This window comes from Schistocerca gregaria, chromosome 2 (assembly GCF_023897955.1).
Source record: "Schistocerca gregaria isolate iqSchGreg1 chromosome 2, iqSchGreg1.2, whole genome shotgun sequence".
In the NCBI taxonomy this organism is placed as follows: Eukaryota; Metazoa; Arthropoda; class Insecta; order Orthoptera; family Acrididae; genus Schistocerca; species Schistocerca gregaria.
In genome coordinates this window covers 467,528,891-467,600,979 of record NC_064921.1, presented here as the reverse complement: position 1 = coordinate 467,600,979, position 72,089 = coordinate 467,528,891, and the positions used below count along the sequence as shown (strand labels likewise).

Here is a 72,089-nt window from a genome sequence, read left to right as displayed (position 1 = left end):
CAATGACAGAGATCCTGGGTACAGTATAGAGTGTGACCTGGCAAAGATTGCATCAGCATTGAAGGATAATAGTCTTGAGTTTATATCTGTTCTTGGACGCCATGACCGAACTCATTTAAACTCATCTGTCAAGAGAGTTAATTTGGAGTTGGAACAGTTGCTTATGTTGGGTGCAGGGTCACACAGTGGTGTGGTTCCTGTTGATTCTCTCAATAGGTGGGATTCACCTCAACAGGAAGGGGAAGGGTAAACTGGCTGGGAAAACAGCAAGAAAGTTAAAGGGGGGAGGCACTGTCATGAGTGATAAAATACCAGTGGTTATAGGGTTTAGAGAAGACCCTTTTTTAGGGTAGTGAGGATAGAAAGAAACCAAATTTTAAAAGACGTTAGGACTGAGAAAAACTTTCAGTTTGAGAAAGAAACCAAAAAACATAATTCTAGCTTATTACATCAGCATAAACAGCCATTGGTTAAGAGTTTTCAAAAGTCAGCAGATGTTTCAATTCTACCCCATTTTAACTCAGTCATCGTGAAATATCAGCTATCTTTATTGCATCAAAATATTCGAGGACTGAGAAATAAAATCAATGCATCGATTATGTGCATAGATGATTTAGAGTCTTCAAACCCAGCTGACATAATGTGCCTCTCTGAACATCATGTAACCACTGGTATAGAACTTTTAAGTGTTACAGCGTTTACGGTTAGCATCTCACTTTTGTAGATCATAAATGGTCAAAGGAGGAGTTGTCAGGAACTGTCATAAATTTAAGAAAATAGAAATTCATAAATTTTGCCTAGAACAGCATATGGGAGCAACCACAACATCAGTAGAATTTCACAAAAAATCCTTCATAATATTAAGTGTATATCGAGCACCTGCACGTAAATTTAACCTGTTCATAAAACACCTTGAAGCTGTACTGGTCTAGTTAACAACCAAAAACAAAGAAATAGTGGTTACTGGTGATTTCAATGTAGATTTCCTTAAAGACTCTCCCAATAAGAACTTATTTAAGTTCTGCACTAGGGTAGCCAATTGCTCACAAAACCAATAGTCAATGGCCTCTCAGATCATGACATGCAGTTCCTTCCATTAAATGTTAACAGTGAACAGGATATAAAATCTGTTAAATCTGAGCTCAAGAGGGCAATCAATAAGCAAAAATTGATTATTTTAGGACATTCCTCAGAGACAATCCTTGGACTGATGTTTACAGTGCTCATGGCATGAATGAAAAATATAACACTTTTGCTAATGAAGTGCTTACCTTATTCGAACACTGTTTTCCCCAAAAACTTACCAGTGTTAGAGCAAAGTCTACAAAGAAGCCATGGATTACTCAAGGAATAGGGGTATCTTGTAAAACAAAAAGAAAACTGGATCTGTCAATCCGAAACAGTTCCGATGTTAAGCTATAGCACATTACAAAATACTGCAAAATATTAAAGACTGTAAAATGGACATCAAAGCAAATATTTAACAAAGAAAAGAGAGTCATATTAGTTAGCAAAATAAAGACAATATGGGATATAGTGAAGGAGGAGACCGGTAGAACCAGACACGAAGAGGGACAAATAGCATTAAGAGTAAATGATACGTTGGTGACAGATGTGTACAGTGTTGCAGAATTTCTTAACAAACATTTGATAACTGTTACTGAAAAGATGGAGTTGTCAGGTTCTGCAGATGCTGCTATGGAATATCTCAGACCAGAAATTCCAAGTAACTTCCATAATATGAATTTGACCCTCACTGTCACAGCAGAAATAATGTCCATCATAAAACCTTTAAAGTCAAAACCATCAAGTGGGTTTGATGAAATATCAACAAAGCTAATTAAAGAATGTAATTGTGAGTTAAGTAACACATTAAGCTATCTGTGTAACTAGTCGTTTATCAGTGGAATATTTCCTGAATGGTTAAAATATGCTGAAGTTAACCATTGTTTAAGAAGGGCGATAAAGAAATAGCATCAAATTTCCGTCCAATTTCACTTTTGGCAGCATTCTCAAAAAATTTAGAAAAAGTAATGTGCAATCGGATTTATAACCATATTATCTCAAATAATATATTGTCATAGTCACAGTTCGGATTTCTGAAGGGTTCTGATATTGAGAAGGCTATCTACACCTACAGAGAAAATGTGCTTAATTCATTAGATAATAAATTGCAGGCAACTGGTATATTTTGTGATCTGTCAAAGGCATTTGACTGTGTAAATCACAATATCCTTTTAAATAAATTAGAATGTTATAGTGCAACAGGAAATGCTGCAAAATGGTTCAAATCTCGTATCCCTGGCAGGATACAAAAGGTGTTATTAGGAAAGAGACATGTATCAAGCTATCAGGCATCATCCAACTCGGAACTATTTACATGTGGGGTCACACAAGGTTCCATTTTAGGGCCATTACTTTATCTTGTGTATATCAATGACCTTTCATCACTAACATTATCAGAAACCAAATTCGTTTTGTTTGCCATTGATACAAACATTGCAATAAATAGCAAATAAAGTGTACTCTTAGAAAGATTGTGGACATTAATCACCGATTCCTAGCCTATTACTTGTCACTAAACGTTGAAAAAACACACTACATGCAGTTCGGAACTTGTAAGGGGTGTCCCACGAGTATATGCCTAACATATGATGACAGTCAGATAGAACAAGTGGACAGTGTTAAACTCTTGGGATTACAGCTTGATAATACATTCAACTGGGAAAAGCACACCACAGAACTGCTGAAGCGTCTTAACAAATCTCTATTTGCAATGAGAATTGTGTCAGACATAGGGGATACACAAATGAAAAAGCTGGCATACTATGCTTACTTTCATTCCATAATGTCATATGGGATTATTTTTTGGGGTAATCCATCAAGCCAAGCCAAAGTTTTCCGGGCACAAAAGCGTGTAGTAAGAGTTATATGTGATGTGAAATCAGAAGCCTGTTTAGGGAACTAGGGGTACTAACTACTGCTTCTCAATATACTTATTCTTTAATGAAATTTGTCATTAAAATATATCACTTTTTCAAACCAACAACACAATTCATGGAATCAATACTAGAAATAAGAATAATCTTCACAAGGATTTAAAGTCACTTAGTCTTGTACAAAAAGGTGTGCATTATTCAGGAACATACATTTTCAGTAACTTGCCAGCAGCTATAAAAACCTTAACAACCAATGAAATTCAGTTGGCCAACTTCTTCTACTCCATTGATGAATTTCTCAGTAGAACCAACTGATATATATATATATATATATATATATATATATATATATATATATATATGTGTGTGTGTGTGTGTGTGTGTGTGTGTGTGTGTGTGTGTGTGTGTGTGTGTGTGTGTGTGTGTGTGTGTGTGTGTGTGTGCGTGCATGTGTGTAAAATATAACTTCTGCACAATTTCAGTGCACTAATGTGTTCATTGTAACTGAGAGTATGTGTGTGTGTGTGTGTGTGTGTGTGTGTGTGTGTGTGTAAGTACAATCTAACTTCTGCACCATTTCAATGCACTAACATGCTCCTTTTAAATAAGTATTATAGTACTTGTATTACATGTTTATTACCTTATAAATAAATTTAAAAACAATTATTTTGAATTCAGTGTATAAGTATTTGTAAAATAATTGTTTCATGTAGTGTTCATTAAAAATGACGATCATTCCACTTGGGACCTGTGGAATGGTACATTAGCTTATTTGTTTGCATTGTAAATATTTGTCTTGTATTGTTGTTTTTCTGACATGTTCTAATTGCTGGAGGACCTCCTCACTATGGATCAATTGGAATGAAAGTATATCTAATCTAATCTAAACGGTCGTGTGTAGTATGAGCTCCGAAGGAAGTTGTAATTTGCCGGTTTTAGTAGCTCTACATGTTTCAAAAGTGTTTTAAAGTGCAGACATTTTTATTCCTGTGTGTGTTTTACAAAATACGGATTTTATAGGTAATTTTGTATATGAGAAAAGACAGTAATTCCACGTGGCGCATTGAACAGATCGGTGACTAAAAACTTGAGTGAATTAGACACCGATAAACTTAATAGTATGGCAAACATTTTCATTTAAGAACAATCCGTGCTTAGTACCTGTTCAGATTTCGGGAAATACGTAACCATATACTTTTATCATGAATGAAAGGGATTGTGCATGACTGTGTTAAGATTAACAAGGGATTGGCAGTGAAAGGGTACATTACCAAGGTTCTGAATATACTGAAGTTGTGCCAGTATTTTCACATTTCATTCAAAATTAAGTCTTTTTACCGATTCTTAGAATAGTTACGTTGTACACATCCTGGTGCGAGTTGCAGTACGATAGGTTTCTGCTCGGCTTTCTGGCTGGCGATACGCTGCAACTAGTGCATAGGTAGCTGCAGGTAATGGACGAAAGTAACAGCGCCTCGGCATGTGACGTCTGCTAGCAAGAGATTTACAAAATCGTTATAATATATAGAAAAATAATAAAAATAAACATTTATATGTATTATTATTATTATTATTATTATTATTTCATTACTGTATGAATGGTTGTAGATTAAGTATAAAAGGAAATAACAGTTTTTCATTAATGTGTTCATGCAATATTTATGTATCAATATTTCACATATAACGTTTGTGGTCGTCGAATGTGTGTATCGAAGCAGACAATCATAATTAAAGATCATTACAAAGATGAATATTAAATTGCCTATAAATAGAGGAGGTCTTCTTGTAGCCGCTAAAGTTGTAAGAGCCTGTGACTCTCCGATGAATGCTTAGGTTGCCTTCATTTGTCCTTTGATCGAGAAAGACGCCATTGGAGGCTGATATTTGCAAAAGGTGTCTACTTTCAATTTGTGTTGATTTTTTGAATATAGAAATTGTTAAAATTATTACCTGTAATAATTTATTGCTAGCTTGCCCAAGATTCCATTCCACATTCTTAGCCATTTTCAGCATATTATGAATTTTTCATGACGCAGAGCTGTGCAGTGATTGGGGGAACCGCTGCCACGGGAAACTCAAATTAAACTGAATGAGAGCAGTTTTTGAGAAATATAGAAGGCAGGTAATGGTACATTAAAATTATCTCTTTCTGCTTCCTGGAGACTTCAGAGGGAAATTGTGGATTTTATCATGTCATTTTCAAGTGGACATGGGCAGCTGCTATCATGTTATTAGTTACATAAATAATTCATGAGCGATAAAATTTTACTTGAGTGTGATCATTGACTGCTGTGCAAAACCTGTTCTGTTAATAACATAAAAATTAAATTTCATTTTTTTTAGTTTCATGCTCTCATGTTAGTCGTGGCAGTTAATATGGTCATTGTTGATGTTGTGGTCTTCAGTCCTGAGACTGGTTTGATGCAACTCTCCATGCTACTCTATTCTGTGCAAGATTCTTCATCTCCCAGTACCTACTACAACCCACATCCTTCTGAATCCGCTTAGTGTATTCATCTCTTGTTCTCCCTCTACGATTTTTACCTTTCACGTTACCCTCCAATACTAAATTGGTGATCCCTTGGTGCCTGAGAACATATCCTACCAACCGATCCCATCTTCTAGTCAAGCTGTGACACAAACTCCTCCCCTCCCCAATTCTATTCAATAGTTCCTCATTACTTATGTGATCTTCCCATCTAATCTTCAGCATTCTTCAGTAGCACCAAATTTCGAAAGCTTCTATTCTCTTCTTGTCCAAACTATTTATAGTCCATCTTTCACTTCCATACATGGCTACACTCCAACAAATACTTTCAGAAACGACTTCCTGACACTTAAATCTATACTCGATGTTAACAAATTTCTCTTCTTCAGAAACGCTTTCCTTGCCATTGTCAGTCTACCTTTTATATCCCCTCTGCTTCGACCATCATCAGTTATTTTGCTCCCCAAATAGCAAAAATCCTTTACTACTTTAAGTGTCTCATTTCCTAATCTAATTCCTTCTGCATCACCTGACTTAATTCGACTACATTCCATTATCCTCGTTTTGCTTCTGTTGATGTTCATCTTATATCCTCCCTTCAAGGCACTGTCCACTCTGTTCAACTGCTCTTCCAAGTGCTTAGCTGTCTCTGACAGAATTACAATGTCATCAGCGAACCTCAAAGTTTTTATTTCTTCTCCATGGATTTTAATACCTACTCCGAATTTTTCTTTTGTTTCCTTTTCTGCTTGCTCAATATACAGATTGAATAACATCAGGAAGAAGCTACAACCCTGTCTCACTCCCTTCCCAACCACTGCTTTCCTTTCATGTCCCTCGACTCTTATAACTGCCATCTGGTTTCTGTACAAACTGTAAATTGCCTTTCACTCCTTGTATTTTATCTCTGCCACCTTCAAAATTTGAAAGAGCGTATTCCAGTCAAAATTGTCAAAAGCTTTTCTAAGTCTACAAATGCTAGAAATGTAGGTTTGTCTTTCCTTAATCTACCTTCTAAGATAAGTCGTAGGGTCAGTGTTGCCTCAGATAATCCAATATTTGTATGGAATCCAAACTGATGTTCCCCGAGGTCGACTTCAACCAGTTTTTCGATTTGTCTGCAAAGAATTCGCATTAGTGTTTTCCAGCTGTGACTTATGAAACTGATAGTTCGGTAATTTTCACATCTGTCAACACCTGCTTTCTTTGGGATTGGAATTATTATATTCTTCTTGAAGTCTGAGGGTATTTCGCCTGTCTCATAAATCTTGCACACCAGATGGTAGAGTTTAGTGATGGTTGGCTCTCCCAAGGCTGTCAGTAGTTCTAATCGAATGTTTCTGTGCCCGGGACTTTGTTTCGACTCAGGTCTTTCAGTGCTCTGCCATTCTCCTCATGCAATATCATATCTCCCATTTCATCTTCATCTACATCCTTTTCCATTTCCATAATATTGTCCTCAAGCACATCACCCTTGTACAGATCTTCTATATACTCTTTCCACCTTTCTGCTTTCCCTTCTCAGCTTAGAACTGGGTTTCCATCTGAGCTCTTGATGTTCATACAAGTGGTTCTCTTTTCTCCAAAGATCTCTCTAATTTTCCTGTAGGCAGTATCTATCTTACCTCTAGTGAGATAAGCCTCTATATCCTTACATTTGTCCTGTCGATCTCATTTATGAGACGTTTGTATTCATTTTTGCCTACTGCATTTACTGCATTTTTGTATTTTCTCCTTTCATCAATTAAATTCAATATTTCTTCTGGTACCCAAAGATTTCTACTAGCCCTCGTTTTTTTGCCTACTTGATCCTCTGCTGGCTTCACTACTTCGTCCCTCAAAGCTACCCATTCTTCTTCTACTGTAATTCTTTCACCCATTCCTGTCAATTGTTGCCTTATGCTCTCCCTGAAACTCTGTACAACCTCTGGTTTAGTCAGTTTATCCAGGTCCCACCTCCTTAAGTTCCCATCTTTTTGCAGTTTCTTCAGTTTTAATCTACAGTTCATAACCAATAGATTGTGGTCAGAGTCCATATCTACCCCTGGAAATGTCTTTCAATTTTAAATCTCTTTCTTACCATTATGTAATCTATCTGATACCTTCTAGTATCTCCAGGATTCTTCCAGGTATACAGCCTTCTTTTATGATTCTTGAACCAAGTGTTGGCTATGATTAAGTTATGCTCTGTGCAAAATTCCACCAGGCTGCTTCCTCTTTCGTTTCTTACCCCCAATCCATATTCACCTGCTACATTTCCTTCTCTGCCTTTTCCTACTATTGAATTCCAGTCACCAATGACTATTAAATTTTCGTCTCCCTTCACTATCTGAATAATTTCTTTTATCTCATCATACATTTCATCAATTTCTTCGTCATCTGCAGAGCTAGTTGGCACATAAACTTGTACTACTGTAGTAGGCATGAGCATCGTGTCTATCTTTGACAGAATAATGTGTTCACTATGCTGTTTGTAGTAGCTTACCCACACTCCTATTTTTTATTCATTTTTAAACCTACTTCTGGGTTACCCCTATTAGATTTTGTATTTATAACCCTGTATTCACCTGATCAAAAGTCTTGTTCTGCCTGCCACCATACTTCACTAACTCTGGCTACATCTAACCTTAACCCATCCATTTTCCTTTTTAAATTTTCTAACCTACCTGCCTGATTAATTGATCTGACATTCCACACTCAGATCCGTACAACGCGAGTTTCCTTTCTCCTGATAATGACATTCTCCTGAATAATCATCGCCTGGAGGTCTGAATGGAGGACTATTTTACCTCTGTAATATTTTACCCAAGAGAACGCCATCATCATTTAACCATACAGTAAAGCTACATGCCCTCGGGAAAAATTACGGCTGTAGTTTCCCCTTGCTTTCAGCCATGTAGTGTTCATATATATAAAAAATATCTATTGCAGCTTTTGCACTTAGCGAACATAACATACTGTAACTTCCGTACAAGTAATAAGAGTAATTTTCACTGTACTCAAGATATGAAAATAGTGAAGAACATTTTTTTTAATTCCATAATTAGAGTAATGATATCATGTTCCATATCTAACAACCCAGATCAGTGTTATATAAAAATAGTTACAAATTACAGATCGTATGTCCACAGCAGGAAATCTTTCAGTGTTGTGCACATACCCACATAATAGGTTAAAGTGCATAAAGTTAAAACATTTTCAACTGCAGAAACTAATAGTGGGAGTCGTATTTTATCTTTCATGCTCACAAAAATAAGCAATATAAAATTAATTAAAATATTATGCCATATAAAGTGCATATAAAATAAAAAGCGAATGTAGTGGGGATTATGCGACAGGCACCTTGTGCATCAGCCGGGAAAACAGTTAAAAAGCCGTAGTACATTGAATCCGTGGCTGAGAGAAATATTATGAAAAATCATATAGTGAACGATATTGAAAAAGCTTTTAAAACGGTACATGTGGAATTTTGAATGAACCCGTTTCTAGACATCGAAGAGACTTACCAGAAAGGAGAAGTTGTTAAATGAGGGCAAATCGAAGCAGCAGATGGAGTCATAGCGGTATCAACGAGCAGCAGTTCGGCAGAGCAGCGCTGCCAACTTGCAGAACGAGTGGCGACCCTGAAACTGGAATGCAAACGAAGGAAGTCGGACTCGCAGTTCCAGCACGCCGAGGCTGCAGCGTTCGACAAAGGTAAGTTTGTTACATTTGTTTTGTTTTTAACATGGAAAGTGATAAAGATCTTGTAAATATGGTAAAAGAGGAAGAACTCTCATTCACTATAAGTGCTTCACAAACTAGCACATCTGAACGGAGAGAATGAGTAGATGTTAAGGTAAAAGAGAAGGTTTTTGAAGTTATTTCTGTGTTATTTACAGACAGCGGAGTAGAATCTGTATTAAGGATTCAGATTAATGTATCTGGTGGGGATCATGAAAATCCTGAAAGGACATTAAGCATGAAACCGGTAACAATCAATTGTTTGATGACAGTGTTGAAAGTGTTAGTAAATCAAATGTGTCAAATATGGATACCAAATTTGGTACAATGCTAGTGAAACAAGGTAAACAGGAAACAGTACTGCAGAAAATAGAACCTGGAAGTATGCAAGAAATTTTTGCAGCATTCATGGGTTTTATAATAATACTAATTTGGCTGAATATTTGGCCAGAAAATTAGTAAACTTGATGAAAACCTCGCAAAGCAGACTGCTGTTTTAAAAGGAATCTGGAACAGTGATTTGAATTCGTTAGAAAGCAAAGTGACTGGCAATATTTCTCAAGCTGACAATAACTGCCAACAATCCATTAAAACTATAAAAAGTGAATTAACAGATACCTTGAAAAAAGTTGCTGTAGGAAACAAACAAAGAGCAGACTTGACAAAAAAATGTGTGCAGAGAGTAGAGGTCAAAATAGTGGCGGTAGTGTCTATATTTGTAAATGATCACAAATTGTTAGACAATAAAATCAGTTCTGAATATGCCAAATATATGAACGATGTAAAAAGTGTGTATAACCGAGTGTGTGTGTCTGTAGAAAATGTTTTTCAGCTGACTTAACCAGGTAGAAGAGGTTGAAAAAAAGTTGGATGAGCATAGCAGTAGACTAACCTCAGACATGGAACTAACAGTACTGGATGTAGTTTTGTGGTAGAATCGTCTGAAATATCATATGTCACTAACAGTGAGTTTTTACATTTTGATCCAACAGGAAATGTACATCCAAAGGAATTTTGGAATGACATTGATGGTGTTCTACCTAGTCTGTGGCCAGACAGACCAAAAAATTTGGTATATTACTTCTAAATTCTTGGGAGAGGCTAGTACGTGGGGAATTATCGCTATTTAACAGTACGATGTTCGAGATAAATTCAAAGAGGCGTTTTTTAAAGAATGCTGGGGCAAGCCAAAACAAATGGAGTTGCTAAGTAGCTTCTGGGCTGCAGAAAAATTTAATCCTGCGTAAAAAAGCTTGCGTTAAAGTGGGTGACAAATTTGTCATATTTAAAAATAAAGTGGAGCGAGAACAAATTGTTATAAGCGTGGAAAGTAAACTGCCCATGAACTGACGAAACAAAATTATTGCAGATCCTAGGGAGGATGTTCATAAATTCATTAGTTGTTTGGAGATAGTTGAGAAGCTGTTTCATAAGGAGGAGCATACAAGTCGTAATGTCAGACCACTAAATAATGCAGAACAGTAAACTTTAACAGAACTGGCGTGTACCCATAAATTACTCTGCTAACAAGTTATGGGCCTAGAATTATAAATCGGTGTAATATTAAAAATAAAACGAAATCATGGGTTCGGGAATATTAGCAGCAGCTCAAGGCAATTTGGAACGACGTAATCGCTAAAATAATGGTGCCAGTAAATACCTGTTCACTGCCTATGATCGAAAAACTGATGCTAAGAGAAAACAGCAGTACCTGGCAGTTCGCTATGCGAACAGATTTAGAACACAAACAATTGTGGGGATGTGTCAGTGGCGAAGTGCAGGATGCAACTAAAGTTTGTACAGCAAGAGCCAAAATTATACTCTTCGTCCATCTGTCGATATATGTTCACTTGCAAGATACATCTTCAGCAAAAGAAGCGTGGGACAAGCTAGAGCAAGTCTACAAAGATTCTGGTCTCTTCAGAAGGATAGGGTTATTAAAAACATTATTGTCAACCAGAATGGAGAATTGTTCGTCAGTAGAAGAATATGTGTCAAACATAATTTCTGCGTCACAAAAATTAAACGGATTGAATTTTGAAGTTAAAGAAGAATGGATTGGGTATATTCTGCTTGCAGGGTTACCAGATGGATATGAGCCTCTGTTTATAAGTTTAGAAAATTCAAACATGCCGATAACAGGAGACTCAAAAAAAAAAAAAAAAAAAAAAAAATTAAATTAAATTTTTAAAAAAATTACTGCAAGAAATATACGATGAAGCTTGTAATAAACAATCGATTCGCTATGTTGCTCTGCGAGTCAACAATAAGTAAAAATGTACATTAATGGCCATTAAAAATTGCTACACCACGAAGATGACGTGCTACAGACGCGAAATTTAACTGACAGGAAGAAGATGCTGTGATATGCAAATGATTAGCTTTTCAGACCATTCACACATGGTTGGCACCGGTGGCGACACATTTAACGTGCTGACATGACGAAAGTTTCCAACCGATTTCTCATACACAAACAGCAGTTGACCGGCGTTGCCTGCTGAAACGTTGTTGTGATGCGTCTTGTAAGGAGGAGAAATACATACCATCACGTTTCCGACTTTAATAAAGGTCGGATTGTAGCTTATCGCGATTGCGGTTTATCGTATCGCGACATTGCTGCTCGCGTTGGTCGAGATCCAATGACTGTTAGCAGAATATGGAATCGGTGGGTTCAGGAGGGTAATACGGAACGTCGCGCTGGATCCCAATGGCCTTGTATAACTAGCAGTTGAGATGACAGGCATCTTATCCGCATGGCTGTAACGGATCGTGCAACCACGTCTCGATCCCTGTATCAACAGATGGGGACGTTTGCAAGACAACAAACATCTGCACGAACAATTCGACGACGTTTGCAGCAGCATGGACTATTAGCTCGGAGACCATGGCTGCAGTTACCCTTGACGCTGGACCTGATGGGATACCAGTTCGATTTTACACAGAGTACGAGAAGGAACTTGCTCCCCTTCTTGCAGCGGTGTACCGTAGGTCTCTAGAAGAGCGTAGCGTTCCAAAGGATTGGAAAAGGGCACAGTCATCCCCGTTTTCAAGAAGGGAAGTCGAACAGATGTGCAGAACTATAGACCTATATATCTAACGTCGACCAGTTGTAGAATTTTGGAACACGTATTATGTTCGAGTATAATGTCTTTTCTGGAGACTAGAAATCTACTCTGTAGGAATCAACATGGGTTTCGAAAAAGACATTCGTGTGAAACCCAGCTCGCGCTATTCGTCCACGAGACTCAGAGGGCCATAGACACGGGTACACGGGTAGATGCCGTGTTTCGTGACTTCCGCAAGGCGTTCGATACAGTTCCCCACAGTCGTTTAATGAACAAAATAAGAGCATACGGACTATCAGACCAATTGTGTGATTGGATTAAGGAGTTCCTAGATAACAGAAGACAGCATGTCATTCTCAATGGAGAGAAGTCTTCGGAAGTAAGAGTGATTTCAGGTGTGCCGCAGGGGAGTGTCATAGGACCGTTGCTATTCACAATATACATAAATGACCTTGTGGATGACATCGGAAGTTCACTGAGGCTTTTTGCAGATGATGCTGTGGTGTATCGAGAGGTTGTAACAATGGATAATTGTACTGAAATGCAGGAGGATCTGCAGCGAATTGACGCATGGTGCAGGGAATGGCAATTCAATCTCAATGTAGACAAATGTAATGTGCTGCGAATACATAGAAAGATAGCTCCCTTATCTTTTAGCTACAAAATAGCAGGTCAGCAACTGGAAGTAGTTAATTCCATAAATTATCTGGAAGTACGCATTAGGAGTGATTTAAAATGGAATGATCATATAAAGTTGATCGTCGGTAAAGCAGATGCCAAACTGAGATTCATTGGAAGAATCCTAAGGAAATGCAATCCGAAAACAAAGGAAGTAGGTTACAGTACGCTTGTTCACCCACTGCTTGAATACTGCTCAGCAGTGTGGGATCTGTACCATATAGGGTTGATAGAAGAGAGAGAGAGAAGGTCCAACGGAGAGCAGCGCGCTTTGTTACAGGTTTCATTTAGTAATCGCGAAAGCGTTACGGAGATGATAGATAAACTCCAGTGGAAGACTCTGCAGGAGAGATGCTCAGTAGCTCGGTACGGGCTTTTGTTAAAGCTCCGAGAACATACCTTCACCGAAGAGTCAAGCAGTATTTTGCTCCCTCCTACGTATATCTCGCGAAGAGACCATGAGGATAAAATCAGAGAGATTAGAGCCCACACGGAAGCATACCGACAATCCTTCTTTCCACGAACAATACGAGACTGGAATAGAAGAGAGAACTGATAGATGTACTCAGGGTAACCTCCGCCACACACCGTCAGGTGGCTTGCGGAGTATGGATGTAGATGTAGATGTAGATGTAGACGCTGCATCACAGGCAGGAGCACCTGCGGTGGTGTACTCATCGACGAACCTGGGTGCAGGAATGGCAAAACCACATTTTTTCGGATGAATCCAGGTTCTGTTTACAGCATCATGATGGTCGCATCCGTGTTTGGCGACATCGCGGTGAACGCACACTGGAAGTGTGTATTCGTCATCGCCATACTGGCGTAACACCCGGCGTGATGGTATGGGGTGCCATTGGTTACACGTCTCGGTCACATCTTGTTAACATTGACAGCACTTTGAGCAGTGGACGTTACATTTCAGATGTGTTACGACCTGTGGCTATACCCTTCATTCGATCCCTGCGAAACCCTACATTTCAGCAGGATAATGCACTACCGCATGTTGCAGGTCCTGTACGGGCCTTTCTGGATAGAATATGTTCGACTGCTTATCTGGCCAGCACGTTCTCCAGATCTCTCACCAATTGAAACGTCTGGTCAATGGTGGCCGAGCAACTGGCTCGTCACCATACACGTCACTACTCTTGATGAACTGTGGTAACGTGTTGAAGCTGCATGGGCTGCTGTACCTGTAATGCCATCCAAGCGCTGCTTGACTCAGTGACCAGGCGTATCAAGGCTTTTATTACGGCCAAGAGTGTTGCTCTGGATATTGATTTCTCAGGATCTATGCAGCCAAATTGTGTGAATATGTAATCAATCACATGTTTGTTCTAGTATAATAAATTTGTCCAATCAATATCCGTTTATGATCTGTATTTCTTCTTGGTGTAGCAATTTTAATGGCTAGTAGTGTAATATCCAAAAAGGGTCCCAGGTTCTTTAACTGCAACAAGTACGATCAGCTGGCTAAAAACTGTCGCAGCAAGGAAAAAAATGACGGAAAAGCGTCGGCCACGACAGCGAGCTACCAGACGTTTCTGACAACAGCAGCTGCAGGTAAAGATACACAGACAGAATGGCACGTAGACTCAGCACACATGTGTAAATATCCTTGTAATGAAAGTAGTGTTGAAGTACTGACAGGCTCACAAGTTTTAATAGCAAATAATGAAAACTTACCCGTAAAAGGTATAGGATTTTCATTTGTGTATGTTCTCACGGGTAACAAGAACGCTAGAATCAAAGTAGAGGATATTCAGTATGTGCCTCAGCTAAGCACATATCTACTGTGTGTTAGTAAAATAGTAGAAAAAGTTCATTCGATTTTATTTGACAAGCAAGGTTGTCGTATTTACGAAAAATGCAAAAATATGGTTGCTAGTGCTTCATTAGCAAACGGAATGTATCGACTAGACCAACCATATAATCGAAATATTCAGTACGTGCCTCAGCTAAGCACATATCTACTGTGTGTTAGTAAAATAGTAGAAAAAGTTCATTCGATTTTATTTGACAAGCAAGGTTGTCGTATTTACGAAAAATGCAAAAATATGGTTGCTAGTGCTTCATTAGCAAACGGAATGTATCGACTAGACCAACCATATAATCGAAATATTCAGTACGTGCCTCAGCTAAGCACATATCTACTGTGTGTTAGTAAAATAGTAGAAAAAGTTCATTCGATTTTATTTGACAAGCAAGGTTGTCGTATTTACGAAAAATGCAAAAATATGGTTGCTAGTGCTTCATTAGCAAACGGAATGTATCGACTAGACCAACCATACAATCGAAATTTTGAAATAAATTCCGTATTGCAGGTAAATAGTGAAGGCTTGTGGCTTGAAAGACTAGGTCATCTGCATTCTGAAGCTATGGCTGAACTTTGTAATGGCCTGGCTAGTGGAATTTCGTATAAGGTAACAATAAATACTCCATTTGCAATTTGCTCAGAGGGAAAACAAACAAGACTTCCTTTCGCACTATGTAGCCCAAGAGTCGTAGAAATTCTCGAGCTAGTTCACTCAGATTTGTGTGGGCCGATGGAAACTAGACCAATTGGAGGAGCCAAATACGTAGTTACTCTAACTGATGATTATTCCAGGAAAGTGTTTGTATATTTCCTCAGAAATAAACATCAAGTAGCACAACTGATACGAGACTTCAAAAATCTAGTAGAATGGCAAGCCAGCCGTTGTAGCCGAGCAGTTATAGGCGTTTCAGTCGTGAACCGCGCTGCTGCTACGGTCGCAGGTTCGAATCCTGCCTCGGGCATGGATGTGTGTGATGTCCTTAGGTTAGTTAGATTTGAGTGTCTCTCAGTCTAGGGAACTGATGACCTCGGATGTTAATTCCCATAGTATTCAGAGCCATTCGAACCATTTTTGAAAGGCGAACTGGAAAAAGAATCTGCACTCTATGCACCAATAATGGCACAGAATATGTGAATGATAATCTGATAACATTTTTCAGAAAGGAAGTAATGCGACATCAGACTACAGTACCATATACACCATGACAAAACGGAGTGGCTGAGCGTAACAAACATACAGTAGTAGAAAAAGCAAGATGCCTGCTCTTTGAAGCAAATTTGCCAAATAAATTCTTGGCAGAAGCAGTCTCCACTGCAGTGTATTTTATTAACATTTCCCTGATTAATACACTAAAGAACTAGACCCCAGAGGAAACTAGGACAAACAAGAAGCCGAATCTTAAGCATCTTACAATATTTGTAAGTAAGGCATATGCTCACATTCCAAGAACCAACAGACGAAAATGTGACAAAAAAGTGTTCAGTGTATTTTAGTAGGATACTGCGAAGATTCCAAAAATATACAGACTTTTTGAACCTGACTGTCAGAGAATCATAAAAACGAGAGATGTGAGTTTTGATGAAGATAATTCGAAACAGTGTAAAGCGGGAACCAAGCCGACTGTTTCTCCCACTGGGAGAGAAGAAGCAAGATAAAGTAACTACAACTGAATGAGAAGAAATTGAACCTGAACCTGAGAGTTCAACATCAAGTAGTAGTTCAATGAATACTAGCAGCAATGACAAAACAAGTTCAGACGATTCAGTTAATGATAATGAGCAACTGTAGCAAATACTAAGGTCATCGAGAATTCCAAAGCTAAAGAAACTGCATGACTTTGTAACTTATCAGACTAAATAGTCAACTGATTCCGATCCTTTGACATTAGAAGAAGCAATGACATCAGACAACGCTGAAAACTGGCTCAAGGCAATACAAGACGAGTTACAATCTCACAAAGAGAACTACACATGGGAGTCTGCTGATTTACCTTCAGATAATAAGCCATTAAAAGCAAAATGGGTATTTAAAAGGAAGAAAGATATGAAAAGTCTCATTGAACGCCATAAAGCACGGCTAGTTATAAAAGGTTGTGCTCAGAAGCAAGGCCTGAACTATGATGAAACATTTTCGTCAGTCATAAGATATACCTCATTAAGGCATTTATTTGCTACAGTTGCTAAATACGATCTTGGCACTAATCACTTACATGTTGTTACAGCTTTGTTACAAGGTGCTTACATGAAGAGATTTATGTGAAAGTTCCATAACTAGGTCCAGTTACAAAGACAGTGAAAGATAATGGTGTATAAAGACTGAAAAAGGCAATATATGGATTGAGGCAAGGTGGTCTGAAACTTGAAATTAGATCGCACACAATTGAATCTAAGCTTCAAAAAGTCAACAGCTGATCCTTGTGTCTATTATAAAAATTAAAGTGCAGACATTTTAACAGTTGCTGTTTATGTGGACGATATGCTCATTTTTAGTAACAATTTCAAGACAGAGATAATTTAAAAACAAACTCAGAGAAAAATTTAAGCTGAATGATCTTGGTGAAGTTACAAACTATTTAGGCATCTAAATTACTAGGAACCACATAGAAGGTTATTTGTGGCTGGATCAGACACACTATGTGGAACAAATTCTCAACAGATTTAATATGAAAGAGTGTAACCCAATATGTACACCACTGGAGAGTAATCAGATGCTCCCTCATGATTAGTGCCCAAAAACAGAACAAGAGCAAGAAGCTATGAAGAACATACCCTATCATGAAGCAATAGGTAGTTTAATTTTTGTTCAATTAGGAACAAGGCTGGACCTAACTTTTTGATAGGAATTATTAGCCGTTTTTGTAATAATTCAGGCATACCACATTGGCAAGCAGTCAAAAGAATCTTCAGATATCTAAAAGGTGCTAAGGCTATGAAACTTTTGTTTTATAAATCAGAGGACTGCCACATAGTAGGTTACTATGATGCAGATCAGTTATTTGGAGAGAGTTGAGAAGCTGTTGCATGAGGAGGAGCATACAAATCGTAATGTCAGACCACCAAATAATGCAGAACAGCGGCAGAATGTAAACTTTAACAGAATTGGCGTGTATCGTGGTAATGGCGGGAGCAAAGGTGACACTAACCAGCAAATGATAGAGAAATAATGGGGAGCAAGTGCAAAATTTGTGGGATTTTAGAATCTATGCCTCCCTGGTGTGTGAGTATCTTTTGTGTTGCTATGGGGAACTATGGATGCTATGATTTATTTCATTCCGTGTATTGAGCTTTATGTGTGTAATTCATGTAGCTTGTTTAATGTATTAATAAATTGTTCCCATCAGAAACTACCCATAAATTGCTCTGGTAACACAATTATTGATCGTATTCTCCAGTGCGAGAGGATGATGTTTCGCCAAGGCGACAACCAATGGGAGAAAAGGCAAGAAATGGTACAGAATGCCAGAATCTGTCACACTAAATACCATCTGTGGTAAAGGCTAGGGTTTAGAAGATGGGACTAGTAATATGAACCTACTAGCAAAACCCTTTGTACGTGTTAGCACTAAACAGACAGGGGCTATAAGTGGGGAGCACAAGAAGGTAGTAACAACAGACGAAACGAGCTACATAAAAATCTGTACATTTAACGGAGGTTAAGGGGATTTTTTGGACAGACATAAAGAAAATAAGCACTGTATTACAGACGAAATGGGTGATGTATTAGCGGAATATGTGACAGAACCTGATTTTCACATCATCTTTAGCAACCAAATTGAAGTCACGTCGTGTTCTTGGGAAGGAGAAAGTACAGAAACTATAGAATTATGGGAGATTCGTGATGTCAGAGGAGAAGAAATATGGCGTCTATAAACGACAACATTTGTGAGGCAATAAGGGAGAGGCAGGAAAATGGTGACAAAAATGGGGGTCAGTCAATTAATTGTGGAAAAAAGGAAGAGAGAGAGAGAGGAAAGGGAGAATTGCGAAATGCTGGAAAATATTTTGAGCTTTCATTAGTGGGGAAGAAAAGTGATGAGGGTAATTCTTCAAAAATCTGAGTAAGTTCTGGAAACAGGGAGGGTCTCGATAGAAGGTATGCTGTGAACGACTTGTTGAGGAAGGGTTCTGACACTAGCAATGAAACAAAGATGTTGCGTCAGCCAGTAATTAGTCTGCAAGTTTGTAACGAAGAAATGCAGTGTTTAGCAGATAGTGGCAGTGCTTTATATGCTGTGAGTGAAAGTTGCTTGTAATTGTTGACATATAGAAATGAACTTATAATAATGGCAGTAATGGCGGTGTAGATAATTGTAGCTACAGAAAAAATTTTAAAAAAACCTGTTAAACACGAAGTTGTGTTGCCAGGAAAAATTAATTGTGTACAAGTACTCCACAATTTCTTTATAAAAATGCTAATTGGGATAGATTTCTTTAACCAGTACAAAGGGAGATTAAACTTTAATGATAATATAGTAATGAAATAAATGGGAAAGATGTGGCTGTACCATTTTTTCGAAAAAATAATTTGACTAAAGGAAAAGTAGCGTGTATGCCAATTAGTTATTGTAGAGGGATGGAAAATTTAGAGGGCTACAATGAGAATGGAGATGATGATGGGGTGGACCCTGAGGAAATGAAGGTGGTGCAAGAAAGAACAGAACAAAAAGTAAAAGAGGTGTCAGACATAGAGAAGCATCAAAGGGACACATTAGATCATAAATATGTTATCAATTGGAATAGATATATTAGTCCAGAATTAGATGTGAGCTAAGCTTGGAGGCCTCAGAGGGCGTTGCAACCTAAGCAATGCTGGGTGTTTGACGAACACCAGGTGTTCGAGTTATTGGCAATGCTATTATAGTTTCTTTTGGTATTGTCAAATCTTTCTCTTTTGTCATTCTGAGCTGAATCTATCATCTTAAATTTTCTTCTCTATCATTGAAGGTAAAGTATTTGAGAGCCTGAGAGGGTGTTATGGTGTCTTATGAGGAATAAGTTTTATGATGAGAGAAGCAGGCATGAAATTGTAATGAAGTGAAATGATGACATAAGTATGTTGATGTAGGAAAATAATTAAGGTACAAAGGTGATGATGTAAAGGGAAAGTGGAAGAAGGGTGCATTACCCTGCTGAAAGCTGACCGTAGGGACTGACTTTAATTATAAGAGAAAGTATTCCATGCTATGTGGAACTGTATGAAGCAATAATGTATCAGTTGAAATAATGGCAGATAGGAAGGAATATTCTGTTGGAATATGTAAAAATAAATTGGAGACTGAGTGAAATGTAGGGAAATGATAGTAACTGGATGTGACAAGTGCAGTCAATCAGGAAATTTTGACGATGAACGCTAAAGTGTGGTGGTGTGGAAGAGGCATGTAGTAATGAACGCCCATATAGTTAAAGAAAGTGTCACAAATATGATGAAAAATATACCTGGATAAAGCTGAAGAACATTTATTGTGAAAGGAATGTAAATGAATGTGGAGATTATACATACCTATATTCCAAATTAAAAAAAAAAAATTATTTCTGTTCAGTAGCGATAAAAAAAATGAAGAAGAAATGATGCAAAGAGACACTGCATAAAAGTGGTAACTATGTATTATAAAATGTTTTTAAGTAATTGCTTTGTGTGAAATGTGTTTTTCACAATTAAATGTTCTCTACTTGAGTTAATGTAAAAAAATAAGATTTGCTTTCAATAGAGACTAGATTTTTTAAAAAACCGCATTAAGTCTTCTAAAGGAAATGAATTCTTAAAAAAAAACTTCTAGTAGATTTGATCTTGCTGATTAAAGTAAAATAAAATATCTATACTCCGTTATTTTACATTCATTTGAAGCAAAGTTAAACGAAATATAAAATTTGCAAAAAATGTCTTGTAATAATAAATGATTCTGTATTAGAATGCACGTAGAGAAAGTAATCTTAGACGGAGGATTGGCTTCAGAGACAATATTGCATGTAAACCCTGGTAGGACAGATATGTGGAGAAGGGAGGAATGATATGGATACTAAAATTCAACGGTACCATGATCAAAAACCAGGGAAATGTATGTGACAAAAAGACGATAGTGATGTTCTGGTGCAAGATAGTAAAAAATACTGTTATTAAATGGAAGGACACAAATCGCAGTGCCTTCAAATAAAAAAAGTAAACAGGTAGTTAACATCAAAAGTCTTTCATGAAACATCAATTTAAAAACGTTCAACGTTATTAAAATGTTGAAAGCTATTAACATGCTGAAAATTTTCATCAGTTTTATCATGTGAGAAATGTTATTTCATGAATAAATTGAAAGATTAAGCTAGGTTAGTTGTAGACTGCCAAGAACACAGTAAGAAATTTGTAATTTTAGTAGGTAAGAATGAGAATTATTTGAAAGATATAAAATTTGAAATCAGAATTAATAATTTGTATAATTCTAAAACTCTTGGAAAAAACTCCATAAGCACAGGGGGTGTGAGGCTTGGTGCATTATATCGCTCCTGTCTAGAGCCTGTGTATAGGAAGAATTACTCATACATGTACAGTGACAGTTGGTCTGAAGTGGGTTTGGTCAAGTATTTAGTTCTAATTTTCTTCTGCTAGAGGACAGTAGCGGTCACGACTAAAGAACTATAATGTAGTTAAGAATTTTCACCACCAGAGTCCAGTAGTGCACATAGACATTCAAGAAACAGATCAAGAGAATGTTTTTGTGAGTTACTCTGTTTATTTCTAAAAGACTTTTTTGTTTATTTATGTTTATACAGTTTTGCAAATGCTTTAGTAGTGTGAACGTTGCTTGAATGTGGTCTAAAGTAAATATATAAATCATTATTCTACTGATGAACACTGTATGATTTAGTGTGAGAGAGTTTTAAGACAGTGTGAATGCAGACAATGTGAAACTTTGTATCATAATTTGTTAAGTAAGTTTATGGTGATAGGAAAGCTAATCCGAGTGCAAATGGAAATAGTTAATAATGTAAAGTATAAACAAAATATCATAATGTTAAATATTTATTTTGGGAAAACGTACAGTTTGAAAGTGTGTTATTTGTTGATTGCTTAGTCATGAAAACCACGGACCAACACGGAAGAGTAATATTTTTCTATTGGCCTTAAAGGAAACATACCAATCAGAATGGAGTAGTCTTAGAGCGTCTTTTTTCTTGGAAACCCAGATTTTCAATGGTATGGTTGTGTGTAGTACGAGCTCTGAAGGAAATTGTATTTTGCCGGTTTTAGTTTTTCTACATGTTTCGGAAGTGTTTGAAAGTGTGTTTTTTTAGAAAGTACAGATTTTTTAAAGTAGTTTTGCATATGAGAAAAGACAGTAATTCCGCGTGGCATATCGAGAAGATCGCTGACTAAAAACTTGAGCAGAGTATACACCGATAAACTTAATAGTATGATGAGCATTTCATTTAAGAACAATCCGTGCTTAGTAGCTGTTCAGATTTTGGGAAATACGTTAGTATGTAATTCCTAACTTGAATGGAAGGATCTGTGCTTGACTGCGTTTCAATTAGCATCAGCTTTGCAGGGGAAGTGTTCATTATCAAGGTTCAGAATATACTGAAGTCTTGCCAGTATTTCCACCTTCCATTCAAAATTAAGTCTTTTTCCCGAGTCTTGGAAGAGTTATGTCGTATGCACTCTAATGGGAGTTACAGTATGATAGGCTTCTGTCTAGCTTTCCTACTGTAAATCTGCTGCAAAGAGTTCACCACGTAGGCTCAGGTAATGGACGAAAGTAACCGCGCCACTGCAACCTTAATTTGTACTCCCGTTATCGACTGATAACGGCATCATCATATCTCACTTAAACTCTGGAAAGTGTAATCAAAAGGAGACTAGACGGTGTCTTGAAAGCAAAGACAAATGCCGAACAATCAATATGCATTCAGAAAAGGGAAGAGAAGAATATAAAATTTTTGGATGCTCACTCTGGAAGTAACAACTGTATTCAAAGCGAAGAAAAATGTGGTTGTGGCTTTCTTGATGTCATGGAGTACACGACCATGTACAGATTCCACTTTGTTAGGTAAATTAGTAAAGTATGGTGTATCACATAGACGGATCTCTCAAAGAAAAATCAAAGTTAAATTCTGTGGTATAAGGCATTCTTGCTTCTCAAAGCTCGCCACAAGGAGCTGTTTTAAGTTCCTTACTATATATCCTTAACACATACAACTTAGAAAACCAAATTACTGTTCCCCAAAATTTTATAGTATGCAGATTATATACAGGGTGAGCCCAAAGTCTTGCCCTGATTACAACAATTTATTTCACAATAACCGTTTGACATAATAATTTACATTTGATGCCATTACATAGGCTTATAGGAAAAGGAAGAGAAGGAAACATAGTAGTTGAATACAGAATGGGGGTGTGAAACGACAGAAGCCACCTGGTAGAATTTTGCACAGAGCATAACCTAATCATAGCCAACACTTGGTTCAAGAATCATGAAAGACGGTTGCATACATGAAAGAGGCCTAGAGGTACTGGAAGGTTTCAGGTAGATTATATAATGGTAAGACAGAGATTTAGGAACCAGGTTTTAAACTGTAATGCATTTCTAAGGGCAGATGTGTACTTTGACCACAATCTATTGGTTATGAACTGTAGATTAAAACTGAAGAAACTGCAAAGAGGTGGGAAGTTAAGGACATGGGACCTGGATAAACTGACTAAAGCAGAGGTAGTAGAGAGATTCAGAGAGAGCATATGGAACGATTGACAAGAATAGGGGAAAGAAATACAGTAGAAGAAGAATGGGTAGCTTTGAGGGATGAAATAGTGAAGACAGCAAGTAGATTAAAAAACGAAGGCTGGCAGAAATCCTTGGGTAACAGAAGAAATATTGAATTTAATTCATGAAAGGGGAAAATATAAAAATGCAGTAAATGAAGCAGGCAAAAAGGAACGTCTCAAAAATGATATCGACAAATGTAACGACGTAGAGGCTTATCTCACTAGGGGTAAGATAGATACTGCCTGCAGGAAAATTAGAGACCTTGGGAGAAAAGACAGACACTTGTATGAATGTCTAGAGCTCAGATGGAAACCCAGTTCTAAGCAAAGAAGGGAAAGCAGAAAGGTGGAAGGAGTATACAAGGGTGATGTACCTTGAGGGTAATATTATGGAAATGGAAGAGGACGTATGTGAAGATGAAATTGGAGATTTGATACTGTGTGAACAGTTTGACACAGCACTGAAAGACCTAAGTTGAAACAAGGCCCCAGGAGTAGACAACATTCCATTAGAACAACTGATAGCTTTCAGAGAGGCAGCCATCACAAAACTCTACCTTTGGGTGAGCAAGATGTGTGAGGCCTGCGAAATACCCTCAGACTTAAAAAAGAATATAATAATTCCAATCCCAAAGGAAGCAGGTGTTGAGAGGTGTGAAAATCACCGAACTATCAGGGTAATAAGTCAGGGCTGCAATAGTTACACCAATTCTTTACAGACAAATGGAAAAACTGGTAGAAGTTGACCTTGGGATAGATCAGTTTGGATTCCACAGAAATTTTGGAACACTTGAGGCTATACTGACTCTATGACTTATCTTAGAAAGTAAGCTAACGAAAGGCAGACCTACGTTTCTAGCATTTGTATATTTAGAGAAAGCTTTTGGGAATGTTGACTGGAATACACTCTTTCAGATTCTGAAGGTGGCAGGGGTAAAATACAGGGAGCGAAACGCTATTTTGAATTTGTACAGAAACCAGATGGCAGTTATAAGAGTTGAAGGACATGAAAGGGAAACAGTGGTTGGGGAGGGAGTGAGACAGGTTTATAGCCTATCCCCGATGTTCTTCAATCTGTGCACTCATTAAGCAGTAAAGGAAACGAAAGAAAAATTTGGAGTAGGAATTAAAATCCATGGAGAAGAAATAAAAACTTTGAGGTTCGCTGATGACATTTTAATTCTGTTGGAGACAGCAAAGGACCTCAAAGGGCAGCTGAACAGAATGGACAGTGTCTTGAAAGGAGGATATAAGATGAACATAAACAAAAGCAAAATGAGGATAATGGAATGCAGTCTAATTAAATCAGGTGATACTGTGCAAATTAGATTAGGAAACGAGATATGTAAAGTTTTTCGTGAGTTTTGCTATTTTGGGGGCAAAATAACTGTTTAATGTTGAAGTAGAGAGGATATAAAATGTAGATAGAAATGACAAGAAAAGCGTTTCTGAATAACATCGAGCATAGATTTAAGTGTTAGGAGGTCTTTTCTAAAAGTATTTGTATTGGAGGGTAGCCATGTATGGATGTGTAACATGGATGATAAATAGTTTAGATTAGAAGAGAATAGAAGATTTCGAAATGTGGTATTACTGAAGAATGCTGAAGATTAGATGGGTAGGTCTTGTAACTAATGAGGAGGTGCTGAATAGAATTGGGGATAAGAGAAATTTGGGATACAACCTAACCAGATGAAGGGATGGCTTGGTAGGACACGTTCCGAGACATCTGAGACAACAAGGGATCACCAATTTAGTGTTAGAGGAAAGCGTGGAGGGTAAAAATCGTAGAGGGAGACCAAGAGATTAATACACTAAGCTTATTCAGATGGATGTAGGGTGCAGTAGTTACTTGGAGAGCTGCATCAAACCAGTCCCTGGACTGATGACCACCACCGCAAGAACAACAACAACAAAGACAAGACAGAGATTTTGGAACTGGATTTTAGATTTTAAGGCATTTCCAGGGTCAGTTTTGGACTCTGATCACAATGTGTTCGTTAATATCTGTAGATTAAAAGTGAAGAAATTGCAAAAAGATACGAAATTAAGAAAAAGCGCCCTGGATAAGTTCAAAGAACTGGAAATTGTTGAGAGTTTTAGATGCAGGATTAGGCAATGGCTGACTAGAACAGAGACAAGGCATGCAGTAGAAGATGAATGGGTAGTTTTGAGAGACGAAATCGTTAAGGCAGCAGAGGATAAAATAGGTAAAAATACAAGACCCAGAAGAAATTCTTGGACATCACAGAAGATATAGAATTTAATTTGTGAAAAGAGAAGATATTAACGTACAGCAAATGAAGAAGGCGGAAGCGAATACAAATGTCTACAAAATAAGACTGATAGGAAGTACAAAACTGCTACGCAGGAAAGGCTAGAGAACAAATGTTAAGAATCAGAAGCATTTTTCACTACGAGAATGATAGGTTCTGCCTACAGGAAAATTAAAGAGGGCTTTGGAGAAAAGAGAAGAAGCTATATGAATATCTAGGGGTGGGAGTATATACAGGGTCCATACAAGGGAGATGAACTTGAAGGTAATATTATAGAAAGGGAAGTGGACATAGATGAAGATGAGATGAGTGACATGATACTGTGAGAAGAATTTGACAGAGTGATAAAAGACCTAATTCGAAACAAGGCGCTGGGAATACACATCATTGCATCAGAATTACTGATACCATTCGAAGAGCCAGGCATGACAAAACTATTCCATCTAGTGTGCAAGATTAATGAAACAGGTGAAATATCATCAGACTTCCTGAAGAATTAACATTTCCAATTCCAAAGCAAGTGGGTGCTGACAGGTGTGAATGTTGCTGAAATATCCCTTTAATAAGTCATGATTGCAAATAAAAAATGTATTCTTCACTGAAGAATGTAAAAAGTGGTAGAAGACGACCTTGGATAAGTTCGGTTTGGATTCTGGAGAAATGTAGGAAAGTGGGTGGCAGTAGTGGCACTAAGACTTCTCAGAAGACGTGTTAAAGAAAGGCAAACTTTTGTTTATAACAAATGGAGACTTAAAGGACGCTTTTGACAGTGTTTACTGGTATACCCTTTTTGAAATTCTGATAGAATTGCAACTTGAGCAGAAACAAGATTACTGTATTAAGAATTGATGGGTGTGAAAGGGAAGCAGTGGTTGAGAAGGAAGTGAGACAGGGCTATAACATATCCACAGTTACATTGAGTCTGTAAGTTGAGCAAGCAAGAAATGAAACCAAAGAAAAATTTCAAGTAGGGATCCAATGTCAAGGAGAAAAAATAAAAACTTTGAGGTTTGCCGATTTCATTGTAATTCTGTCAGAGACAGCAAAGGACTTGCAAGAGCTGTTAGATAAAATGGACAGTGTCTTGAAAGAAGGATATAAGATAAACATTAACAAAAACAAAGTAGGGATAATGGTATGTTGGCGAAGTGAGTCAGATGATGCTGAGTGAATAAGATTAGGAAACGAGACAGTTAAAGTAGCAGGCGAGTGGTTAAGGCAAGAAAAGTGTTCCCGAAGCAGAAAAATCTGTTAACACAGGAATATAGATTTAAGTGTTTGAAAGTTTTTTTTCTGAAGCTACTTGCCTGTAGTGCAACCTTGTATGGAAGCGAAACATGGACAATTAGCAGATTAGACAAGAAGTGAACAGAGCCTTTTGAAATATGGTGCCATAGAATAATTCTGAAGATTAGATGGGTATATCTTATAACTGATGAAGGGAAGAATCGAGGAGACAAGAAATTTGTTCTCAACTTGACTAAAAGAAGGGGTCAGTTGCTGTGACATGTTCTGAGAGATCCAAGGATCACAGTTTTAGTATTGGAAGGAAGTGGGGCAGGAGGGGTAAAAATCGTAGAGAGAGACAAGGAGATAAGAAGGGCAGACAGATTCAGAAAGATGTAAGTTGCAGTAGTTATTCAGAGTTGAAGAGGCTTTCACAGGATTGAGTAGTTGGAGAGATGCATCAAACCAGATTTCCGACTGAAGACCACAACAACAAGAATGATCTTTTATTGTTTACAGCAAGCAAATCAGAAAACCATTTCACTCACGAACTGCTATCAGCCATTTCCTGGAAACCATTCATTACATACCTTTATGGTCTTCTCTCTTACTAGTGCTCATTACTTACTTCCACCTTTTACGGTATATCAAGCAACTGTTTACTTGTAGATAGGCTCAGAAACTAAAAGGCATAGTTAACAAAATAAAGAAAATGTATCCATTTGCATTTGCCTCAAACAAAACTGTTTATTCAGTTTCAATAGAGCAGATTTTGCACACATGCACTAATTTTTGCTGCATGGATTGCTGCCAAGTTTCCATTCTGTATACTCTCTATTCTGTAGTAATGTTGTGCTCATGGAGGCAAGAATACTTCCATGGTTGTGCTGTTATTTTTACGAAGTCATTGATTGTGTTGTATACTTTCACTGTGCCAACCAGTGAGCTTGTTCACTCAAATCATCGACCTATACCATAGAGTATAAATATCTATGGTGTAAGCATTAGGATAAGCAGAACGAGAATTCGGTCCACAACACTTGTTCCAGCTCAAGTCACTTGATATTGGGATGACACATTTTAGTCTGTATAGCACTTAGAGTATTTCGAGTGTTATTACTTCACTGCTACAGACAGATCCCCTGGTGTACTGTGAGATCCCTTCAGTGTACTGTGAGACTTTGTATTCACTTCTTATAGACAACTTAATAATTTGAGACCAAAAACCGAATTTGACTTAAAGACATGAAGAGCTACGGTATTCTGCTTTTCCACCATGGTATCGTAGCTCAGATTCCACTTTATTTGTGTTTGTTCAGTAACAGAATAAGAAGTGACAGCTGACAATATTTTTTTGCATTGCAATTGTTCATATTGCCATATGACTGTTTTATTAATTACATTACAGTGAATTGTACAAGGCGCTCAAGTGACATCAAAAAACGATGTATTGGGAACTATGAAATTGTTATGGTAAATACAGTAAGTGATATGTACCACCTGCTTGTCCATTATTATTTTCATTTTTTTCTGTATGTATCCTTTTGCTTTTTATAGACATGTAAATTATCTATAACATTTTTTCGCCATCTCGATAGAAAAGTGAAAGCATGCACTATGCATAAAAAATGCAAGATCAATTGCTCGAATTTTGGAGTAATAATAGAAGTGTCAACTAACAATATTTTTATGTTTTCTATTGCACTGATTATATTGTTGACTTTGTTCTAATTAATTACTCACAGTTACATTCTATAGGAAATTATCTCATGCAGGAATACATAAATACACACAAGGTTTTAAGAATCTGTATAAATTGGAAGAAATTGATCAGACTGTCGTGTACAAATTTTACTTGCATATGAACATAGCACGAGTACACTGACTGGTAATTCACTGGAGCACATACGCAAATTTATCTTCCACTCATGTTTTAAACACATGGCCATAAAATGCAGAAATTATCTCTACAGTACAAGACTTTATAATACCAAGTCTCGATATTTTTCAACATAAAAGGCCATATACGAAATGCTTTTGTTGTACATGCCTATGAAAAGTAACTGGTGCTCCTTTCATTTAATTCTTTTTACATACACAGCAATGGCAATATCGCACCATAACTGTTTGTAAAACTCGAATATGCAGAAATGTATATAAAACAAGCCAATATGTGTATTACTCAAGTTTCACTATTACAGCAAATTGTAGACAAGTAGCATCGTCCCAAAATCATGTGATTCGCGCGCTTTGACGTGAGAACATGCACAGTAGGCTATGCTCGCTGGATAGATATACTTGCAAGAGACTAGACCAAATATAAACTTACTAAAATTTGCAGGATTTGTTGTCAAAAATACGGCAAACAAGTTAAATCGCAATACTTGCATACATTTATTTATTTATTTATTTAGCATGGAACCTGCGCAGTATTGAGAAAATTTAAGAGGAAAAGATAATCATTGTTTGATCATGCCATCAGCAGTGATTGTTTCTGTGGACAGAGAGGCAGAGGAGGTAATACGGTTGCGATTTATGTTGTCTGGTGATGTTCTCCCAAAAGGTAGTGTGGTCAGTGATATAAGGTCAAATGTTGTGTCAGTAGTGCTGCAGGAAGATTCGTTGCCAGTATTTAACACAAAGTGTTTTTCCTGTGAATCAGATCTATATTATTGTAAAAAGTGCAGTAATATAGTACATTAAAATTCATTGTCACGACAGAACAAATATATGCAATGCCAGTTTACACAGGAAAACATTTAGACAGACGCTGACAGCATCTATTTTTTTATGATCATTTATGTATGTCGCACATAAGTTGTCACTTTATTAAAAATAGGTTTTTCAAACTCTGAAAACATCAGTTTTCTTATAACTTTTCAGCTTCTATTTTTTACTTTGTTTGTAAACAATAGCAATCAACAAAATATTAATTATCTTTCTTAATTATTTCATTATGAATGATCACAAAATCAGAGCAACTGTGTTAAATTTAATTATACAGATCAGTGGTTTGAGTTTGGTAGTGAACCTATTTCTCTGAAATCTTGGTTATGGTGATTGGTACATTCAGAACAGCTGTATTCCATTGCAGACAAAAATTACGACTGGTATTTTTGTGCATATCATGTACATATGTTGTACTTGTGCTAAGAAAAATTCAAGGGGAGGGGGGGCGATACATAACTCTTTTTCGAAATTATATACAGAGTAAAGTTCACTGAATAATTAGGTAGCTAATGTAAATTAGATTAATACGAAAATATAAAAGTATGATGCAGATATAGATTGAAGACTTATGGTATCTAGAAGCTTGACATATATCGTCTGGTGGTGTTTGCACTACTCTTGCAAAATGTTTCCTACAGAATCACTTTGAAATAGAGTCCCTCGTACCAACTAGTGTGAGAAAGAAATGTTAGCACACAGGTACTCAAGTCCTAGCGAGATGGGAGAAAAATACTACATATTGTGGAAAGGGAGACAGACATTGTACCACATAAAAATACGTGCAAAAAACAAACACAAATGTTCCGAAAAGTTAAGATAGAATTGAAAGTGGAAAACATACAGAACTATAAAATAATCTCTATCTGTAATACATCATAAGTTTAATGTAATTATCTTGAGCCAAAAGTTGTATTTTCGCATGAAATTGTCAAAAAAGAACAACGCATTTTTAAACAAGAATGTGTACTTGTGTCTTTTGATGGAAACCAATGTGATACAGAAAACTAGGAAAGTTCCTTCATTTAAAATTTTTTTTTGATTTACAATGCTGCTGTTGTCTCTCATATCTTTCTAACTACTGGGCATTTGGTCACATTCATCCCTGCGGTCTGGACTTTCAATTTGGGAGCAATTGCCTGAATTAACAGCTATGGCATGGTAGTGGCCTGATACCAAACAAGGACTTGAGCAAGAAATATGAACAATTAGACGTGTTTGTAAATGAAACTATGGCTGATGTGCTTGGCTTTAGTGAACACAGGTTATCTGATGCCAAATTAGAAGCTTTTAAACCTCTAAACATGGTACTAGCTAACGCGTTTTGCAGGTCTTCTATCAGAGGGGGAGTGTGTCAATGTGTGTAAAAAGCACATTTGATTTGAATTCTGTAAATGTAAGTAAATATTCATTAGAAGAAACAATTGAATTATGTGCAGCATGTATAAAGGTACCAAATGATGAAATTTATGTTATATGTTTATATAGGCTGCCAGACAGAAACTTCGAGGTTTTCTTAACAAAGTTTTATGACATGATAGATTATGTTTTTATATCACACCTGTAAAAGTTAGTAATTATAGGAGATTTCAACATAAATGTATTAGCAAATAAGCTACACAGTAGACAATTCAAGTATACTCCACTTGAATAAAATGTAAAATACCTGATAAACACTGCAACCAGGGAGACTGAAACATGCCAGTCGGCAATAGATAACATAATCACTGGTATTCATCTTTACGATCTCACATCTTCTGGTATTATAAGTGCTTTGTCAGACCACCAATCAGTAGAACTTAGTGTGCACATAAAAAAGGTTCCTACACACAGTTCCTATAGATATATTAGGATGAATACAGACCAAGATATAACTCATTTGAACAATATGCTAAGGAATGTGGATTGGAACAGTATTCTAACGACACATCATAGTTATGGCAAATTCTCAAATGAACTATACTACATTCTCGACCAAGCCTGCCCATTAATAAAAAAGAGAATTCAGTCACATCCTGTAACCCAAAACTGGATATCAAGTTCAGTCACTGAGGCGAGAGAAAAGCTAATATGATATGAGTATGCCATGTTAAATGACTTGAGCAATAAAAAATTAAAAGAAGAGTTCAAAAATTATCTGAAATACTATGCAGACCTCCTAATTTCGGAAAAACAGGAACATTTAGAGAGTGTCATTCAAAACTCAAATATTATCTCCAAAATATCATGGTCACTAGTAAATAGAGAAATAGGTAAATCTGGGAAACATACAACTGAAAAATCACTTGCTGATAAACAGCACAATAGAAACAGATCGGAATAGGATATCAGATCTATTTAACAATTACTTTGCTTCTGTTGGCTACAGCAAAAACAATCAGCTTTAAAATCATAAATACAAATTCTGAGGAACACAAGTGTCAGGAAGTATATTTTTGACACCAACAAGCTAAAGAAGAAATAATTAAAATAGTAAGTAGCTTAAAGAATTCCCATGCAGCCGGATATGCTGTTCTTAGTCTGAACACTCTTAAGAAATGAATACATAAAATTGCATCATCTTTATTAACAGTTATCAACTCTCATATACTAGATGGTCTATTTCCAGATATTTGAAAATTGCTCGAGTTGTGCCTATTTTTAAAAAAGGAATCAGAAATCTAGTAGAAAACTTTCGAACCATTTCTGTTCTTCCAATAATACCCAAAATCTTTGAGAAAGTAGTATACTGAAGAATCTGGAACTCCTTGGCATGCGAAAAAGTGACTTATAAGTGGCAGTATGTGTTGCCAAGGGGTCGTCCACCATTACAGCAGCATCCAACTTAATGGAAGGTGTCACTCAAGCAATAGATAATAAATAACGTGTATGTGGCATCTTTCTAGGCTTACAAAAAGCATTTGACTGTGTTGATATGACTGTATTGTTGGACAAACTGTGGAACTATGGCATTCGAGGCACAGCTCATAATCTGATGAGATCCTACTTGACAAATAGGAAGCAGTTCATGTCTATTAGCACTGCAGAGGGAGCATATAAATCAAATACCACTGACATAAATTTTGTATTCCACAGGGGTCAATATTAGTACCACTTTTTTTTATTATTTATGTTAATGATATTCAGTCCATAACAAACAATGCAACAGCTATCTTATATGTACATGATACCACATTAATATGCCGCAATCCAAGCTATTCGCAGCTCGAAGTGGAATACAATACTGCAGCAGGCTTATTTCTGCAGTATTTTAATAAAAACAAAATAAAATTAAACACGAATAAATCTGCCTATATTGAATTTGATCTTGGGAGGCAAAAAACTCATGAATACCAAACTTTAATGCTTGACAAATACATTAAAAAACAATACTTGAGCAAATTTCTTGGCCAGACACTTGATCAGATTTAAACTTGTGTGACCATGTAAATGATATTTGCAAAAAGCTATGCACTACCATATATGTCCTAAGAAAACTGACACCTTTTTGTAATATCACCTCTCTGAGGCAAATATATTTTCCACTATTTGAATCCTATTTAAGCTATGGGATAGAGGTATGGGGATCCAGCAGTAAAGGTAATATGAAAAGCGTGCTTATCTTACAAAAGAAGGCACTTAGAATTATGGGAAAGAAATGTGTCAGGGAGTCCTGCAGAAATTTGTTTAAAGAATTTAAAATTATAACTGTTCATAACCTGCATGTACTGAAGATAGCCATTATGGCAGTAAACAGTAAGAGAATACGTAATAAAGAAATACACGATCACAACACTAGAGGTAGAGAGAGACCCCATATCATCTCCCATAGAACAACACTTTACGAGAAAAGCCCTCGCTATGCAGGCATGAAACTATTGAATTGCTTCCATCCTAATATTTCCAAATAGCCCATTACAAAACTAAAAAAGAAATTAAAATTATGGCTCCTAAACAATCCTGTGTATTTAATAGATGAGTTTCAAGATTTAGTACACTCGTGTGATTGAAGACTATCTATCTAAAAATAAAGGTAATCTCAGGTCTTACACTGTGTCACAAACTGTAAATATTTGAATCTCAACTCTGATTCCTTAATCTAAGCATTGCAATAACATTTTTTAATGTATAGTCCATATATGTAACATTGTCATCTTAATTAAATTTAGAAAAAGTTTTGTAGGTAAAAGTGCCAGGCAATAATATGTAACTTTAGTAAGTAAGTCTCTGACTTATCAGAAGACTGTAACAAAAAAAACTTGTTTTGTAATCAGTTGATGTTGGATCAAAAATAAATAAATAAATAAAGACCAAAGCAACAGGTTTGTGAGAAGTTCTGGATGCGCCAATTACTGGCGCGAAATTTACGGTTACCCCTATCTGGAAATCAACAGGTCTTTGTTGTTTTGTTCTTAGCCAGGATTCGGACAAGAATTCGAATAAGTGGCGGGATGGTTACCGGGCTGGAGAGAGTAGTGCAGGATTTCGAAAATGAGGCAAGTATCTCAGTTGTAAATTTAAAGTTGTGGGCGACGGGTAAGCTCCATCGCGAGCAATAGAATTCACGTTCAGTAACATACATTTTTTAAAAATTTAATTGATTATTTGTTATGGAAGGTCTAATAAATAGCTGCTCGAAACACTCTACACAATTGTGCAAGTATTATCTATAGTTGTAAAAAAATCCCTATCCAGTGGTATATTTATTATTATTTATAGTTTTGAATGATTATATTACAAATTGTTTGACCGTGAACGGCCTGTGTACAGCTCAGTTTCCAATTAGCTGCAAGCACTTTCGTACTATTAGCTTAGAATAACTGTTTGACAACGACCAGGTATAAAATGCTAACAGAGTTGTCATCTACAAAGTCAATCACAGAATCCCAAAATATTTAAATTTGACCTTTCAGATGGCCAGAGGACATGTTGATTGTTTGCAAACGACTTGTTGTTGTTGTTGACCTTTCAGATGGCCAGAGGACATGCTGAAGTTTGTTTGTAAATGACTTGTTGTCGTCGTCCTCGTCTTCTTCTTCAGCCTGAAGACTGGATTTATGCAGCCCTACATGTGCTCTCTTTCACACACACACACATTCCCTTAGCATCCCCCGACTTAATTTGACTACATTTTATTATCCTTGTGCTTTAGTTATTCCCTTAGCATCCCCCGACTTAATTTGACTACATTTGATTATCGTTGTTGTGCTTTAGTTGATGTTCATCTTATATTGTCCTTTCAAAACACTGTCCATTTCATTTAACTGCTCTTCCAAGTCCTTTGCTGTCTCTGTCAGAATTACAATTTCACCCGCAAACCTCAAAGTTTTTATTTGTTTCCCCTGAATTTTAATTCCCATTCCAAATTGTGGTTTGGTTTGTTTTACCACTTGCTCAATATTCTGGTTGAATAACATCATAAATAGGCCACAACCCTGTCTCACTCTCTTCTCTACCACTTCTTCCCTTTCGTACCTCTTGAATCGTATAACTGTCACCTAGTTTCTGTAAAAGTTGTAAATAGTCTTATGCTCCATTTATTTTGTCCATGCTATCTTCAGGATTTCAAAGAGTATTCCAATCAATGTAGCCTAGTCAAAAGTTTCTGTAAGTCTACAAATGCTATAAACTTAGGTTTCTTTTTCCTTAACGCATCTCCTAAGGTAGCCTAAGACCTACATTTCCAGAATCCAAACTGATCTTCCCGCAGGTCGGCTTGCACCAGTTATTCCATTCTTCTTCTTTAAAGAATTCATGTTAGTATTTTGCAACGATGACTTATTTAACTGTCAGTGACAGCTTTCTTTGGATTTGGAATTACTACGTTCTTCTAGAAGTCTCATACATCATGCAAGCTAGTTGGAAGAGTTTTGTCATGGCTGGTTCTCCCATGGCTATCAATAGTTCTGATGGAATATCTTCTATCCCAGGAGCCTCGTTTTGACTTAAATCTTTCAGAGCTCTGTCATATTCTTTTCACTTAACATATCTCCCATCTCATCTTCATTGTTGTCTACTTCCCTGTCTATAATATTAACTTCAAGTTTATCTCTTGTTAATACATCCTCTCTATACCCCTTCCTCCTTTCAACTTTCCCTGTTTTGCTTAGGACTGGTTTTCTGTCTGAGCTCTTGATAATCATTCTTTTCCACAAAGGTCTCTTAATTTTCCTGTAGGCATATATGTCTTTCCCCTTGTGAAATATGCTTCTAAATCTTTAAATTAGTCCTTAACTTTTCTCACTTAGCCATTTTGCACTTCCTGTCAATCTCATTTTTTAAACATTAATATTCCATTCGGCCTGCTTTATTTGCTGTATTTTTAAATTTTCTTCTTTCATCAGTGAAATTTAATATCTCTCGTGTTATCCAAGGATTTCTATTAGGCTTTGTTTTTTACCTATTGTATCCTCTGCTACCCTCACTATTCCATCTCTTACAGCTACCCATTCGTCTTTTGTATTCCTGTCCCCATCTCTAGTCAGCTATTGCCTAATGCCCATTCTAAAACTCTCAGCGACCTCTTGTTCTTTCAACTTATCCAGGTCCCGTCTCCTTAATTTTGTACTTTTTTCCACCTTCTTCAGTTGTAATCTGCAGCTCCTAACCAGTAGGCTATATAGTGATTAGAGTTCACATCTGTCCCTGGAAATTTAAAATCTGGTTCGTAAATCTGTGTCTAAGCATTATATAATCAATATGAAACCTTCTGGTGCTTCCAGGTTTCTTCCATGTATGTAGCCTTCTTCTATGACTCTTTGTTTAAGAGTTAACAATGATTAAATTATGCTTTGTGCAGAATTCTACAAGATGGCTTGCTCTTTCATCGCCTCCCCTCCCTCCCCCCCCCCCCCCCCCTCTGTCCCTATTCAGCTAGTATCTTTCCATCTCTTCCTTTTCTCCTGTTGAATTCTGGTCTCCCATCACAATAAATTTTTGTTTTCTTCAACTATCTAAATAAACTTTTTTATCTCATAATACATTTCCTCAGTCTCTTCATCTGCCGAGATAGTTGGCCTATAAATTTGTACTACTGTGGTAGGCATTGGCTTTGCGTCTGACTTGGTTGTGATAATACATTCCAGTATGGGGTTCATACTAGCTTACCTGTATTCTTGTTCTCTTACTCATTTTGTATTTATAACCCTGTATTCACGTGACATGAAGTCCTATTTCTCCTGCCACCAAACTTCATTCGTTCCCACTATATTTGATGTCAACATATCCATTTTCCTTTTTCAGTTTCCTAACCTACAAGCTGGATTAGGGATATAAAATTCCACTCTCTGATCCATAGAATGCCGGTTTTGTTTCTCCTGATGACGAAATCCTCCTGAGTAGTTCCCGTCTCGAGATCCTAATGGTGGGATTATTTTTACCTTCAGAGTATTTTACCCAAGAGCACGCCATCATCATTTAACCATACAGTAGAGCTGCTTGCCCTTGGGAAAAATTATGGTTGTAGTTTCCCCTTGCTTTCAGCTGTTCACAGTACTAGCAAAGCCAGGCCGTTTTGTTTGATGGTAAAAGGCCATGTCAGTCAGTCATCCAAACAGTTGCCCGTGCATCTTCTGAGAAGGTTGCTGTCCCTCTTCAGGAATCACACGTTTGTCTGTGGCCTCTCAACAGATATCCCTCTGTTGTGATTGCATGATTGCACCTACAGTACGGATTCATGGGCCCGGGAGGAGGGGGGGGGGGGGGTTCGACTTACATGACTTACACCAGAAAAAAACTTTTAATGTTAACTGGTGCTTTCTCATCCTAGATTATGTTGACCTTACTAATGAAGAGCGTGCTGTACTTTCTATAAAATCTGCTTTGACATCATAAATGTTGGCATAAGGCATGGACTTACATGAAGATGTAACGTACGCCAACATCACCTTCACTGACATTGGCATTCTGGTGCATAATCTAGTTTGGATGTAAATAAACCTGTTGGATTTTTTGAATTTAAAAAGAAAAACATGTTTTGTATCTTCCAATACATGTGTATGTAGCAGGATAGGAGAGAAAGATAATGCATTAATGTTAAGTTTCAAGTAGTAAACATTACAGGTAGTTTGAGTAATTTCGAAGACCATCATGTAAATTTACTGAGAAAATGTGCTGCATTTGTAAGCTACCACATTCCACATCATTGTGAAAAATTATTAATATGGTCAATGGAGCATGTTAGTAGTTAAAGTACTGAAAAGTGAATTAAAGACTTCAGTTGTCTATGATCTCGCTGTTGCAAGATTTACATTTTCCTGTTTCATTCAATATTCTTAATGCTTGCTTGTGCTGAATAAATTCATATTTTTTCCCTCCTGTACTGTTCTTAAAGAGTTATCATTCACATGTTCACTGCTTGAACAGTACAATCATGGCAAACAAAGTTTTCATGAAAAGTTATTTATTAACTAAATTTTTAGCAATTCATATGGATGCAAAGGAAATATATACACCATGTTCCATTAGTGTATGATTCTTGATATTTTTCTATGTTTGGAATCACCTAACAACATTTTTATCCATTGCAAATGTTATGTTCCTTGATTACTTTTCAGGTCCTTTAAAGTATGGAAGCAACAGGTTCCCAGGTCTGGGTATGCTAGAATTGCTCAAAGGAAAATTCTTGAATAGCTACAGTGGTTCACTAAACTCAATCTGGACACACACAATCTTGTGAAGAATGACAAGTTGACTCACATGTCTTAAATCCTTGGTTTTGATGGCAGGCCAAAACTTGGCACAAAGGATTTCACAGTTGTTTTCTTTCTTTCTCCCCCCCCCCCCCCCCTCCTCCCTCCACTAAGAAATGTGTATGATTGAACACCACGCTGGAAAGTAGTGTAGGCATCTTTCACTTGCAGTTGTGAACTTTACACTTACAGTGATGCACTGATCCCACGTTTCCCACTTCATATTTTGAAACTTGCCCAATCATTTACAATTATTGCAGTGTGCATCACCTCCATCTCTGTCTCAATCAAGAAAATGGTTCTCCGCCTGGGCCATTTGGTGAAGCATCTGCTCATACACAAGACAGTTTTGCACCCACCGTTCAGTCACTTTATGGTACCGCATACTGTTGTGGATTGTTGTGCAAGCAGATAGGCTTACATGGCTGGTACTAAGGATGTGTGTCGTGTTGTCGACTGTTTACTATAAATGGGGCCAGGTGACAAAACTGAAACATTATCTGCATTGATAATAATATGGTACTGTCCTGAATGTTGATCAATATACAGTGATCTTTAGCCTTGTTGGTATTGTTTTGTTTGTTTGTATCCTAGTGAGAGAGAAACAGTTGTATGTGTACTTCATAATTGGTGAAACAATTTCAGAATATAGAAGTTATACCAAACAATGATATTAGAATTTTAACAATTGTGAATGCTAGGTGTGGTTTGTTATCTTGTGGAAGCACCTCAGCCATCCATTCCTGCCATTAGTGTCAGTTTGTGAATCTACACACAACACAATGAATGATTGCTTTTTGGCATCGTTTCTTGTTTTCATTTGAGTGAAATCTTAATGGCACCTGCCGAACTGCAGACTCGGTTTTTCGCTACAGATGAAACTGCTAATTGATTATGTATAATGGAACTAGTGTGTCTCGTATATTTTGATTATCATCATGCCGCCCCCGCCCCCCCCCCCCCCAAAAAAAAAAATCCTTATGTTGACACATTGATCTACAGCTTAGCCTGAGGTCTAGTTTAGGTTGAAAAGTGATATCTGGATTGAGAGTTACTGGAGCCAATGGAGGTGAGTGTCAAATAAAGATTGAGGTAGAAGAGTGCCCTGTAGTGTGGCCTAAATTTACGTTCACCCCATATTTAAACACACTTTGCCATTGCAAGTTTGTTTGCATGGCCATCATCTGCAGCAAGCACAGAAATACTTGTTTTGTAAAGAAAAACCACCTTTTTCTTGCTGGAATGTCTTTTATTTGTTCCAGACCTGTTAAACCTTTTGCTTTAAGGCATCTTCATTGGAATCTAGGATGATACAGTTTGTTTTGATATGCAGACCTTAATTCTCCCCATTTCTTCAGAACACATTGCTGCTACAGCATTACTAAAAACTAAACTCCATCTGAACAGGCCGTGAAGGTCCTGTGACCCTCGGCTGATATTGTCACTAGATGCCAGTACAGAGGGGCATTTTATCAGCACACCATACTCCCAGCTGTTGTTTGTTCTTGTAATTGGAGCTTTTGACCACAGCATTATACTTTAACTGATCTTTATTTCCACAACACGATCTTTCTTAGATTCCTCTCCCGGTTCCAACCACACTTTCAAACCACTGTCATTGCCAACATGTTCAATTGCTTCCCACCTTAAAAACACTTTTCCAATCCTCAGATGACCAGTGTTGATACAGATTGAGAAATCGTTTTCTTTCTTCAACATGCTGTTTTGTTACATGGGCTTTCATTGCAAGTTTTTTCTTCGTAAGGCTGGGATCAGAAAATTTATCTTAATACTGTTTGCTGTGAAGTTGAAATCAAACCCCTGCTCAATCTTAAAAGCAATCTGCCTTGAAATCAGTTTTCTTTCATGCTGTGCTGTCATTTTCATTGCCATGAATGATCTGAGACTGCAGATTTTTCTTCTGACCACATTAGTACCTCAAACATGACCTTCCAGTTTCAGCTTGTTTTTCCAATAAATTCTCTATTTGAGAGTCCTTCAGCCTTGAGCCCCAAAATTATCCTTTGTTTCTTTGGAGAAATGAATTTTTTTTCCTCATAACCAGTAAAACCAAATATTTGTATAATTTACTATGGAAACACAAAGTTATTGTTAGTTGTGCTCTTATAGCACAATAGATACAAATTTAAAACTGTCTAGACACTTATTGAATTTTTTCACATGACTTCATAAAATGCACACAATTCTCTGATGGCGCTTCGGGTAGCCATGCGGTCTGAGGTGCCTCGTCACAGTCCATGCGGCTCCACCCGTTGGAGGTTCGAGTCTTCCCTCAGGCATGGGTTTGTGTGTTGTCCATAGCATAAGTTAGTTTAAATTAATGATGATGTAAATAAAATAGAAAGAAACTTCCACATGGGAAAAATATATTAAAAACAAAGATTCCAAGACTTACCAAGCGGGAAAGCGCCGGCAGACAGGCACATGAACAAAACACACAAACACACACACAGAATTGCTAGCGGTGGTTGCTTCTTCAGGAAGGAGAGGGAAAGACGAAACGATGTGGGTTTTAAGGGAGAGGGTAAGGAGTCATTCCAATCCCGGGAGCGGAAAGACTTCCCTTAGGGGAAAAAAAGGACAGATGTACACTCGCGCGCGCGCCCACACACACACACACACACACACACACACACACACACACACACACACCCATCCGCACATACACAGACACAAGCAGACATATTTAAAGGCCTTTAAATATGTCTGCTTGTGTCTGTGTATGTGCGGATGGATATGTGTGTGTGTGTGTGTGTGTGTGTGTGTGTGTGTGTGTGTGTGTGTGTGTGTGTGTGTGTGTGTGTGTGCGCGCGCGCGCGCGCGAGTGTACATCTGTCCTTTTTTTCCCCTAAGGGAAGTCTTTCTGCTCCCGGGATTGGAATGACTCCTTACCCTCTCCCTTAAAACCCACATCCTTTCGTCTTTCCCTCTCCTTCCTGAAGAAGCAACCATCGGTTGCCTTTAAATATGTCTGCTTGTGTCTGTGTATGTGCGGATGGATATGTGTGTGTGTGTGCGTGTGCGTGTGCGCGAGTGTACATCTGTCCTTTTTTTCCCCTAAGGGAAGTCTTTCCGCTCCCGGGATTGGAATGACTCCTTACCCTCTCCCTTAAAACCCACATCGTTTCGTCTTTCCCTCTCCTTCCTGAAGAAGCAACCATCGGTTGCGAAAGCTAGCAATTCTGTGTGTGTGTTTGTGTGTTTTGTTCATGTGCCTGTCTGCCGGCGCTTTCCCGCTTGGTAAGTCTTGGAATCTTTGTTTTTAATATAAGTTAGTTTAAGTTAGATTAGGTAGTATGTAGGCTCAGGGACCAATGGCCTCAGCAGTTAGGTCCCATGAGACCTTACCACAAGTTTCCAAATTTTTCAGACACAGAAGTGGATGGAAGACAAACTAGACACATCTGGTGGAACGTAATGAAACTTCCAAATATGTATGTGTCATCTAGTACCAATTATTGTAACTAATGGAAACAGATTTCATTTCGTCTTCATCATATCAAATAAAATATTGACTTTATGAACTGTGCAGTATTTGTTTAGTAATTACTCAAACATTAATAGGTGTGAACACAGACCACTTCAAAAGCTCATATATATGCTGATCTAAATGTACTAGTTGGCTTCAGAGCTAAAGTGCTCAAGCAAGAAAGTTCAATAATTAAACAATGAATTTAACAGAAGCTTAAATAGTCCAAACGCTTACTGGGGATATAATTTTGGACGGTACTGTTCAAATGCTGACAATGCCCCACCTACCTAGGTGGTGTGAGGGCAACAGTAAAGGCGTCACAGTTCAAATTCTACTTATGACACTGCTGCAGCAAAACTGCAGGGCCATTTCTGCCCATTAGAGAGGTTCTGCCAACTGTCTGCAACCTATCTAATGAGAATCATTGCACTACAGAAAACAAATTTCCCATAAGACTAGCACCCTCTCATCAGAAATGACAGTGTGAACCGCAATAACTGTGCAGATACAAATGTAGCATCCAGGGAATGTGTATCTAAATACACACAGGTGTATTGAGTGAACAATTGACCTGAAACCGATAGCATAAAAGCGGTTGTGGTACGGGTGCCAGTATCTTGCAAGGTAAAAATCTCTAATATTTAGTTTGCCACCAGGCAAGGACACTTAACTGCAAACCCTCTTGGACATGGATCAGTTACCTACACCATCCCTATGGGTAGGAGACTGCGGTGCTCATCACCACGTAAGTGTCCTAAAAGTAACTCCAGCAGAGGCAAACTAAGTGAGCAGCTTATTACTCATTTGATCTCTCCTTTCCTCTATACCAAAGAATCAACAGTGTGGATGTGTGGTCTGACATTGTCATGCTGAAAAAGAGGGTGCCCAATGTGTGGACGAACTCTTCAGGTTCGAAACTTGATTACAGCACTCTGTTTCTCATTTATTGACATAGTTAAGTTAAACACCTCCATGTTACACACTGCAGTTCAGAGCCCTCTAGCAACAGGGTGCTGCAAATGTGTAGACATGATGAATAAAGCTGTACAATGTTAATAACATTTGTTTTATTTAAAAAGCTTTGAGAGTTGTCACAAAGAAAATTCAGATGCATTACATTTCAGCATGCTCACATAGAAGTCAAGAACTTCCCATAATGATCACCAGAATTTCCATCAACTGAAACTTGTATGGACAGCAATTTTCATCCCATATTTTTATATCATAAATTCATGGCAGAAGCTACCTACACATCATTTTGCACACAACAAGTAGAGTAGTACAATGACCCATTCAGTGAATAGCAGCACCTCGGTGCACTAGCTTAGTGCATCACCAGAGCCAGCTACAATCCACATGTAGATGATGAAACACCCACAAAAGAAAGCGAAACACGCATCCTCAATATTTTAGCTGTATGCAGATCCCCTCCCAGTAGCAAGAAAGTAACTGCGACTAGTTTTATGAAGCGTGGAAAGGACCCAAACTTACCTCACAGCTACTTACCTCACAGTGGACTGTGCAAACTATTTGAAAGACTGATAAACCAGTGACTTACATGATGTCTTGAATCACTTGAGCTATTCCCATTGTAAAGCTGCTTCAGTGAAACCTTATCTAGCACTGATCATCTGGTACATGTGGACACTATTGTTAGAAGTGCTTTCACACATTTGTCGCCCTAAATAAATGTTCATTTCCGCACTCTACAGATGAGCTTTCTAGGCCATCTGATGATGTCTATCAAAAACCTTTTATTTATATGACTTCCATATCCAGGTTGTAGCAAGCTTCAACAAAGAATTCCCTGAGGATCAGTCTTGCTGATCCACTCTTCACCATCACAATCAATAGTTTAGCATGCACTGTAGGCCCCATTGTCTTGCCAGCACTATACATGATGACTTGTGCCTATACTTCTGTGCCATATCAATGTACAATGCTAAATGTCAGCTCCAGAGACTTATTTGAAAGGCACAAGACTGGGCCCAAAAACTTGGCTTCAAATTTTCTCCAAAATAAACCCAAGAGTTTGTATTTCTGTAGGCTCGGAACAGACATCACCACCCTGAGCTCTACCTGGATAGTCAGTTACTGGAGCTGGTTGAACATGACCATTTTCTGAACCTTCTCCTTGATAGCAAACTGACATGGTTGCCACATGCATGCCAACTGAAAATGACCTACATGATGAAGTTACATGCAAAGTGGTTCCTTAGCAGCAGTAACAGTTCTTAGATTTTACAAGTCACTTGTCCTGTCACACTTCAACTACGAGTGCATTGGAAATGGATCTCCAGCTCCGTTGATATTTCAGTGCTTCACTTTGTCCACCATAGTAATGTGAGGTTGGCGACTGTAGTTTTTTCCCCAAGTCCTATCAACAGTTTTCTAACAGTGACTGGAGCCCCAACTCTAGGAATCTGGTGACAACTATATGCAAGTTATGCAGTAACATTTCTCCAGATCCCCCCCAGGGCCCCCGCCCCATTAGCCCCACACCTTTTGCCTGGCCCTCACTCTCCCACTCCCCCTCTCCATCCCCATCAGTACCCATACCCACCCCTTCTGGTGCTACTCCCCCTCCCATGCCGGAGAAGCGCTCCCCTTCTTCAGAAACCTCTGGTACTGGAGCTCCCTCCAAGGATTCCTTTTCCCGGCATCCCCCTGATAGGCGACCTGCAGCTCCGTGGCCGGTGTGCATCAAGTTAGCCAGGTGTAATTCCATGCCCGACCTCGCTGCAGTCTGCCTTTCTCTTCCTTCACAAGAGAAGAAGCAGAAACACAAGAACAAGAGCAAGCCCCTTCCAGTACCCACTGAGGTGCCGCTTTTCCTTTCTCCAGCCAACAGAGTCTGACCCCATCCAGATGGACATTACCCCATCCTTATCGGTGACGGATGGCAACTCAGCGGCATGACCAGCTCCAGTCCGTTCACTTCCCATTTGGACTCCAGTTTGAGAATCCTCCAGTGGAATTGTAATGGCTATTTGTGTCACCTCCCAGAGTTGCAGCCTCTTATTTCCTTCTACTCTGCTGCTTGTGTTGCTCTCCAGGAGACCCACTTTGTCAATTCTTACTCGCCCACTTTTCATGGGTTCTACACTTTCTGTCAAAACCTAATTGGCCCCTTGTGGGCTTCTGGTGGTGTTGACACCTTGGTCCGCAAGAACATTGTTAGTGAATGGTTTCCCCTCCATACCATTCTGGAAGCAATTGCTGTCAGGGTCCATCTGGCCACTCCAATCAAAATCTGTAATCTCTCTACCTCCCAACTGACAGGCCACCCACATCCCTTGCCCTAACCATCCTTCTTCAACAACTCCCTTCTCTCTTCCTGCTTCTAGGGGACTTAAATGCCCACAACCCTCTTTGGGTTAGTCACACAACTACTGCCCTGGGCAGGACAGTTGAAGCTGTTCTGGCAGGGCTTGACCTCCGTCTCGTAAACATCAGCGCTCCCACACACTTTAGTGTGGCACATGGCACTTTCTCTGCCATTGACCTATCCATTTACAGTCCTGGCCTTCTTCCCTCCTTTCAGTGGGGTGTCCACAATGACTTATATGACAGCAATCATTACCCGATTGTTTTGACCTTCCTTCAGTATATCTCATTCCATCACCCTCCCAGGTGAGGCCTTCTTTAAAGCTGATTGGGGTGGCTTCTCTTCTACCACCATTCCCCCTGTACTACCACACAGTAGTATTGATGAGTCTACACAGACTTTTGACTGCCACCATTCTTTCCGCAGCTGTTTCAGCCATCACTTCCTCCTCAGGTGCCCTCCCTCCCCATCGGACGATGGTCCCTTGTGGGCTCCAGATATTGCTGGGGCCATAAATGACCGCTGCCATGCTCTTCAGCACTTTAAGCGGCACCCTTCTACTGCTCTCCCTCTGGTCTTTAAACAATTCTGCACCTGGGCCTGTTACCTCATCAAACTTCAGAAATGGATTTGCTGGGAAAGATATGTGGCTGCCATAGGACCACACACCCCCTCTTCACAAGTCTGGGCAAAACTCGGGCGAATTTTTGGCCATTGTCCTCCCACTTGCGTTGCAGAAATTTCTGTGCATGGTGTTGTCTTTACCCATACTTTGTCACATAGCATTTCGCTCAACACTTTGCCCAAGCCTCTGCATTGACTCAGTATCCGCCCACGTTCCTCCTCCTGAAGAGCACTTGGAACAACTGCCTTTGTCTTTCATTTCTTGCTGTTTGGAGCCTTACAATGACCCATTTAGCAAGTGGGGATTCGCCAGCACCCTCGCCCTAACCTTACACAGCTCCTGGACCAGATTGGATACATAACCAAATGCTCCAACACTTATCGATGGCTGGCCACCGTCGTATACTGACCCTTTTCAACCATCTGTGGAGTGTGGGGTGAGGGGGTATTTCCTACCCAGTGGCAGGAAAGCATTGTTATTCCGGTGTTGAAGCCTGGGAAGCCACCTCTTCAGTTGGATAGCTACCGTCCAATTAGCCTTACCAACACCCTCTGCAAGCTCCTTGAACACCTGGTGAGTCGGCAGCTGTTTAGGATCCTTGAATACCGCGACCTTTTGTCATCGACTCGATTAGGTTTTCACTGTGGCCGCTCTATGGTGGATAACTGGGTCCACCTGCTATTCAGTCAGCTTTTGACCATTGGCAACACCTCATTGCAGTCTTCTTCGACCTGCATAAAGCCTACAATACCACCTGGCACCACCACATCATCACCACCCTTCATGAATGGTGCCTTGGTGGCGCTATGCCTGTTGTTATCTGTAACTTTCCTTCTTGTCACTCTTTCCAGGTCCAAGTTGGTTCCTCCTACAGCACTTCCCATCAGCAAGAACATAGGGTTCTACAAGGTTCTGTGCTGAGTGTCCCTCTCTTTCTCATCGTTATTAATGGAGTGGTGGTGGCTGCTGGGCCGACAGTGCCCCCCTCTTTGTATGCTGACGATTTTTGTATCTATGTTGCTTCCTCCGTCATGGACGCTGCAGAACACTGTCTCCAGGGGGCAATCTACTGGGTGCAATCTTGGGCTCTCTCCCATGGCTTTCAGTTTTCGGTGGCCAAGTTTTGTGTCATGCATTTCTGCCATCGCCATACAGTCCATCCCCATCCGGACCTGTTCCTCGATGGCCAGTCCCTCGAGTTGGTGGACACCCATCGCCTCTTGGGTCTGGTCTTCGATGCCCAGTTGACATGGCTCCCTCATCTTCACCAGCTGAAGAGGACATGCTGGTTACATCTCCAATGTTCTTAGATGTCTGTGCAATACCACCTCGGGTGCAGACCTCTCTATTCTGCTGTGATTGTACAAAGTGCTGGTTCAGTCTCGTTTAGACTACAGGAGTCCTGTCTATGGTTCTGTGTCACATTTGACATTGCAGATACTAGACCCCATCCACCATTGTGGAGTACGACTTGCGATTGGTGCCTTCTGGACTAGCCTCGTGATTAGCCTTCTCGCAGAGGTGGGGATTCCAGTGCTGTGAGTTTTGGGCCAACAACAGCTGATATCTTACGTGCTCCGCATTCGCTGCACCCCAAAGCACCCTAATTATGGTCTCCTTTATCCAGACACGGACATCAACCTCCCGTGGCAGTGGCCACGATGTAGGCTTTCCATGGCTGACCGCATTCAGTCACTCTTTTCTGAGCTCCAGCACTTCCCTTTATTGCCTCTTTTCTCCGCTCGAGCACATACCTCTCCGTGGTGTGTCTCTCGGCCACAGCGCTGTCTTGATCTCTCCATCAATTCAAAGGATTCTGTCCCTCTGGAGGCCATTCGCCACCAATTCTACTGTCTCCTCAGTTCATTCCAGGGTTCAGAAGTGACTTATACTGATGACTCCATGGTTGCTGGTCACACTGGTTATGCTTGCACCTATGCGAGACACACGGAACTGCATTCCTTGCCAGATGGCTGTAGTGTTTTTACTGCAGAATTGGTATCCATCTTGTGCGCACTGGACCCTGTCCGCTTCTGCTCAGGACTGTCCTTCACTATCTGTAGTGACTCCCTGAGCAGTTTTCAAGCTATCGGCCAGTGCTTCCCTCGCCACCTGTTGGTTGTAGCTATCCAAGACTCCCTTTCTCTCCTTGATCAATGTGGATTCTCAATGGTTTTCATTTGGACCCCAGGCCATGTTGGGATCCCTGACAATGAACTTGCAGATCGACAGGCTAAATTGGCTACTAACGGGCCATCTCTTGCTATTGGAATTCAGGAAATAGACCGTTCCTCAGAATTACGCCATCAGGTTTTGGGACTTTGGAATGCAGAATGGTACACCCTTTCTTCGCCAAACAAGCTCAGGATGATAAAGGATTCTACAGCTGTGTGGCGGTCCTCCTTAAGGGCCTCTCGAAAAGCCTCTGTCATTCTTTGCCGGCTCCACATCAGCCATACTTGGCTTACTCACGGTTATCTCCTCCGTCGTGAGGATTGATGTTGACTGGTTCACCTCTTACTGGACTGTCCCGTCTTAGCTGCCCTGCAATGGTCTTTCAGCTTTCCTGACTCGCTACCTCTGGCATTAGCTGATGATGCCTCAGTGGCTGGTCTAGTTTTACGATTTCCTTGTGATGGGAGTTTTTATCACTTTATTTAAGGGTCCGACCTTCAACCCTATTGGTGGGTGGAGGGGATAGCAGGCCTCCTTGCTCCCCCCTTTGCCCTGATTGGACTGGCTTCGACTGGGCTCGGTGGTTCACCCACGCCCTCTGCCTTTCCACTCCTTTCTTTATGGGGTCTGTCTTATCTTGAGTGTCTATCTTGTCTACCTGTGCTTCTTCCTTTATGCCCCTGTCATTAGTCACTTTCTTTCCGTCCTCTCTTCTTCCGCCTTCTTCCTTCCTTCTCTGTCAATAATTTGTCATTTTATAGCCATTGTCGTTCCCTCTTGTAGTGTGAGGTTTTATCAGTTTGGTATTCCAAGGTCGGAGGGACTGATGACCACATAGTTTGGTCCCTTCTCCAATCCAACCAACCAATCATTTCTCCAGATGTTCAAATACCTATGTCACTCTGTTCTTTCTCGCCACTGTCAGAGTGTGTTTTTTATGAGTTGAACCACACTAGGCACATCAGCTTTTGTAAGACCGCAAATTCTGAGAAACAAACTCCAACTTCCTCTGCTGGAATGTACAAGATAGTATCATAGTGCTGTACTGTCATGGTACATGGCTTGTAATGTTTCTAGATCTGTCTTATTGGTCAAAGGATAACACCTATCTAATTATCTTCTGGGAGCAATTTTTTCTCAGTTCTCAGTGTCAACCAGAACCACCATCCATCTACACTGATTGCTTCAGACTCAGTGACTGATGGAGTTTTGTTTTCATTTACAGCAGTGGCTCTGAAAAACGAGCTCTGCTGAATGTATATACTGTGTTTACCTCTGAACTTAACAATAATCACTTATCCCTGTGCAACATAAAAACTCAGGAGACTAAGAGCTTCCTGATGTGCTGCGATGCAGTGAGCTGGTTACAAAGTGCTGAACAATACTACACACATAATGTACTTGCACACAAAGTTGTAGCAATTAGGGGGGGTTCAAGATACAACTATACATGTCGTATTCATTTAGACACCAAGCCGTGTGAGCATTACATTAAACGAACTGCCTGATCAAAGGACAAGCAAACAACAACAGAGCTGACTGACTTAGAACCCCCAGGCGCCTCCCCTCTCTTTGGCGGGTTCGTGCTTGGCTACCACGGGGCCCCAGCCATTGCAGCATCTTTTCCATTCTGTGCTGCATGTATATCCCCTTGCTATTCTTTCTTCACTCCCTTGGGGGAACATATCTGGGGTGTTATTGGGAATGTTCTGCATTGTCGTCACTGACACGAGAGTAGTCTCGCCACTGTTTTTAGTTTACTTTTCCTTACTTTGTTTACCTTCTCGTATCCTTCCTCGACTTCTGCGTTTGAGGTTCTTCTTTTTTTTCTTCCTCCCTTTGCGCTCCTGATGGCTGTGTCTGACGTGTGATGGTGACTGGGTAACGCATAATTCCCAGCCCCCGGTTGACAGTTGGGGTTCACACATACCCCTTGGTACATGCCGGGCCCAGGGAGGGGTGATTGCCTGATCTGCTACCTTCACAAACTGCTGATTGGTCTTTCTGTCACATGTTCTGGAGGTGTGAACAATCACCTAAGGCAGGGGGGCCCCTTGTGAAGGGGGCCCCCAGTTGGAAGAAGCACCCAATTGGAGGCACTGGCAACCATGGGGGATTTTCTCACAATGAACCAATCATCTTCACAATCAACGTCCATGAAACATAAACAGAATGACAATAACAATTCAAAGACCCTTCCAGTTGCGCCACGGTTCCTCATGGTGTCTTGTACTGAAGAGTGTCAGTCTTGTAAATCAGTTTATTATTTAGGAAGTTGTTGATGCAATTGCTGGCCCTGTGAAATCCTGCTCTCGTTTACAGATGGCACTACTGATTCTCAAGCACAACTGCTTGCTGCTTCCCTTCTCCATGGCTATCCCGTTCCTGTTGAGGCCCATAGAACTCTGCATTCTTCCCGTGGTGTTATTTACACCAGGCTGCTTGACAGTCTGTCTGAGGCTGAAATCCAAACATACCTCTCTGATCAGGGTGTCATTGCCATCCATCAGGTCATAGAAAAAGGTAGATTCCTCCTTAGTGCCCTAACTTTTGATGGAGTGGTGCTTCCATCCAAGATCAAAGCAGGTTATGAAGTTATCACATTTTGACCTTGAATTCTGACCCCAATGCTCTACTACCAGTGTCAGCATTTCAGCCACACTCGAATGTCTTGTGACATGCAGTAAGATGTGTAACCTGCAGTAGGTTATGCAAGCAAGGGTGATTGTCCATCTCCTCCCCGCTGTCTTAACTGCAATGGCGACCATGCTGTCTCCTCTTGAGATTGTCCCATGTATCTCGATGAAGGGGCTGTCTGGGTAAAAGAGGGTAAAAGAGAAAGTTCATTACATGGTCGCTCGCAAGTTGTTGGCTAGTTGCAAACCCTGTGTTCTACCATCTGGCACTTATAGTACTGTTCTCGCTACGTCTCACTCCATGAAGGACATGGCCACATAGACGTGCAACCTCAGATTCATCTCTGAGGTTGTGAAATTGCCTAGTGTCAAGTTAACATCACCGTGCCCTCGACCACCTGCACAACAAACCATCAAACTCTCACCTCAAGGAGCGAAGTCACCAGCTACACAACCAGCAGGCTGAAAAGGACAGAAGGAGTACTCCCCTGAAGACTTCCTACATCCCTCCAGCCAACCAACACCTGAGCTTCCCTCTGCTAACCAGAAAAGCTCGAAGAAGTCCAACAAAGGCATCGGTTTTCCCCTTCGCTGAGTCGAAGATCCTCTCTGACAATGTCACCTGGCCGGCCTTTGTGTCGTCTGTACGAACCGCCAACTGTTTTTCTGCTGTGTGCCCTGTAGCAGCAAGACTTTGCAGGCTGGCACTGGGCAGCCGCTGAGGTGACACCCCTTATTTTTTCCTCATTATAACTCTTCAAATGGAATGTTCACGACCTTCAGTCCAACAAAGAGGATTTACAGCTGCTCTGCCTTCAAGAAACAAAATTGTGTCCTCACAACTGCTTTGAACTTTTGCATTTCTTCCGGGTCCATTTTGACTTTCCCCATGAGTTCAGCATTCCATCTCACGGGGAAGTCATGCTGCTCATACAGGATGATGATCATAGTAAACCCATGTCCCTGGCTAGCAGTCTTCAAGCTTTCGCAGTTCGCCTTTTCCTTCCTCACCTGATGTTTTCCCTTTGTACCATTTATGTCCCTCCATCATTCGATATTACCAGGGCAGACTTCCTCAAACTTATTGGGCAGCTGCCTCACCCATTCCAGCTGCTCTGTGGCTTTAAAGCACACCTTCCCCTTTAGGATTCTCCCAGAACCCGTCGGAGAAGTGTCCTCTTAGCTGACCTCCTTAATCAACTTAACCTCTTCTGCCTTAAACACAGGAGCACCCACAATCCTTTCTGACTTATCGCACCCATATTCCCATTTGGACCTATCGTTCTGCTATACCCAACCTGTCCATCGTCTCATGTGGTCCATTCTTTCTGACACTACTAGAGTGACCATTTCCCGTGTGCTATCCGTTTGCTGACTACCCCGTCTACGAGCACACCCAAATAGATGGTTACTAAGGCTGACTGGTGGCTTTACTCTTACCTGGCAAAATTCGAAGTGCACAGTTTTTCCAGTTGTGATGACCTGGTGGACTATTTCAGAAACATTATCCTTACTGCTGCAGAACGTTCTATTCCCTGCACTTCTTCTTTACCGCACCGTGTCTGGTCCCTTGGTGGACTGAGGCATGCTGTGGTGCAATTCACACTCGGAGACATGCTCCCACATTTTTAACCATTATCCTATGATGCAAACTGCATTAATTATGAACAGATGTGTACACAGTGTTGTCGCGTTATTTGGAGTAGCAAAAAAGCTAGCTGGATTTCATTCGCTAGTTCTTTTAACAGTTCCAGTCCCTCCTCTGCATGTGGGTCAACCTCTGACGGCTCTCTGGGACCAAGATCCATTCCCCTATTTCCAGCCTGACAGTAGCAAATGATGTCATTGTGGCCCCTATTGTTATCTGATACCTTGGGCTGCCATTTTGCAGAAATTTCGAACTCTTCCCACTAGTACTCTGTTTTACTCCATTGGAAATGAGCCTAGGAGGCTCGGACGATATCCTTCTCTTCTCAGAATCGTGAGTGCTACAATGCCGCCTTTACTATGAGGGGGCTAGATCATGCTCTCACTTCATCCCAAACCTCCACCCCAGGTCCAAACGCTGTCCACATTCACATGCTGCAGCACCTTTCTTTTGTGGGCAACACTTTCTGCTTAACACACACAACTGCATCTGGGAAGAGGGCAGAGGGCTGGGGAAGCTACTGTCATACCCATACCTAAGCTAAGTAGGGACAAACACCTTCATTCTAGCTACTGCCTCATCTCTCTCTCTCTCCAGCTCTGTTTGCAAAGTGATGGAACATATGATTCATGCCCAGCTGGTATGGTGGCTTGAGTCTCTCAATTTCTTCACCGCTGCAGAGTGTGGATTTCAAGCGTGCCATTCTGCAGTTGACTATCTAGTCACTTTGTCCATCCAAGTCATGAGTGGTTTTCCGCGGAAATCCCAGACTGTTTTTCGATTTATAGAAAGCCTAAGACACCTGCTGGAGGACTGGTACCATCTGTACTCTTTACACATGGGGCTTATGTGGCCGCCTGCCCTGGCTGCTTGAGGAATTTTTAGCAGACCGAGTTTTCAAGGCCCATGTGGTTTCTCCCTTACCGGACACCTTTATCCAGGAAAGCAGTGTACCTCATCCGCTTTGCTATCACCACTAACTCTATAATGGTCTGTCTCCCATCAGGCCTCTCCGGCTCTTTTTGTTGATGATTTTGCCATCTATTGCAGTTCTCCACAGACCTGTCGCACTGAGCGACATCTTCAGCGATGTTTCGATTGTCTTTACTGATGGAGCGTCGACAATGGCCTTCGTTTTTCCAATGACAAAACCATTTGTATGAATTTCTGGCCTTACACTTGGTTTCTACCATAATCTTTACATCTTGGGCCTGTTGCCCTTCTATTTGTTGAAACTACAAAATTCCTGGGGCTTGTTCTCGATGGGAAACTCTCATGATCTTCCCATTTGTCTTACCTGGCAGTCCACTGTACATGGTCTCTGTGTTCTACATGTCCTCAGTGGTACTTCCTGGGATCCAGATCTAGCCACCCTCTTCTGTTTGTACTGCTACCTTGTCTGTTTGAAACTAGACTATGGGTGATTTGTTTATGCATCTGCACGTCTGTCCCTCTTACAGTGTCTCAATACTGTCCACCATTCACTGGCGCCTTTTACACTAGACCAGTTGAGAGTCTGTATACAGAAGCTGCCGAATTACTGCTGTCCTAGTGCTGTGACTTTCTCCTCAGCATATATGTATGCAGTTTGTCTGCCATGCATGGCCACTCATCCTATGCCTCCTTCTTTGATGACTCCTTTGCTCACCTGTATGGGGTGCATGCGTCTTCCCCGTTACCTCCTGGAGTTCGCTTTCGGCTATTGCTTCGCCAGTTTAACTTCTCGCTCCCTGCAACTTTTCCAGTGGGTGTGAAACCTTCACCACCTTGGCCTAGTGTGGTAGCCCATTTTCACGTCGTTCTTGATTCACTTCCTGAGGACACTGAACCAGCCTTGCTCTATCACCTTCAGTTTCATGAACTTCTCATGGAACTTCACGACTATACCTTTGTGTACACTGATGGCTCCCAGACAGACCGTGGTGTCGGGTGTGCCTTCGTCATTGGTGTTTTTCAGTACAGCTTCCAGCACACTGCCCCATATGTACAGCAAAACTCTTTGCCCTGTATCAGGCCACTGAGTGCATCCGGCGACACAAGCTTTTCAATTGTGTGATCTGTTCAGACTCGCTCAGCACCCTACAAAGCTTCTGTGTACTGTACAATGCCCATCCCTTAATGCAATAGAGGACTGATGACCTCAGATGCTTAGTGCCATAGTGCTCAGAGCCATTTATAATAAGAAAAAAAGAAGAGCCTTAATGCAACAGATCCAGGAAAACCGTCACTTGCTCACTGTTGATGGAGCCACTGTAATTGGTATGTGGGTTCCTGGTCTTGTCGGTCTGACAGGAAATGACACTGCTCATGCTGCTGCCATAGCTGCAGTCCTCGTGCCCCAGCTCACTAATTCTTATATTCCCTCTGATGATCTCTGTGTTGCCACCTGCCAGGAGGTGGTGTCATGTTGGCATCACCACTGGTCCTCCCTCCAAGGGAATAAGCTCCAGGTAATTAAGCCTCTCCCAACGGCTTGGACGACCCCCTCTTGGTCCTCCCGCCGCGAGGTGGACATTTTAACAAGGTTGCGTATTGGGCGCTGCCTTTTTAGCCATCGTCGTTTAAGTGGCGCTCCCCCACCACTTTGTACACATTGCACTGTCCGCCATTTCCTGACGGAGTGCCCAGTTTTTAATCATTTACATTTCCGCTTGGGACTGCTGTCTGAGTTATTGGCAGTTTTAGCAAATGATGGGCGGGTTGTCGACTGTGGTTCACTTTTCATCCATTGCAGAAATATGGAGAAGGCCATTCAAATTTTAGTTGTGGACCTCCATTTCTCTATGGTGTATTCTATAGACCTTTCTCCATGTCCCTGTTTTTAGCTGTCTTCTCTTATGTCGATTGGGATTGACGTGTAGTTGTTTTATAACTTCCCCCTGTCTTAGTGTTCTATAGTTTTGATATGGGTGCGTATGACCCTAGTTGTTTTTGTGCCCTAAAACAAAACAAAACAAAAACAGACCTAGAAACTGTGCCATTGCCAGGACCATCAGGACTATGACAAATAAAAGGATGAGAAGAGAGAAAGTGAACTGGAACACCACCCAACAAATGAAGATCATTTACGGGACCATCACTGTATGGAGGATGTCAAAGAGTCTCTCTCAGAGAAATTCAGTTTTTCTACGCAGACTACTCATTGCACCCATGAATTTATTCTGAAAGAAATGCATCTACCCCATTCTGAATGAGGTGCCCCCCATTGACAGTGGCCCATACACTTGAAGAATGCACCACTTTGGCCAACATTAGCAGCTACCCCTTTCCCCAACCTAACTCTACCTGCGTGCTACACCACCACCACCACATCTGAAAACCAACCATCCTACTTATCATCCTAGGCAGTGGAACTGCTTTAGCATTGTCACAACTATTGGTCACCTGTAGAGAAAAACAACCTTTTTTTTTCCCTTCACACTGTTTACGACATAAGAGAATTACTTACCATCAACAAACCTGAGGCTATAATTGAGCCAAACTGCCTCCCATATCCACTTTCCTGGAAATATAAGTATACAAATTATACAGTTTTTCCTGTCTAGGGTTCAAAATGCAGTGTAATATTCTGGTGCAATAGTCTATAACTGTTTACTGGCAGGCATAACATAGGAAAGGCAAGATATTCTGAAACAAAGCGTAAGACTACGTTATTAGCAAATCCTGTAATTTATCATAATCTTTTGACTTTTGAGATGTTAACCTGCTTATGCCATTGTTTAATATCAACAGGATTTTAACTTTTGCTATGTATAGGCAGCTGATAGTGCTGTCTGATATCAGTAAAATGATGTTAAGGCTTAGTGTGAAATAATAGATAAAAATAGCACCAAAGTGGTACCTTTGTCACTTCCATGCAGCTGTGGTGAAAAATCTTAACCATATGAAAGGGTAATTGGAGATTATAAATGCTAAATTTTGTTGGTTGCATCTCCCTTCTGTCAATATAGCTGTCTCCTTTGGCAGTCTGCTGTGCCATATACTGGCACTTCTTCAGTATGTACATTTAAGCAAAGTATATTTTATGTTTTAGTAATTGTCTGTTGACATGCTTCATTGAGTACATTTTCCCTGTCATATAATCAGTTGTGATGTGTCCTATAAACATTTATATCTCGGGCACCCTACTGAAACTAAGTGAGAAAAAAATAGTGCTGTTTCACAGTTATTGGCTCATCTGGTCATTTAGGGAAGTTCTGAAAAGCATTAGACACTATACCCAATCACTGACTACTAACAAAGATATAGATACATGAAGTATTGTCATAGATATGTGATTGTCTCAATGAAAATTGACTAGTAGAACCCAGTATGGTATACTGGACACTGAATGTTCTTCAGAAACAAAAGGAGGACTGGATATGTCTGAAGGAAGTGTAATAGTATCTATAATGTCCTCACTATAGGTGAAGAATTTATCAGATAGGTCCAGCAGCACTATAATATTAGTGCTGACAATGCTGTTTTCTGCAGAAAAGGATTGTCGTCTGACAGTCGTAAGGAAATGTAGGAAAATTTGGACAAAATTTTTGCTTGGTACACTGAATGGCAGCTCTATCTAAATATAGATGGATGCAAAATATCACTTATAATAGAGGGAACTCAGTAATATCAGATTATGGGTAAGATCTTGAACAATATTTATGGGCAGTACAAACAGGCATTGTGAAGTGGGGTGATCGCATAACATTTCTATTAAGGAAGGCAAATGGAAACTTGGATTTATTGGAACAGTTGTGGTTTGTTAGTTTAATGTTCCATAGATCACTTTGCATGATAGATCTTACTGATGTGGGATGAGTCATTTTACATCCACATTGCAAATTAATTTGTACATATGGCTACATTCTGGTCATTTCTAAGGTTTTTTTTCCAGAAAGAAAAAAAAATGTATAAAAACGTTGTCAGTTAATAAGTCCTAGCAACCACTTTTTATAGGTTACAGTAATAGAAATTATTGTACAGAATAGGAGTTGGACAGCAGAAAAGTTGTCTGTTTGTTTCCACACTTTACTTTGCTATCAGTCAGACATTTTATATCACTAGGCAAGTGATCAAAAATTGTTGTTGCAGCATTTTGCACCCTTTCTGTCCTAAAGACAACCTTAATGTGGAATAACAAACGTCATTGTTCCTTCTGGTATTGTAATTATGTGCATCATTGTTCTTTTTCAATTGTAGTGCACTATTTATAACAAACTTCATGAAGGAATAAATACACTGTGAAGCAGTAGTCAGAATGCCCAACTCCTTAAACAGAAATCTACAAGATGATCATAGGTGATCATCACATATTCTTATGATACATTTTTGTTCAATGAAGACATTTTTCCTTAAAAATGAGGTACTCCAGAGCATTATTCCATATGTCAACTTACTGATTCGTCTCTACCTAAGATCATCAATGATTCTAAGCACAAATGTGGCTGAACTAAGTTGTTTTATGAGTTCTGAAATGTGCTTTTTCCAGTTTAAATCCTCATCAATATGGATACCTAAGAATTTTGATGTTTCCAAACCAATATATCATTTCCTCGTTGTGTGCTACACTTATCACTTGTGTAATACCCCTAGATGTGCAGAACTGAAAGTTTACCATTTCTTTTGCATGTGTATGTGTAGTACAACTGTAAACGAAATAACATAGAAGATCATGTTTTTATCTTTTTAGAGTATTGTTCCAGTGTTCAGAGTCCTCATAAAGTAGATGTGACAATAGATATCAAATAAATTCATAGAGATACTTATAAGATCAGAGAGATCAGTGTAGTCTAAGAAACTGTGACAAATTATCGGGGAACTTAGAGAAATATTTGGAAGAAAGGCGATGCAGTTTATATGAAAACATGATGGGTAGATTTTAAAAATGTGTAGTCAAAGAAGACTTTAAACTATTTTGCTGCCGCCATCACACACATCCTGCAGGGATCATGAGAACCAAGTAAGAAGTTATAGGTCACACTCTGAGACGCAGAGAGAGTCATTTTTCTCTTACACAATGTGTGATTGGAACAGGACAGAAAGTTATTGAAATTAAATCTCTCTTGCATTTTGTTGACATTTGACAACAAACTGTAAATTTACATACAATTTCAAGGAAACCACTCGCTTATGCATGATGATGCCATCTGGCAACACACACAGCCTAGCTACAGTGAGCTAGGTTGTGTTTAGCATAATTAAAATAGAGAATTATTTATGCCACTAAAATCACATCTAGTTAGTTTTGTAAGGTATGTAACATGATGCTTAGTATTAGCATAGATTATGTTTCCATTTCTCTGCGACAGAATGATTAATAATGAATCAATACTTTTGGATGACAACAAATCTAAGTTATTGAGTTAATCAAAATTTATTCAAAATTGTCGTGTTCAACCTGGATCATAATTTTTGTGTTAGGCCCTGCCTCCCCAGATGTTTCTTTCATTGAAACTAGTTTCCTAAAAAAAAGTCAAGCAATATAGGGTTAATATGAAGACCCTCCTCTATACTTAGTATTGTGGCTTTCCAAATATATATTTAGATTTATCAGATAGGCCTTTTTTATCTGGTTTCATTTTATTTTTGATTCTCTGCTTGATTATGCCTATTTACCTCTCCCAGCTCCCATCATTGCCCAATCCTCATCCCAACCCTTTCTCCAGTTCCCTGCACCCCATTCTCCCCTCCACCTCACCCCACACTTCGCCCACCCCCCTCCTGCCTCCTGTCCCTGCTTAGGCCACCCCCAGAGGATCACAACTCTTTTGTGGGTACATCTGTGGCATGCACAGGTCCCTGAGCTATTGCAGCCTTTCTTGTTCTGGGTTGCTTTATCTTCCCCTTCCTTCTTCCTCCCTGTCCTTAATGCTTTCCCTTCTTCCTTTCCCTCTCTAGGTGTTATTTATGTTCACCCGGCTGTCCTCCTGACTTTCTTTTGTCTTAAGGTTTTGGTTTGCTTGCTTTTCCTCCTCCTTGTTGGCTTTTCTATTTTGGTCCCCCGTAGGGGCTTGACCTCCAGCTCTAAATTTTTAATCTATAGTGTGAACCAGATGCAGAACAACTCCCTTCCTTGTGTATTTGCCATGGGTCTCCCCCTCCTCCTCCCCCTCTCCCTCTCCCAGCTCCTGTTGGAAGAATTCCACTGTCTTATGCCATCTACACATTGGTCATACCAGGCCCCACAGTGTGGCTGTGGTGCCATGCTGGCAGTATCCCATATATTGGTGGAATGTCTCTTTCTTTTAGGCCTTTGTACCAAGTATAGCTTTCCAGATTTCTTGTCTTTATATTAGCAGACAATTCATGGATGCTTGAATTGGACCTGTTTCCTATATGAAAGTAGTGTTCATTTTCAGTTATAATGTTTTGCTTTACTCCTGTTGTTGGGGCAGGGTGGTTGTTTTTGGGGCCTCTCTTCGTGTTTTCTGGGAGTGGTGCTCATGACCACTCCCCCTTGCAAAGAGTGCTCTTATTCCTCTGTTTTTCTGGTTTTTAGATTTGGCCTACCCTTTTGTGTGTGTTTTTGCTTTCTCGCTTCATGGTTTGACCCCTCTGATCAGATCCACCCACTTTTAGCAGAAAGCTTTACCTTACGCTTGTAACTTTTGAATCGCCATTTAGTCCCATAAACACCCCTCCCCCCCTCCAACCAACCAACCAACCAACCAACCAACCTACCTGTTTAGGCCACCCACTTGTCCCTGTTTAGGCTGACACCCCCACCCCACTCCCTCCAACCCCCACCTCCCACAATAAGACAGTTAGGCATAGAGACGGTGGCTTAAATAGGGATGGGTCGCTAATTAGGCCACCCGATCTATGTCTCTCTGTCTTATTGTTTGACAGTGGAAAATCCAGGGACAGTCTTTTTGCTGTGCCTATCTGTGACACAGCAGCTCTGCTATATGGTGAATAGTAACTATCTTTCTGTTTATTTGTCATGCGGCACAATGTGTTCTTTAATACAGGCAAAAAGTAACCTGGCAGCTACATAGGTCGTCACATGTGTCACTGACTAGTTGATGCTATTGAGCATAAAAAAGTGCTTGTCATGCTGTTCCTCATCCTTTAGTCAGGATGCGTATTTTGTAAGGCATTGGTATATACTTGAAAACTTATCCACTGTTAAAGTAATACTCATGTTTCACATCAACATCTACTTGACTACTTACATTGTGTGATGCCTCTTGGATACCCCGAGAAAAATATATTTAGTTTCGCAACTGTCAACCATATGTTTTATTCATAATTCCATTAAATTGTAGGCACAGAAGGCAAATAACACGATAGCTGCTGTGGAGTGGAGATTGGCAGAAATTGCAAGACCGCGTCTTGGCATGTGTGATGTAAATGTAAGTATACCTCAATATATAACAAGTGCAGTCTTCTGTGCTGATGATTAGTGTTATTTAGTGCATTAAATCTTAATCTTAAGCTTACTGTTTCACTGATTAATTGTATTGTGAATGCAGATCCCCATGTAGTGCTCTTTGTTACGAATTTCAAAATTGGAATAATAGAGAATTATTGTGCAGGTGGTTTGATGAACCCTCTGCAAGGCACTTAAGTGTGACTTGGGGAGTATCCATGTAGATTTAGATGTAGATGGTAATGTTTGGTATGTAGTTAGGATGAGCCACCTTAAGTCTGCAAACATAATTTTTTTGTAATATTTATATTGAGCTCTAAGCCAAATGGATTGTGATAAGGTCATGGTTGTTTTTCCTGTACAGGGAATCTACTTATGATATTTTGGATATTGATTTGGTGTGTGCTGGATTATACAGCATTTATATATGTAGTGTGATACCAAATCATTATCTCTTCTCTACACGGAAACTTTAGGTGCACTATATGCAGTCAGTTCTACTTTCTGGGATCTGTCGTACCTGTTCTCTTACAATCCTCCACTTATCACAATACAAAGTTCTGTTAGCCTTTCAGTGACCAAACCACAATCATCTGCTTACACTACGAAAAAAGTTATATTCACTTTTCAATGACAGCACCATATTGTATTTATGTAACTGATTTATTTTACACTTTTGCCTAAAATATTTGATTGATGTTTGGTTGTTGTTGTTGTCTTCAGTCCTGAGACTGGTTTGATGCAGCTTTCCATGCTACTCTATCCTGTGCAAGCTTCTTCATCTCCCAGTACCTACTGCAACCTACATCCTTCTGAATCTGCTTAGTGTATTCATTTCTTGGTCTCCCTCTACGATTTTTACCCTCCATGCGCCCTCCAATGCTAAATTTGTGATCCCTTGATGCCTCAAAACACGTCCTACTAACCGATCCCTTCTTCTAGTCAAGTTCTGCCACAAACTTCTCTTCTCCCCAATCCTGTTCAATACCTCCTCATTAGTTACATGATCTATCCACCTTATCTTCAGCATTCTTCTGTAGCACCACATTTCGAAAGCTTCTATTCTCTTCTTGTCCAAACTAGTTATCGTCCATGATTCACTTCCACACATGGCTACACTCCAAACAAATACTTTCAGAAACGACTTCCTGATACATAAATCTATATTCGATGTTAATAAATTTCTCATCTTCAGAAACGCTTTCCTGGCCATTGCCAGGATGTTTGGTAGTTACAAAAATGTTAAATTCATAGTGTTGCAAAATCATGAAGAACCTAGACTAGAAGCTACTTGGACACTGGTGCAACTTGGGCAGAGCTGCAGAAACAGGTTTTGAATGTACCTGTAAGTAGAAGATGTTACTCAATGAAATGTCAATATTATGCTACTCACCATATAGTGGAGATGAGGGTCACAGATAGGCACAACAAAAAGACTACTAAACATGTAAACTTTTGCAGCTAGAAGGCTTTCTTCAGAAATAGACGACACATTCACACAAATACAGCTCACATGCACACGACCAGTGTCTCTGGCTGCCGGGCCAGACTGCAAGCGATTGCACATGATAGAAGAGGCAGTCTGGGTTGTGGGAGTTAGGAATATGCTGGGGCAGGGATGGAAGGGGGGGGGGGGGGAGAGCAGGGTATGGGTGGCGGATGGTAAAGTGCTGTTCATGGGAGCATATAGGGATGAGGTAGAGAGAGGGTAGGGCAGTTAGGTGCAGTCAGGAAGTTAGATGGAGAGCAGGGAAGGAGAGTGGAGCTGAGCTGAGAGCTGAGCTTGTGACTGGTTTCACAGGTAACTGTGGCGTTGATAGGGTAGGTGACAGACTGCGTAGATGGTGGTGGGAGGATGTATGGGACAGGTGTTGCATCTAGGTCTATTACAGGGATAGGAGACATGAGGCCAGATGTTCAGAGCATGGGTTGTTGTGTAGGAATAGACAAGGATATTGTGTAGTTTTGGTGGGTGATGGAATACTACTGTGGCTGGGGTGGGGAGGTTAGTGGGTTGGATATTTCTCATTTAAGGGCACGGCAAGAGGTAGTCAAAACCCTAGTGAAGAATGTGGTTCAGATGCTCCATTCCTGGATGGTACTGAGTCAAGTGGGGAATGCTCCTCTGTGGCTGAAAGGTGGGATTCGGAAAGTGGTGGGTGACCAGACAAATAAGGCATGGGAGATAAGTTTCTGTACGAGGTTGGGAGCATAATTACAGTCTGTGTAGGCCTCAGTGAGGTCCTTTATATATTTGGAGGAGGATTGCTTATCACTACAGATGGAATGGCCATAGGTGGATGGGCTGTATGAAGGGACTTCTTGGTATGGAATGATAGGCAGCTATTGATGTGGAAATGTTGCTTGTGGTTTGGTAGGTTTGATATCAGTGGAGGTACTGATGTAGCATCTTTGAGGTGGAGATCAACATCAAGTAAGGTGGCTTGTTGGGTTGAGGAGGATTAGGTGTAGTGAATGGGTAAGAAGGTGGTGAGGTTCTGGAGGATTGTGGATGGTGTGTCCTCACTCTTAATCCAGGTCACAAAGAAATCATCCGTAAATCTGAACCAGGCGTGGGGTTTGGTGGTGTTGGTGGTTTGAAAGCATTCCTTTAGATGGCCCATGAATAGATTGGCAAAGGATGGTGCCATGTGGAGGCCCCTTGCTGTACCCTGGATTTGTTTTTAGGTGATGCCTTCAAAGGAAAAGTAATTTGGGTAAGGATATAGTTCGTCATGGTGACAAGTAAGGAGGCTGTAGATTTGGAATCAATTGGGTGTTGAGAAAAGTAATGTTCAATAGTAGCTAGGCCGTGGGTATTAGGGACATTAGTGAAAGGCAGGTGGCATCAACAGTGACGATCAGGGCACCGTGTGGTAAAGGAGCAGAAACTTTGGAGAGTCGGTGGAGGAATGGTTGGTATCTTTTTATAGAGGAGGGTAGATAGCAGCTAATAGGCTTAAGGTGTTGATCTACGAGAGCAGATATTCTCTGAATGAGGCACTGTAACCGGCCTAAATGGCATGTCCTAAGTGGTTGTGTTTATGGACTTGAGGGAGCATGTAGAGGGTAGGAGTGCAGGGAGTGGTTAGGGTGAGAGGGGTGGGAGGGCGGGGAGACAGAGACAGAGAGAGAGACTGACTCTTAACTCTTGGGAGAAGTTCTGGGTTGTCCCTAAGGACTTGAAGAGATACTGGAGGTCCTGCTGGATTTCTGGATGGGGTCACTGTGGTGGAGTTGAAGTGGATGAATCTGACAGCTAGCAGACATTATCATTCAGAATATTCAAAACAATGTAAAGTTCTCTTTGTACAAGCACCATATCAGTTTATCACTCTGTGGGGATAGTACTGACCCATACCAGTTGTCACCATTTAATAAATGAAACCTACAAATTCCTATTATACAAGAAAATAAATTATACTGCAATAACATTACTCTAGAAACATATTATTGGATTGACACAATCAGTAAATTAATAAATCATTAAAGTTTTAGTGGAGTCACAAGACCATGCCCCACAGGATTTCCAAATTACATTTTACTTTTACTGTTATTACAAATGTCTACTTATGTAAGCACTGATTCAATATTTTTCACTCGTTCATGAATGAAATGAGACAAGATTTTGTAACAACTGGCATTGATATTGTGGTGGTTTATTTCACAACATTACATGGAGTTACAGGATTTTGTAGCTTGAAGATTTCCCAACCATTCTCATGTCAGTAAAATAGCATTGTTTGAATATTTACGTACTTAGCACATCCAGCTTTGCTTAAAAGACTTGCATTAATACCCCAAATTTATTACTAGCCTGGCCAAGAACTACATTGACATATCTACCAAAGTATCCCCCCCCCCCCCCCCCCCCCCCACTCCTGCAGGTCCGGCAGCTAGAATAGGCCCTGGGTATCCCTGCTTGTTACAAGAGGTGACTAAAAGGAGTCTCACACTTTTTGGTCCTATAAGTTCAGGTCCCATTTCGTGGTTTGACCTGCCACTTTCCAAATTCTACAGAAGTGTGGGCCGTAGGGGGAAGGACGCCTTATGTGGTGCACAAGTTATCCATAGGGCCCTTAGATTCAATCTTCTGAAACTCTTGTCATGACTTTGCATCTTCACCTGCAATTCAACTATTTTAGCAAGGACACTTTCTGGGGTATGTCATCTTCTTCTGTTGTCTCCTGTCCTCTTTTGCCCCCCATGACAGCATTGAATTTCTCTGCACTCAGTATCCAGCATGGTAGCCAGTCTGTTGTGGTGGGGCCGTTATGTGCCCCTTTGGTGGTAGCCCCCTGACAACACAGGGATCTCAGTGCTGATGCCTGAGCTGTAAACTCCCCATATATGCCAAGGAGTAGATACTTGTCTTCCTGGAGCATCATGCCAGGTGGCCTTTGCTGTAGCTGGGTTGTGCCTGTCGGAGAGCCCGTGATCGGAGTGGGTGGCATCAGGGTGGATGACCTGCAATGAAGCGGACTAAATCATCTCTTGCTGGTGACTGTACGGTGCCAGCAGTCTCCAAGAAGGGCGAGATCGAGAACAATTCTGACAGATATGACTCTAAATCATTTCCCTCCTTTGCTACACCATGGGAGGAACATAGGGCTACGGAAAGTAGAGAGCCATATTCGCCTCTGTATTTATTCTGTAGCAGAATGGCGGGGGACTCCTTTCTACCTATGAATCCTCAGTTTCATGTTGAACATCTTGAGAATAAGTTTGGGGAAGTGACAGCACTGTTCAAGATAAGTGGTGCAGTCTTGATTCAGACAACATCCCCATCCAATCCTGGGTTCAAATGCATGTAGAATTGTAGGGGAAGGTGAGGTAAAGTGGCCACACTAAGGGAAATTGAATTTTCACTAAACCATGGTTATGTACATAATATTTCACTTGCACAGTTTGAATTTACGGATTAGAAGGTATTGAACCAAATATTCTTCAGTTAAAAAGAAAATAATATAAAGGAACTCTAATGCATTTTTGTGGAGGTTTACATAGTGATCACTTTCCCTTCATAAGAAGAGAATGCAACCAGTGCCATTGCAATAGTATCCCATGTTTGTTGTTCTGATTTCCAGACATATGTCTAGGCATCTTGGTGGTCTGGTATCTGAAACAATATCAGATGGCTGCAGCACACAATTTTTAATCAGATTGTTTATTAGATCAAATATAACTGAAGAGAGATGGTTTTAAATAACATAAATAAATTAATTCAAAGTTGTTACAAAGGGATGAAAACTAGCTTTGTGTGTAAAACAGATTTAGAAACCAGTCTGATCTGTAGTATTGTGGAAGGTGTGGAAATAACAGACTCTTATTGGAGTGAACACCTCGGGCCCTTTTCCTGGCTAGGAGTGTAGCCCCTTTTGCCTATCAGATACCAGTCCCTTTTGCCTATCAGATGCCACCTCAGCATTAGTATTTCACAGATGAAACTATCAAACAGAAAGAAATGACAAGGAACAAAATTTGTAGGCCAAAAGATGGTGTTTAAACATTGATATTGTAAAAAAAAAAAAAAGTGTTTCTCTAAGTATAGGTGAGCTAAGAATAATATTACAGAGGACCAGTACAAGAGTCTTTAGTCATAGTGATAGTCGTGTGTAACACAGTGGTGAGGATATGTTAGATGCTCAAAAGCATTACTAAAATATTACTGCCAAGTAAAGCATTATCTTCCGAAAATTGCGGATAGCCAGGTGAACCAGGCAATATTTGCTGACACGAGCTTACCCCACAGAGTCAGCACGGCAGCAGCAGCTCACACAGTAGTTGCTATGTCATGAACGATTGTCACCTGTAACACTGCAAACACAGCAGCTCTGCTAATAGATTTCCACAACATTCTATTGCATGTCAGAGACAATGGCCAAGAAAGATGCCCATCAGTTCTGCAGTGTGTAGTTGTAGTCATGAAGAATCATGTCATGGCCTCTCTGCAAAAGAATGGTCCATGACGCTGGAGTCTGATAATAGCTGCAGTCAGCGTGGCAACAATTACTGAACTTCCCAGGAACGATGGTGGTTGATCAGCTTGACAGAAACCATCAGGGGCATGACGCTGGAAGGCACCAAAGTCTTCCCATCAGTGAAGGTCAGGATGAGGCAGCAGCAGAGCCATTCAGATCTGGTTGGCAGAGGCATCTTAGGTTGTAGTCATCCAAGTAGACACACGTTCCATCTCACAATTGATTGGCTGCGATACTGAGGATCTAATTGTACAAGTCCAGGAATTTGTACCTGTCGGGCAACACCAATGAAGATATTTATTTTTGCAGCAACAGTATGCTGTAAAGCCATTATTGTATCCAGTTATTGTTGCTTCATTGTGCGTGGTCACCAGAATGATGTAACACTCTCTTCACAGTGAGGTCATTCTGCTACATTGGCATCTTGGTCACCCAGCTTGGGTGATGTGTGTCAATTGACTCGACAGTGTGCCCAGACTATATACAATATCGGCTGTTCTTCTGCAGTAGCGTTCCAATGGAGGTATTGTACACTTGCCTTCCTTGACTTCCACTCTGGCTGACACGCTCTCCAGGTAGAAGACCAACAAGTTATAATGCTTTTTCCTGGTTTGTGCACCTTCCTTTTACCAAATTCATTTAACCTCAGTGCCCATCTTGTTAACCTACTGGTAGGACCTTTGAAACCTAATTACCACTTTAATACATTGTGATCCATCACTACTTTCAAACTTTCGATCTTTCAAATAACAATCGAAGTAAGAATTGCCATAGGTAGCTGCTAACATTTTCTTCTTTGTAGTGGAATACCGTATTTACTCGAATCTAAGCCGCTCTTGAAAAATGAGACTCAAAATCTGAAAAATGAGACTCAAAATCAAGGGAAAAAAAAAATTTCCCAAATCTAAGCCGCACCTGAAATTTGAGACTCGAAATTCAAGGGCAGAGAGAAGTTTTAGGCCGCATCTCCAAATCAAAACAAAGTTTGTACATTGAAATATGATACACAATTTAGGTCGAATGAATGACGATACAGCTACAGTAGTTTGGTTCGAGTCGTAACCTTAGCAGTTAAGCTTTACCAGGTAGCCATTGCTATGCGTCAGGCACTCCGTCCGTATTTGTACGGTTACCATTCCTTTTTCAATTGCTTCGTCTGGTTTGAATTGATTGCTTACTTTTCTTTGATCTGATAATCACCGTTTTCTTTGTTATAGGTGTTTACGTCACTCTAAGCTGAAAATGCATTACTGTACTGTGTGATGCATTGTTTGTCTCTTTCTGATAGTGCGTGTTTACGGTCTGTTGCGGCTTGGCTTGCTTTTGTGCGCGCTACCGCCACTTACAATTAAAAGAGCGAGAGAGGAATCGTCTCATTAGCGAAACAATGACAAGAGACTGAAATTTGTTGTTACTTACACTGCTGCTTTCTTTGATAATGATCAACAAGAACCAAATAATATACTGCGTATCATAGATGATGTTCTGAACGAGAGTTTAGCGAAAATTTTTCTTCGTTTGAAAATCTTTGCAGGCGCCTCTAGTATATTACATTCTGCGCAGAAATTAGTCATCTTAGATTTAAAAATCTAGTCAGTTGCTGTGCTTCATTTCTGACTGTATCACTATTAGGCATAAGAATAATACAAATATAAACATGATATGATTTGTATATTCTTCCGCGTTTGCTGTTGTCTCGCTCTAGTTTCGTAGTTTATTAGGCAGACAGGATTTAAATGAGATAGCAGCAAACACATAACAACACATGGCAAAATGTTTATATTCATATTATTCTTATGGTGAAGAGAATACTGCATGTGATTCACAATTTATAGAAGTTCCTACTAGCAACCATCTCTTCTCACGTGTAGGAAAAAATTCAGAACGTAGAGTTGGCCATATTGACAAACATCCCAAACAGTCTTGCCAGTCGGATTTTCGTAGTACATTGAAATGCTGCTACATTCGAAGATGAACAATACGAAATTTGTATTTACTTCGTTGGATAATGTATGAAAATGCAGTGGTCGAAACTCAGGGAGGAGAAAAAAAAGCTCGTCTTCCGCCTCTTTTTTTTTTTTTTTTTTTTTTTTTTTTTTTTTTTTTTTTTTTTTTTTTTACTGGCGCTGAGGATTTGGTGCCAGTATTTATCATTGTGCCTACAAAGCATGCCTGTGCAACGCTACATATATTCGACGGCATAAGTTAGTTGTGGCGGCACCCACCAACATTTTTCAGAACTTCCGCTTGCTTTGCACTCGATTCTGAGCCGCAGGCGGTTTTTTGGATTACAAAAACTGGAAAAAAAGTGCGGCATAGATTCGAGTAAATATGGTAATTTCTCTTTGTTTCGTTCAGTTGTCTGGATGTGTATGCTACTGGACATTTCTTTTTATTGATACTCTGGCTGAGAATGCATCCCATTGTCACAGTGCTTGCATCACAGGTCAAAATGAATTCCTTTTCAAAGTTGGGAAATAGTAAAACTGAATCCGATGACAGTGCCTGTTTCAAGGTGTCAGACAGTCAGTAGGCCATTCAGATTTTGCTCCTTTTCTTAATAAATGCTTCAAAGGCATGGCTATCTGGACAAAATTCATTACAAATTTTTCTATAATGGTTACAAAGCCCTACCATGGTGGTGGATCAGCTCACCAGGGAACAACAGTGAGGCCTGCAGCGGCGTAACGTTGGAAGGCACCAAAGTCTCCATCAGTGAAGGTCAGGATGAGGTTGCAGCTGAGCCCATCAGCTATAGTTGGTGGTGACATTATAGGCAGTAATCGTTTCAGTAGGCTGTGGGTAGAGCATCACAGTGCCCACCTCGGAAATGGTTAGCTGCAAAACTGAGGTTCTAGCTGTACAAGTTAGGATATTTGTACTTGGGCTATGCCACTGTCATTACCCTTCAGCACGGATGATAGAATGTGCCCCAGTTTTCTGAGCTTGTCAGCACTGTGCCTTGTGCTGCAGTGTCACAACTCTTTCTTTCAGGCCTTCAGCCTATTTATTTCTACAGTGTCATTGTTCTGTAAAGCCATTATTGCATCAGACGTAGGCATTGTTGCTTCATCGTGCATGGTCACTAGAATGACGTTATGCTCTCTTCTCAGTGAGATTGTTCATTCTGATGCATCGGCATCTTGGTCGTGCAGCTCAGGTGGAATGCAGGCAATTGACTTGGTGCTGTGCCCATACTACGTGCAATATTGTTTGTTCTTCCAGGTTAATATTGGTTGTTCTTCCAAGTTAGCTTTTTCATGTACGCGTTGTGCATTTGCCTGTCTTGACTTCCTCTCTGGCTCTGGCTCTGGCACTGTACAGGGAAAATGTTAACAAATTTTAATATCTACCTGGAATATTATTCTAGAATGCAACAATATTAATGACTTCCCATACATCAAGCAACTGAAAATCAGAAAAGTTTTATCTCAAAAATTATGGAACAACCATATTCTATCAAACTCACTGACAACTAGGATAGTGTGTATTAGTAGTAGTTTGACCAATTCTGGGCAGGCAGCAGCACTGTTCAGGGCAACTTTTCACACCATGACCACCTCACTCAACCTTACTCAATAATTTTTAAAGTGCAATATCTTGAGAAGCAATAAATATGTTTCTGCATTTTTTCTCTTTACTTAAAAGGCCACTCTAGTAACCTTTATCTACTTTTTCTGGACAAATTAAAGTTTTATATTGTAAGCTAGTGCCTGTGTTATTTCCTTTTATCTTTGTATCATTCTGCTAATGATTGAGAAGTAGATTTTTCATATCTTTATTATGCTGAAGTAAGGTCAAGGTTTGTAATGAACAAATAGCTCTCAGCACAATGGATTAATAAAGATACTCCTACTGTATTCTTTACAACACAGGATACACGATGCAAACACCCCAATGAAGCTGTTTGTTTCAGGTTTCAGATGCTACCATTTTCCTTTTTTTATTTATACATCTGACACTTTACTAACCAAATTACCTCCTCATTGATACTACTGTTGGCTGTAAGAATGGGCTCTCACCTCTGAACCACTACTGAAAAAAGAAAAGGAAATCAATGTCATTTAGATTATATAAGTAAGAGCTGGCTTAAATATCGGTGGATCAATGTGCTGCAATTGTTATCATATATTAATTTATTTTGGTCACCTAATAAGGATGAAAAGAGTAAAAACTACATTTCGTAGAAAGGGTGGGCAGGAGGCTGGTTGACACTAAGTAAGAATTGTGTTATTTTTTCATGTTTCCATAGACACATAAGAAAATGAAGTTAAATTCTGTATTCTAATTGATGTATGGAATTGTTTTAACTTACCTCTATTTGCTTCAGTAAATTTAGAATTGGTCAATGAGCGCTGAATGGCATCAGACAGAAGGCTGCTTTGCCCCCCCCCCCCCCCCCCCCCACACACACACACACACACACAGAAACTAACCCGGAGGAGTGAAAACATGACATGGTGGTAATAAAGAACTTTGTCTAGAAACAGACTTTGTACTTGCTATTTGCCTCCGGAAGCTAGATGTGAATTATCTGCACTTTACATTGATGCTTGCTAGTGTTACACTCAGTGAAGAAAGCTCAAATTAGAAGAGATGGACACACATGATTTTTTAAAATTTGAATATGGTGCTAATAGTCTAGTTTTTATGTCTCATTACATATGTTTTATTTTTTTACTTATTTTCATGTTTTAATTTTTGTTGTTTTCTGTTTTTTAAGTACATTTCTATTAAAAGCCATTCTTGTTTTGTAATCCACAGGTGAGAACATTTGCTGAAATATCTCAACTGAAAAAAGAGAGAACTGATTTAGCTACACGTAAACACAACTTAGATGTTGCGCAAAATAAGATCCAAGACAGTGTTTTAGCTATCAGTCAGAAAGTAAGGAGAAAAGTTCTTGATATTGAAAGAATAGTGGGCATTAAGAAGAATGAATAGTGAAGACATTGTTGCTGCCCTCACATTGTCAACAAACTGTTCCTTTTGCGAAGAGTGCTGTAAATGACTACTTCATTCAGTGTTACTGCTGCTGCTGCCACTGTAGTCATAAGTGCCATACATGCAACTCTTTGTATTCGAATAAATATTATATACGATGGTCTTTTAAAAAATGGTTTTTTGTGCGTTACAAAAGCAGCCTCCTCCTTAAATGATATTTAGGATCCAAATCTAAGTACTAAGTATCCATGGAAAACAAAATGGATATTAATCCAGTTGTCTTTACCTCTGCACTATTTCACGTGTTTCATTAATTTCACTGTAACTTAACATAGGTACAGTCTTTTAAGAAATCCATCCATTTTGTAATTTCTCCTGTTAGGCAAGCTGATGTGATGGTAAAACGCCCTACGCACAATTGTTTGTATAAATTGAAATGCCAGGAAAGAGGCATGCAAATTAAGTGAACTTGCAGAACTTCCAATTAGTGTACGGCATGTAAATGACAAGTATAACAGCAAAAACACTTGTTGAGGGGGAGGGAGGATC

At 39.7% G+C, this 72,089-nt stretch overlaps 1 protein-coding gene across 1 annotated transcript; it reads left to right on the top strand.

Annotated features, from left to right (window-relative positions):
- The first annotated feature begins 33,970 nt into the window (after positions 1-33,970).
- LOC126326240 (uncharacterized) lies at positions 33,971-71,712 on the top strand. Its single transcript, XM_049995623.1, has 4 exons — positions 33,971-33,989; positions 34,088-34,163; positions 60,512-60,598; positions 71,361-71,712. Exons 2-4 carry the CDS (start codon positions 34,119-34,121, stop codon positions 71,538-71,540), a joined length of 312 nt encoding a protein of 103 aa, XP_049851580.1. The 5' UTR covers positions 33,971-33,989; positions 34,088-34,118; the 3' UTR covers positions 71,541-71,712.
- Positions 71,713-72,089: the final 377 nt, after the last annotated feature.

Coding starts and splice junctions, on each gene's coding strand:
- LOC126326240 (XM_049995623.1), top strand. CDS start 34,119: ATGGTTACCGGGCTGGAGAGAGTAGTGCAGGATTTCGAAAATGAG. Junction 34,164..60,511: donor TGCAGGATTTCGAAAATGAG/GCAAGTATCTCA, acceptor ATTAAATTGTAG/GCACAGAAGGCAAATAACAC. Junction 60,599..71,360: donor TTGGCATGTGTGATGTAAAT/GTAAGTATACCT, acceptor TGTAATCCACAG/GTGAGAACATTTGCTGAAAT.